Genomic DNA, 68,258 nt, shown 5'->3' on the forward strand with positions numbered 1-68,258 from the left:
TCGGCTCAGGGCATGATTCCAGGGTCCTGGGATTGAGCCCCACATCAGGCTCCTCCGCTGGGAGCCTGCTTCTTCCTCTCCCACTCCCCCTGCTTGTGTTCCCTCTCTCACTGGCTGCCTCTCTCTCTGTCAAATAAAAAATGAAACCTTTAAAAAAATTTAAAAAAATAAAATCTTACTTTTACAAGATAATTCTCCCTTTTTTGTTGAACATTTATGGTTTTATTTTTATGCATAAATATTTGATCCAAACCACAACACTTTTTAAAAGTAATCTCTACGCCCAAAGCAGAGTTGGGATCCAACTCACGATCCCAAGAACAAGAGTCTCGTGCTCTCGGACTGAGCCAGCCAGGTGCCCCCTGAGCCAGAACATTTTAGTGAATGAGTTACACCACCTCCTTCAACAATGATTTGTTGTTCAGGAAACAACCTAAGTGTTCCAACCTTAGGGGAAAGACCCAGAGTGCAAGATACATCCAAACTGCAAGCTAGCTTAAGGAAGCATTTACTGACCTGGGAGAAATATAGGGTGTGTTAAATGAGAAATCCAAACTGCTTAAGCAGTGGCATTCCAGTTTCTCTCTTTTTTTTTTTTTTAGATTTTATTTATTTATTTGACAGAGATAGAGACAGCCAGTGAGAGAGGGAACACAAGCAGGGGGAGTGGGAGAGGAAGAAGCAGGCTCACAGCAGAGGAGCCTGATGTGGGGCTCGATCCCATAACGCCGGGATCACGCCCTGAGCCGAGCAGACGCTTAACCGCTGTGCCACCCAGGCGCCCCATCCAGTTTCTCTTTTTAAACATGTTTATAAGAAAGGAAGCTGGTGAGAGAGAACACAAACCGAAGAATCATCTCAGGCAGGGTTTCTATGAGCACATTCATTCATTCGCTGGGATACTTACTGGTGCTGTGTCACAGAAGAGAGGAAGCTATGGACTTCTTAATGGAAGTGCGCGTCACCACTAATAAAGTTGCCTTGCTGAAAAGTCAAACTTGAAGATGAAAAATGTCTAGAATTAGTTCACTCTCCAAAATAATAACGATGAGTTACCTGTGGCTTAGAAGCACTTGAAAAGTGGCCAGTCTAAGTTGAGATGTGCTCTAAACAGCACACTGGATTTGGACGACCTGGCTGAAAAAAAAAAAAAAAAGGTGAAATATCTGACTAATTTTTTAAAAGATTTTATTTATTTGAGAGAGAGAGAGACAGTGAGCGAGAGCAGGAATGGGGGGAGAGGAGAAGCAGACTCCCTGCTGAGCAGGGAGCCCAACATGGGGCTGGATCCCAGGACCCCAGGATCATGACCTGAGCCACGTAGTCACTTAACTGTCTGAGCCACCCAGGTACCCCTGACTAATTTTTGATATTGATTGTATATTGAAATAATTAAATGTTGGATATGCTGGTTAAAATTAAATGATCACAATAAATTTCACCTTCTTTGCTTTGCCTTTTAAAATTAAAGTGGCTAGGGGCGCCTGGTGGCTCAGTTGTTTAAGCGACTGCCCTCAGTTCAGGTCACGATCCCAGGGTCCTGGGGTCCAGCCCCAAGTAGGGCTCTCTGCTCAGTGGGGAGCCTGCTTCTCTCTCTCCCTCTGCTGCTCCCCTGCTTGTGCTTTCTCTTTCCCAAATAAATAAATAAATAAAATCTTAAAAAAATAATCCAATTGGGAAGGAAGTGGGAAAATGAGAGGAGATGAAGCAGGATTGAGTAGATAACCTGCTGTTTATGTTATATATATATATATATTTTTCATTGTGGGAGAAGATATGTAGCATAAAATTTACCATTTTAATCATTTTAAGTGTACAGCTCAGTGGCATGAAGTACACTTCTTTTTTTGTTGTTGTTTAAAAGTCTCCAAAACAGGGGCGCCTGGGTGGCACAGCGGTTAAGCGTCTGCCTTCCGCTCAGGGCGTGATCCCGGCGTTATGGGATCAAGCCCCACATCAGGCTCCTCCGCTATGAGCCTGCTTCTTCGTCTCCCACTCCCCCTGCTTGTGTTCCCTCTCTCGCTGGCTGTCTCTATCTCTGTCGAATAAATAAATAAAATCTTAAAAAAAAAGTCTCCAAAACAAAAATTAAAATAAAAATTTCGAGTGAGCAAATGGTGATCAAAGTAAAATATGCCAGAAGATCTCATTTCCCAGAAGGGCTAGTGCTGCAATTTTTGTTTAATTCTTTAGTTTCTTAAATATCTATAATGAATATGTTAATTTTTAGAGGTTAGTTTTTTATAAGCAATAAGAAAAAGCTAAGCTGGCATTTTTTGTTTCGAAGCAAAATTTCTTCGCAAATACTCCGCGCGCAAGCGCTGCACCGTGGGATTTGGCCGGAGGAAAGCGCCCCCTCGTGGCGGATTCGAGAGCAGCCCTTAGGCTTTCCATTCCCACTATTGGAGACCCCGGAGGGAGGGGAGGTGCTCCAGGCACCCCTCGTGCGCGACTCCGGAAGGCCACGGGGACACCCGCGGCGGCCTCGGGGGGCTTGGCCTAGGAGATTTGAGATTCAGAGGAGCCCCCAAAGGGGAGATGTGGAGATGATGAGGAGCAAATTTCCTCTTCCTCCTCCTCTCCCCCCTTCCTCCTTCTTTTAGGCCATTCATCAAACATTTATTGAGAACCTACTGTGTGGCACGCAATGGGGACAAAGGTCCTTGCCCTAACACAAGGACCCGACACAATAACTGTGTGTGAGGGACAGATAAGTAAGGGAAACATATAGCATATTACATGGTGATGAATACTAAGGAGAAGAATAAATCCAAGAAGGGAATTATGGGAGTAGAGGGATGCTTGCAATTTTATAGAGAACAGTAAGTCAAGCATATATCTGGGGGAAGAGCATTCCAGGCAGAGGGAATAGCCAGTGCAGAGGCCCTGGGGCAGGAATGTGGCTGATGTGTTTGAGGAACATAAAGACGGTCCATGGAGAGAGAGAGAGAGAAGGAGAGAGAGAGAGATTATTTTTTTTTTCTGAAGGTTTTGAGAACTAGTCCCAGAAATGACTCCATCTTATACCTAAATACTTCAGTTTATATTCCTTGATAAGAAAGACACTCTCTTACAAAGGGTTTCTCTGCCTTGTCACCATTGACATTTGGGCTGGAGAATTTTTTGCTGGGGGGGACTGTCCAGTAGCATCCGGGGCCTCTACCCGCTAGATGTCAGTAGCACACCCCCAGTCGTGACAACTAATAATGTCCCCTGGGTTACAGAACTGCTTCCAGTTAAGAAACATTGTTTATACAACCACGGTGCAATGGTCACAATCAGAAAATTTAATATTGATATAATACTGCTATCTAAACTACAGACCGTGTTCAAATTTATCAATCATCCAATAAGACCCTTTAGAATAATGTTTATTTTCTGCTCTCTGGTCTAATCCAGGATGATGTATCGCATTTGCAGGCCATGCCCCCCGTTTTGTGAATTAATTAATTAATTTTTAGAGAAAGAGAGAGAGTGGGGGGAGTGAGGGGCAGAGGGAGAGGGGGAGAGAATCTTAAGCATGTTCTACGTCCAGCACAGAGCCCAACCAGGGACTCAATCTCACGACCCTGAGATCATGACCTGAGCCCAAATCAAAAGTCGGGCGCTTAACTGACTGAGTCACCCAAGCTCCCCTTTGCCCTTTTAACGTCCTTCACCTGGAACATTCTTTCTTCTTTACCTGTGTTTCATGACAGTGACATTTTTGAAGACCAGAGGCCAGTCATTTTATACTATGGCCCTGTTTGGGTTTGTCTGACTTTTCCTCATGATTAGATTCGGGTTCTGCATCTTTGGGAAGAATGCTACCAAGATGATGACGTGTCCTCTGTGCAGTGTATCCGGAGGCACGTGATATTCATTGCCCCATTACCAGCCATTTTAACTATAATCACATGGTTCAGACCCCATCTATTTCTCATCTACAGCCTTACAATTTTCTCCTTTGTAATTGATATGTATCTTACAGGCAGATACACTGAAGCTATGCGAAGATGCTATTTCTCCTCAAACTCATCCATTAGTTTCTTGCCTGCAACATTGTCCAGATTGGTTGCTTTAAGCTGTTTCAAATAAATACTGGATAAGGACAAAAGGCTGTTTTTTTGTTTTGTTTTGTTTGAAGGTTTTGAGAACTAGTCCCAGAAATGACTCCATCTTATACCTAAATACTTCAGTTTATATTCCTTGATAAGAAAGACACTCTCTTACAAAGGGTTTCTCTGCCTTGTCACCATTGACATTTGGGCTGGAGAATTTTTTGCTGGGGGGGACTGTCCAGTAGCATCCGGGGCCTCTACCCGCTAGATGTCAGTAGCACACCCCCAGTCGTGACAACTAATAATGTCCCCTGGGTTACAGAACTGCTTCCAGTTAAGAAACATTGTTTATACAACCACGGTGCAATGGTCACAATCAGAAAATTTAATATTGATATAATACTGCTATCTAAACTACAGACCGTGTTCAAATTTATCAATCATCCAATAAGACCCTTTAGAATAATGTTTATTTTCTGCTCTCTGGTCTAATCCAGGATGATGTATCGCATTTGCAGGCCATGCCCCCCGTTTTGTGAATTAATTAATTAATTTTTAGAGAAAGAGAGAGAGTGGGGGGAGTGAGGGGCAGAGGGAGAGGGGGAGAGAATCTTAAGCATGTTCTACGTCCAGCACAGAGCCCAACCAGGGACTCAATCTCACGACCCTGAGACCATGACCTGAGCCCAAATCAAAAGTCGGGCGCTTAACTGACTGAGTCACCCAAGCTCCCCTTTGCCCTTTTAACGTCCTTCACCTGGAACATTCTTTCTTCTTTACCTGTGTTTCATGACAGTGACATTTTTGAAGACCAGAGGCCAGTCATTTTATACTATGGCCCTGTTTGGGTTTGTCTGACTTTTCCTCATGATTAGATTCGGGTTCTTCATCTTTGGGAAGAATGCTACCAAGGTGATGACGTGTCCTCTGTGCAGTGTATCCGGAGGCACGTGATATTCATTGCCCCATTACCAGCCATTTTAACTATAATCACATGGTTCAGACCCCATCTATTTCTCATCTACAGCCTTACAATTTTCTCCTTTGTAATTGATATGTATCTTACAGGCAGATACACTGAAGCTATGCGAAGATGCTATTTCTCCTCAAACTCATCCATTAGTTTCTTGCCTGCAACATTGTCCAGATTGGTTGCTTTAAGCTGTTTCAAATAAATACTGGATAAGGACAAAAGGCTGTTTTTTTTTTTGNGGTTACAGAACTGCTTCCAGTTAAGAAACATTGTTTATACAACCACGGTGCAATGGTCACAATCAGAAAATTTAATATTGATATAATACTGCTATCTAAACTACAGACCGTGTTCAAATTTATCAATCATCCAATAAGACCCTTTAGAATAATGTTTATTTTCTGCTCTCTGGTCTAATCCAGGATGATGTATCGCATTTGCAGGCCATGCCCCCCGTTTTGTGAATTAATTAATNAAGGCAGACGCTTAACCGCTGTGCCACCCAGGCGCCCCCAAAAGGCTGTTTTTAACATACGTGTGAAGGGTACGGAGTAACAACGCAGCACACATTTGTGTAACTTCCAAGCAGGCTAAGGAGACAACAGAAGGAGAGAAACTCCAGCACCACTCCTGTCTGGTGAAAGATACAAATTGTTCAAAGCTCAGGGGTGGGGCAGGAGGGGAGCAGGGAAGCCTGGGGTGATGGGGTCCTCATTAACTAGACTTGGATTCCAGAACTATTCAGGTGGGGAAACTAACAGGATGTACACTGGCTGGATTTGGAGTCTGGGGAAGAGGGTGGTGGCTGAGGCTGGGGAGTGAGTGGAAGGAGATGCTGCCCTTCCAGACGCCCAACTGGCGCCAATCAGCTCTGGGGCGGGGAGTGAGTGTTGAGGGGTAGGCACAACCACTCTGGGGCAGCTGGACATTCCAGGCTGGGGTGCGGGCTGCTCTGGAGTTTCCAGGAGGTCCTTCATCTGGCAAAGGGGCTGAAAGTGGCTCCCAAGGGGTTCACGTGAGTCCTGGAGTGGTCAGGAACACCCCCCCCCCGCCCGCCCCTTCTCCTCTGGCTCAAGCTTCAGCTGGACAGGATGGGACAGAGAAGTGTCACATTTTCTACTAGGAATGGTGTCAGGAATCTGGAAAAAATAACGTTGAACTTTTTGAGGAACTACCAAATCGTTTTCCAGAGTGGCTGTGTCATATTACACTCCCACCAGCAATGGATGAGAGTTCCGATTTCTCTATATTCTTGCCAATGCTTATTTTGATAATAGCCATCCTAGTGGGCGTGAGGTGGTATCTCGTTGTAGTTTTGATTTGCATTTCCCAATGACTGGTGATGTTGAACATTTTTTCATGTGCTCATACGGCATTGTATTGTATACGGTATTCTCCCCTTTTCCACGGAGCATATGTTCCAGGACCCCCCCCCGCCCCGTGAACACCTGAAACTGGGGAATGCGTTGAACCTTATGTACACACATATATACTGTGTTTACATATATATACTATGTTCTTTCCTATGCATATACCTATGACAAAGTTTAGTTTATAAATTAGGCACTGTAAGAGATTAACAACAATAACAAATAATGGGGCGCCTGGGTGGCTCGGTCGGTTAAGTGTCTGCCTTCGGCTCAGGTCATGATCCTAGGGTCCTGGGATGGAGTCCTGCATCAGGATCCCTGCTCAGTGGGGAGTCTGCTTCTCAATCTATCCTTCCCTTCTGTTCGTGATCTCTCTCTCATGCTCTCTCTCTCTCAAATAAGTAAAATCTTTAAGAAAAATAACAAATAATAGGGGTGCCTGGGTGGCGCAGTCGTTAGGCGTCTGCCTTTGGCTCGGGGCATGATCCCAGAGTCCTGGGATCGAGCCCCACATCAGGCTCCTGTGCTGGGAGCCTGCTTCTTCCTTGCCCACTCCCCCTGCTTGTGTTCCCTCTCTCACTGGCTGTCTCTCTCTGTCAAATAAATAAATAAAATCTTTAAAATAAATAAATAAATGTGACCCTTTAAAAAAATTAAAAAAAGAAAAATAACCAATAATAAAATAGGACAAGTATAACAATATACTGTAACAAAAGCTATATGAATATGGTCTCTCTCTCTGAAAACATCTTACTGTGCTGTACGAGGTGAAAGACATTGGCATTGTGTTAGGCTACTATTGACCTTCTCACCATACGTCGGGAAGATCTTCAGTTTCCTGACCGCGGCTGACACAGGTAACCAAAACTATATAAAGCATTGGGGCGCCTGGCGGGCTCAGTTGGTGGAGCGTGCGGCTCTCAATCTAGGGGTTGTGCGTTTGAGCCCCACGTTGGGTGTGGAGATTACTTAAAAAAAGTAAAATAAATACATAATCCTTTTCCTTCTCCTCCTACTACAAAGAAGCCCCCACCCTGCAGAAGAACCCATAGAAAGTGGGACCGTGGATGGGACTCTCATGGTTTTCCTCTCTCTGCTTTTATCTTACTTTATTTTTCCTTCCCTTCTCCTGTGTTCATCTATTTTGTATAGTGACTTCTTTTAAATAAAGATTTTATTTTTAAAGTAATCTCTACACTCAACGTGGGGCTTGAACTTACAACCCCAAGATCAAGAGTTGCACATTCCACCGACCTAGCCAGCCAGACACGCCCATAAGGACTTTTTAATTAATTTANCTTGTGTTCCCTCTCTCACTGGCTGTCTCTCTCTGTCAAATAAATAAATAAAATCTTTAAAAAAAAAAAGTTGCACATTCCAGCCAGACACGCCCATAAGGACTTTTTAATTTATTTATTTTTTAAGATTTTATTTATTTATTCAACAGAGATAGAGACAGCCAGTGAGAGAGGGAACACAAGCAGGGGGAGTGGGAGAGGAAGAAGCAGGCTCATAGCGGAGGAGCCTGATGTGGGGCTCGATCCCATAACGCCAGGATCACGCCCTGAGCCGAAGGCAGACGCTTAACCGCTGTGCCACCCAGGCGCCCCCATAATGACTTTTTTAAAAAGCCTAATTCAACCTTCAGAGGACGATGGGGAATCAATGCATTATTTTGAAAAGTGGTATATGAAGGGAAAAAATCAAGCACTTGTCTTGCCTTTCTTATATGAACGCACCCCTGGGTAGCCAAATGGGATGCAAGGAGAAGAGTCTGGCAGGGGAAGAATTCTAGATTATTAGTGAGGAAGAAAGGCTAGGAGTCCATCACTATGTTGCAGCCCCAGAGAACCGCTAGGTCATAGCCCCATACAGGAGAGACGACCAGAGTGTGGGGGTTCTGGTGGAAGACCCTAGCACACCCTGTGTTGTGCCAAAGGAGCAAGCCTGAGTCTGACCCCAGTTCCAGGCCCACCTGCCAATTTGCAGGGAATGTGGAGGACAGAGGAACGCAAGTGTGGGATCAGCGACACCCGGACTGTGGGAAATGCTCCAGGACAAACAGCCTGGTTTGAGCGATTGATTTATTGTAAGGGAATGAAGTAATGGAGGGGGGAACACCGTGAATTAAAAGAGACTTAAGATTTTTTTTTTTAATTTGACAGAGATAGACAGCCAGCGAGAGAGGGAACACAAGCAGGGAGAGTGGGAGAGGAAGAAGCAGGCTCCCAGGGGAGGAGCCCGATGTGGGACTCGATCCCGGAACACCGGGATCACGCCCTGAGCCGAAGGCAGACGGGAAACGACTGCGCCACCCAGGCGCCCCCTAAAAGAGACTTAAAAGACATATCGTTTCCTTTTTGGATGTGCAAGACTAAACTACAGTGTCTGCAGACCCCTACTTGGGTGACAGACTATTCAGAAACACAAAGCAGTGACTACTACCAAAGTCAACAATAGTGATTACTTTGTGGAGTGAGGAGTCACTGGGACAGGGATGGGGAGCATGGACGGGCTTCTGGGGTCACTGGTGACATGCTTCGTATTGACGTTGGCGGGGGTTATCATGATACTCATGTTCCAGCTGGGTTTCTCAAACTCAGCATTTTTGACATTCAGGCCAGATAATTCTTGGTTGGGGGGTGGGGGGTGCCCTGTGTATCACAAGATGTTTGGTAACATCCCTGGCCTCCACCCACTTGATGACAATAACAGCTCTCCCCCACCCCATCAAAAATGTTCCCAGATATTGTTGGATGTCCCCTAAGACCAAACTCACCCCTGATTGGGAACGCCTCTTCAATACCCACAGAAGCTATGCATTTGTTTCATGTGGGTTCCTGGATCTGGTTCTGGGTGTGTATGTATTTTATTTTACAATAAAAAATACTTTTAAATTTCCAATGGAGTTTTCATGGGAAACTCAAGTGACATCTACAGGGGAAAAAAAAAAAAGCCAGAAAAAGAAAAGACCAGGGAAATAGCCCAGGAATTTTGTAAAAAGAGGAGTATCAGATATTGAGCCATAACCTAAAGCTGCAGTAGTTAAAGCAGACTGGCACTGGGATGAACAAGACAGATGAATCTAGAAATACAATAACTGCCTCTGGAAGGGCCCCAATTTATCATATAAAGTCTGAGATGCTTCAGACGCACCTTTCTGGCTGTCCCTCCAGCTCTCCTCCCACCAAGACAGTGACCGAGATGAAGTTGCCCATCTACGGAGATTTGCATTTCTCCTTTGCATGTGCAGTTTATCCCATGTGGAGCACAATTCTGTAAGCGTCACCACTGCCAGCTGCATCCCTGGATCCTGAAAGTCAGGGATTTGCCCCTCCCTTTCCCCCCCATCCCATCCTCTCACCCCCTTACCATAAACCTTTCCTTGAAAGTCTATCTCTGCATCTCAGCGTTTTGGCCCAGGATGGCAGGAATTGTGACCCCCTCGGGGACCTGCTCAGTGCCTGGTGTATATTAGGTGCTCAGCAAATGCTAAATGAATCGGTAAATGGGTTAAAGAATTAAATCTAATTTAAAATCATTCAACAGGGGCGTCTGGATGGCTCAGTTAGTAGAACATGCAACTCTTGATCTCAAGGTCGTGAGTTCAAGCCCCACGTTGGGCAGAGAGCTTACTTAAAAAAATTTTTTTCTTAAATACTAAAAAAAAAAAAAATCATTCAACATTTATTAAGCACCTACTGTATGCCAGGGATCCTGGATGAAGCAGTGACCAAAATAAATCAGTTTGCTGTCCTATGGTGCTGACACTTTAGAGCAGGAGACAGATGGCAAGCAAGTAAACAAATGTCAGAGATTTTTTTTTGTTTCAGATAACGAAAGTAACTATCGAGTTAATAAAACAGAGTAAGGGGAAAGACAGAGACTGGAGAGGGACCACATTAGGTCTTTAGGGGTGGGAACACAGAGGTCGAGCCCTCCAGAAGAGGAGAAGGTGCCCATGTGAACATGGGCAGGGAAGAACAGCTCAGGAAGCTGGAAAAGCTTGTGCAAAGATCCTGCGGTAGGAAAGAGCCAAAGTCTTGGTACCTCACCCAGACACTGGGACATGAGCATCAGTCCTAGCTTCCACCCAGAGGATCTTCCAAACACACAAATCCCATTGGGTTAGTCTCTTGCTGTCTTCCCGTGGCTCCCTCGCCCCAGTGGATCAAATCCAAGCTTCTTAGTCCTGCGCTGGGCGGGACTTGGCCGTCTCCCAACGCCCCTGCCCTCGCACCCTACTTACTCCTCCCCGCGGGCAGGCGCAGGGGGTCAGTCACTTCAGGCCCCGCCCCCAGCCCCGCCCCACACTCGGGCCGGACTAGCACCGCCCACCCCCGTCACCATTGGGCAGCTCGGAGAGCATCGGGTGCTAGTTGGCTGGCGTGGCCATCAGTTAGGGTCGAGGCCTTGATAACCCGTCCCCGAGCATCGAGGGGGCGGGCTCGGGTGCGGGCGCGGCGGGGGCTGCGGCTTCAGGTAAAGCGCCAGTTTTCGGGGCCACCGACGGGGGTTCTGGGGGGTATTAGGGGACGTACCGGGAAGGGGTACTGCGCCTCCTGCCCTTCTGAGGGCTCAGCGCCCTGCGATGGGGCGGGCTTCGTGTCCTCTGGCTGGGACCCCTCCCACACTGGGAGCCCCAGGTGGGCACTGAGCAGAGTTGGGGGTTCTGGATTCGTGAGATCGCCTTCCGCCCGCCTTTAGGAGCCAGGTGGGGGGCTTGTTCGCCCCCTAGCGCCCCAACCGACTCCGGGACTTTCCCAGCGTCGCTCCTGGAGAGCTTGGGGACCTGGTTCCAGCCCCTCACTCTGGACCTGGGTGTGGGGGGTGATACGGAAACTGTGTTGGGGGGAGGGACGGACGGCCCCCGGGCCGGCAGACAATGGGTAGCGGATGGAACCGCCCGGCGGCGTTTCCTGCAGGAAGCTGCTCTGTCTCTACGAGGCCGTCCTGGGGTGTGTGTGTGTGTGTGTGTGTGTTGGGGGTAGGGGGTACCTGAGTACCTCCCCCTCCCACCATCATCAGCCTCCACCCCCACGTTAGGGGTCTGAGAATCCCGCCCCAACTTTAGTGGGTGCTACCATTCAGGGCCTCGAGCCGGGAAAAACCCCCATTCCCAGGACCGGGATCCACACTACCCGCCGAGTCCCCCACCCTTCAGGTTTCCTGATCACAACTCCGAGTCCCGAAATAGTCCCTGGGGCGGGAGTGGGGGCGTATGGCGTGGGCTCTGACGGCCTAATGAGGGGGTCTCAGGCAGAGGATGCGATCTAGCTGACATCTCCGCAGGGAGCGGAGAAGAGGGGAAGGCAGCCGCGCCCCCGCTCTGCTGAGGCTGCGGCCTCTGGAGCCGCCGCGGGGTGGGCCTGCCTCTTCCCCTATTAGGGAAACACGCAGGGATAGGCAGGGATGCAGGCAGGGAGGGATGAACCCCCTCGGGCTCTCTGCCTGCCCTGGAGGGGAGGGCTGCTTCTAGAAGGCCATCAGGTGCGTGGTCAATGCACTGCCTGAGTTAAAAATCCTGCCTCTGTCTATGTGTGACCTCGGACAGGTCCCTTAATCTCTCTGTGTCTCAGTTTCTCCCTCTGTGCAGTAGGGTAAAGGGTAATGATAAGAAAACCTCCCTCAGAGGGTTTTAGCTAGGANCAGGGAGGGATGAACCCCCTCGGGCTCTCTGCCTGCCCTGGAGGGGAGGGCTGCTTCTAGAAGGCCATCAGGCGCGTGGTCAATGCACTGCCTGAGTTAAAAATCCTGCCTCTGCCTATGTGTGACCTCGGACAGGTCCCTTAATCTCTCTGTGTCTCAGTTTCTCCATCTGTGCAGTAGGGTAAAGGGTAATGATAAGAAAACCTCCCTCAGAGGGTTTAGCTAGGATTTTTTTTTTTAACTCAATAGCCATAAATTGCTTATAGTAGAGTGTAACCCATAGTAAATGGGAAAATGTTGTTGTTGTTGTTATTTATCATTCTTGGGACATCATTTCTCAGCCCAGCTTCTGGGTCCAGCTGCTCTAGCTGATTTCGGTCTTATGGATGGCCCACAGCTGTTTCTTTTAAGTTCCCAGGGCCTCAAATTTGGGTGTGACCAGGTCACCAGAGGAGGGGGATGACCCCACTGAGTCACGCTGCCAGCTGTGGGAGGCAGGCCCAGACCCCTAAGTCGGCCCAGGTTTTTTTCCCACAGCACAACTCTTCCCTGGCAGTTTCCTGAAAACAAGTTGTGCGAGCACTGGCCGTCCTCCCTGATGACCGGCTGCCCTGCTGGCCTGCCCCTCTCAGCCGGTGTGAGGGGACAGGAAACAGCTGCTTCAGGACTGCAAGGGGCCCTGCCTGCTTTGGGGTGGGGTGAGGGAGGTTTTAGGGACACAGACTGGACATAGGTGGGGAGTGGCAAGTCCCCTCAGCAGTGGAGCAGGGTGTATTCAATGGCTGGTGGGTGTCAGGCACAGAGGTGGTCATCAGGAGTGCGGGAGGCTGGAGGGGTTGATGACAAAGTTTGCCAGGTGGTTGGCAGGCACATTGAGCACTGTGTCAGGGAGAGGACGGATGGGTCCGGCAGGCACCTGATGGTGGAGGCTGGGTGGGCAAGGGGTCCCAGGAATATGGACAGAGCCTACTCTGAGGGCATTTCCCACAGGCAGCTGACCTAGTTGCTCTGTGCCTTAGTTTCCCCATCTGGAAAATGTGAACGATAATATCCACCTTGCACAATTGTATGGGGGTTGCATTTAATCAGGCAAGGCATACAGTAGGCACTCAAGACAAGCTGCTTTCCCCTCCTCGAAGGTTTTTCATGTGGGCTCTTCAAAGCCCCATCTTTCCTACTCTGTGCCTTCTGATTGTCCTTGTTCATTATCACATGAGATGTGGCCCAATCTCCCTCAGTTTCTTAGAGCCTCCATCGTGTTTCCTGAAGATGGGTATCCATTGATTTGCATCCTTGTGAATCTGAGCCACAACTCTCCATCATTCCCACAAGGCTCTCACAAGTGACTTGGTAAAAACTCAGACGCACAATTATATCTTGTTTGGGTTTCTCTAAGGAAAAAAGAATTCAAATGATCCTGTGTTTGTTCCTTTTTTAATATGCAGAATCTGACCAGATGAATTTCTCATGAGCACATGAAGGGCTTCCAACTCTCGCCGCCACCTTCTGAAGGTTCACACCTCATCCCTTTGAGCATCAATTTCTAATTTTGCCCTGGGACCGACACAACTCGGCAGGTCTGGAATGACCCTTCCCCACCCCCACACCCAGTTACTTATGTTGTCTGATCACTCTCCTCTCCTCTCCTCTTGATGCCCTTCCTGCCTTCTCCTCCCCAGCTGGCTGAGGCCTGGACCTGGGGATGCCCACATTCATTCGTTCCAAAGTTTCAAAGCCTCTTGAGGGAGCAGGGAGGACAGGACATATGTGTGTGGGAGGGAGGGTGGGGGTCTGTTTACTTAGAGTCCAGGCTGTCTCCAGAGGGATGGGGCCGGCCCCATCCTCATCCCTTCTGGGGACATTTTCCAGGGTGTGTCTGGCAGCTACTTCAGAAAACATGGCCAAGTTTGCCCTGAATCAGAACCTGCCCGGTGAGTGTGCAAAGTGGGATATGTGTGTGTGCATGGATTGATACTTGGTGCCCATGTGTGGACACAGCCCTGTGGTTCCCTCCTTTGCATGTGGCCAGAGAGCCCTTTCTAAAGGTCCATTGGGTAATGTCACAGCCCTCCTTCAACCCTGCCTATGGTGCCCTAGCACATGTGTTATATAATCCCGACTCTTCATTGTGGCCCAGGAGGGCCCCCACCACCTGACTCCGACCCACCTCTCCCACTCCTCTCCCTTCTTTCACTCTGTTCTGGGCAACCGCACCTCCATTTCACTGTTAACTCCAGCCCACCAGGCTCACTATATAACCTAGGGCCTTTGCTCTGACTGTTTTCCTTCAGGAACCTTCTGTCCCCAACTGCTTCCTCCTCATCATTTCAGTGCTCAACTTTTAAGTCCCTTCCACAGGAAACCTGCCCTGACAACTAGAGCCACAGTCACGCACCTCCTCCCGTTACTCTGTATTTCATCTTGTTATTTTTAGCCCTAAGCATCATTTGGAATGATCATGTTTATTTATCTCCTATAAGAGGACAGGGGTTTGTCTGTCTTGTTCACTGATGTGACCCCAGCGCCTAGAAAAGTGCATGGCACATAGCAGGTGCTCAATAAGGGTGGGATTGCTTGACTCTTTGGTGTAGATAGGCATTTGGTCCTCGGGCATGCGTGTGTGCAATGGGGTGTGCAGGGTTTGGTGCTGGTGGAGCCCTGCAGGATTGTCGTGGGGCGGTGGGGGACGCGCTCTATCTGTCCGGTTTCTTCTGGGTCGTCGCCCTCCCCCAGCCTGACCCCTCCAACACCCCGTCATGCCTGCAGACCTGGGCGGCCCTCGCCTGTGCCCCGGCCCTACCGCGGGCGCCCGCAGCCCGACCTCGCCCTATTCAGTGGAGACGCCGTATGGCTTCCACCTGGACCTGGACTTCCTCAAGTACGTGGAGGAGCTGGAGCGCGGCCCCGCCNAACTGTCGCCACGCGTGCCCGTGCGTAACCCGCGCGTCGAGCACACGCTCCTGGAAACTAGTAGGCGGCTGGAGCTGGCGCAGGCACACGAGCGCGCGCCCAGCCCCGCCCGCGCCGTGCCGCGCAGCCCGCGGGGATCTGGCCGCAGCAGCCCCGCCTCCAACCCCGCCCCTGCTTCTCCCGGTCCCGCGCAATTGCAGCTGGTGCGCGAGCAGATGGCCGCGGCTCTGCGGCGCCTGCGCGAGCTCGAGGAACAGGCGCGCGCGTTGCCCGAGCTGCAGGAGCAGGTGCGCGCGCTGCGCGCCGAGAAGGCGCGGCTGCTGGCTGGACGCGGGCAGCGGGAGCCCGACGGGGAGGCCGAGGCGCGCCCCGACAAGCTAGCTCAGCTGAGGCGGCTTACCGAGCGCCTCGCCACCTCCGAGCGCGGCGTTCGCTCCAGGGCCGGTCCCGGGGTCGATGGTCCCGACGGGCCGGTTTCTAGGCGCACTGAGGGCGCGCTCGAGGTCCCCGACGCAGCCGGGACCCCAGACGGGGCACCGCAGATGCGGGAGGCTGACGCCCAGGCGGTGCCCGAGACCCAAGACGCTGGAGCCCAGGCAGTGCCGGAGACCCGGGAGGCAGGCGTGGAAGCGGCCCCCGAGACCCTCGAGTCGGACGCGTGGGTGACCGAGGCGCTGTTGGGGTTGCCCGAGGCCGCCGAGCGCGAGCTGGAGCTGCTCCGCGCCAGCCTGGAGCACCAGCGCGGGGTGAGCGAGCTCCTGCGCCGCCGGCTGCGCGAGCTGGAGGAGGCCCGCGAGGCTGCTGAGGAGGCGGCGGCGGCAGCTGCGGCGGCCCAGCCCCAGCCGCGCGAGGCTGCCACCCAGACCCCGTGGGGTTGTGCCGCGAAGGCCACACAGACCGAGACCCCCGCGGAGGCCCCTAGCCTGAGTCAGGAGAACCCGTCGGGAACCACGGATGGCGACAGAGCCGTGGCCCCCGCGGGTGAGTTCCAACCCCTGCCTAAGCCCTGGCTTGATGGCTCCTGGACTCGAACTCAGGACCCTCATCTGACCCCGCCAGGCATCCTCAAATCCATCATGAAGAGGAGAGATGGTGCACCTGGCGCCCAGCCCAGCCCCGGACCCAAGAGCCTGCAGTTTGTTGGGGTCCTCAACGGAGAGTGAGCACTTTATCCCGCCCCATGGCAGCATCAGCAGGGACACAGACTGGGGTTTGAATCCTGGCTCTGCCCCTGACTCACAGTGTGGTCTTGGAAAGCCTGTTTCTTCTTCTGTAAAGTGGGGACAGCCACTCCCACCTCGCAGGACGCAAGAATGAGCCCACAGGGAAGGCTCAGCCGCCTCCTCCCACCCTGCCCCCAGGTACGAGAGCTCATCCAGCGAGGACGACAGTGACAGCGACAGCGAGGACGGTGATGCCGAGCCTCCGAGGAGCAGCTCGTCCGGGGATGACAGCGGCAGGGATGTCGGGGACGACAATGTCAGGGATGCCCTGGACGCCGAGCCTGAGCCCGAGCCCGAGCCCGAGCCCAAGCCCGAGCCGGAGCCGGAGGCAGAACTTCAGCCTGGTGCGCAGGGGAGGTGAGCGGCGTTAGGGACAAGGAGTGGGGACGGCTGCTTTCTTTCCTGTCCTCCGCGCAGCGCCCCCTCCAAGACCCCTCCTGAGCCTCTCCCGGCCACCTCGATAGGTCCGAGCTGAGCCCGCGTTTGAGGGAGGCGTGCGCAGCGCTGCAGCGGCAGCTGAGCCGGTCCCGCGCAATCGCCCGCGATGGCGTGAGTGCCAGCGAGAGCCCTTCACACATGCAGTCGTGGGCCCCATCAAGGACCTCCCCTGACGCCCTCTTGGGGAAGCTCATCGGATTTCGTAGAGTTGGGGTGGGAGGGCGATCCCAAGTGCCACCCCTTGGCGCCAAGGCCTCCACTGATCCCAGGCTCTCCAAAGGGATCTCCGCCCAGGGATAGCGCTGAAGTTGTCCCTGTTTCCCCCAAAAGGGTGCGACGCAAGCCCCAGGCCCACCCCCATATTCCCCAAAGGCAAGCGCTCACCGCCTTCCTCCACTCTAGGTTCTCCCACAGGCTCTTTCCCAGAGGGGAGGATTCCTGTTGGCTTGAGCCTGGAACCCGCCCTGGCTGTACTCCCTCCTCCAAAAGGGTGTGGCCCCACGGACCCCCCCTCACGGAAGCAGCGACCATCCCCCACGCCTCGATTCCTAGCCCCGCCCCCACGCCCTCCCTGCCACCACAATCTAGACCACCTCTGACGTCTTTCCTCCGGTCCCGGCAGGGCGCAGCGCGCCTAGTGGCCCAGGAGTGGTTTCGAGTGTCGAGCCAGCGGCGCTCTCAGGCGGAGCCCGTGGCTGGGGTCCTGGGCGCGGTGGCGCGCCTGGGACCCGAGCTCCTGGCGCACGTGGTGAACCTGGCGGATGGCAACGGGAACACAGCCCTGCACTACAGCGTGTCCCACGGGAACCTGGCCATCTCGAGCTTGCTACTGGATACCGGTCAGCACCTTCCTCCAGGGTTAGAGGATCCCGGTGTCCTGGGTAGATTGCCAAGGGCCTTTAGACCTCTCCACTCCGAGCTCTACCCTGACACCTGCCTCTCACTTTGCAGGGTGCGGGAAAACTCGGCTTTAAAGTTAGGTAGACCTACATTTAGAGGAATTACTGTCACCAGCCTTAGCTTCCTCATCTGGGAAATGGGGATGCAACACCACCGTCCCTGGGCAGCTGTAATAACAGGTGTAGAATAGTGCCAGGCACGCGGGAGGAGGCCAGTCGGTGGTCACCATGCATTCTGTCCCTGAATCTCCAGTCCTGGCGCTCACCTCATTCCTGGGCCCCAACACCCAGACACTTGCCTCTCCCACTGGTCAGGGCTGTGACCACCTTCCCAGGCCAGGCCACTGTGCCCTGTTCTCCAGCCCCACATCCTGCCTTGACTACATTTTACACATTTCAATCCCCTGCCACTTTCTTGCTCATTCCCTGCCCCAACTTTCCCCCTCTGGAGCTGAGATACACACACCCAGGTGTTCCTGAGCCCACACACATGTATTGAAAGCCTACTAGGTACCAGTATGGTGCTACTCTCCCCATGGGACTCACAGCAGAGGGGACAGTGGGCAGTAGACAAACTGTCCACCAAGAGTCCTCCTGGGTGTCATCCTTCGGGTCCAATATCTGCTGGGGTCTGCCCTTGGAGGCTTCTAACTACAGGCCAAGACAGGTCCCACTGTCCCCTCCCTGACCCCACTGCCCCCAAACACACAGGTCTGTCCCATCCTTGAAGATCTTGGTGACCTGGGGAAGGGTACGGTCGCTCTGAGCTGGACGGGGAGCTCGAGCTTGGGAGGAGGGGACAAGGCATGATTCAAGGCATCTTCAGCCTTAAAGGGGGCTGGGAACTGGGGTTTCAGCCACTGGCAAGGCAGGCATGGCTGTCAGTCACAAGAAGCCCAAGGCTTCATGGACCTCTTTTCCTTGCATCCAACCCCCCCGCCCACCCCAACCCCCCAGACCTTACCCTGGGGCTTTCTAGTTCTCATATCGATCATTCCCTCTGCCCCTGTCTGCTTGCTGCCATGTCCCTCCCCTCCCCCAGGACCCCGAGTCCTCAATGTACTCCCCATGTAGGGGCTGTTTTCTTTCATCTCCCTGGCACTCGGGGGCTGGACGTGGCTGTGTATCCTTGCCCCTCACCTCCACTTCTAGACCTTTTCCCCTTCCTCCCTCAGCCCTACCTTGGAGCCTCTTATTGATCAGAGCGCTATTCCCTCCACCCCTCTTCTGGCTTCTCCCTCCAACCCCCCCACCTTCTTTTCAGGTGAGTCCTCACCAGTTTCAGTATCCTCATGGAGCATCTCTCAGCTCCAGGCTTCTCAGTTCCTTGACCCCTGCTCCTCCTTTCACCTTGACCTCTGACCTAAATCAGCTTACACTTGTAAGGTCATCCCAAAATCTTGATGTCACTGATAACCACGCCCCCTTCACAGTCTCTTCTCCTCCCTGACCTCCCAGCATTTCAGCTCTCCAGTTGCCTGGCCCTAACAACCCTTGGCCCTCACAGGACCGTAGTCTGTTGCCCCCTCCCCCCCCCCAGTCCCCTGCTTCCTTGTTCACCCTCTGTCATTAACTACTCCTTTATGTCCCTTTTCAAACTCCTCCCCACGGCCCTCCTTCTGCCTCCTTGCGTGGCCGACCCCAGCACACAGCAGACCCTCAAGTGTTGGTTGAACGAGTGAGCAAACTCTCATGAATGTATGGCTGGGAGTCTGCGTTGTGTGAGAGAGGGAGTGGAGATAGACAATTATCAAGTAAAAACATGAAATACGAATAGGGACAAGGACCACAACAAAACCTAACTAGGGGAGGAAATCAAGTGGAGTTATCCTTTGGCTTAGGAAGGCCTCAGGTGGGAGGGGAAAGGAGAGGGTAGGGGAAGACGGGTGGGTGCCCTGGCTAGCCTGCAGAGACCCCACTCTGGTTATTTCTATGTGTCCCTCCCCACCCAGCACACTCCGTGAGTGTCACAGCAGCAGTGAACACCTGGAGGACATGCCACACAACTACGGGAATCCCCTCCTCCTCTAGATACTACTTAACCCTTTTTCTCCCCAGCCCATTGTCTGAGTCCCTCTCTGTTGGCATCCACTGCATGACCCTGATCCAAGCCCCAAAGCCCTCACCGTGCATGCCTCCCCAAGCTGTTGTCGCTTCATGGAACTTTCCAGACGGTGGGGGACAACAGCATCAGTCACTCTGGTAACTGTGCCCAGAGTAGGTGCTGTGAGGGAGAGGGCCACGATGGTAACGGCGACGATCCCAGAGGAAACACAGCCTCTGCTTGTGTCCAGTAACCACACTGCTCCTTTCCTTGAGCTGCTGTGACAAAACAGCACCACATGGGTGGTTTAAAAAGCTGGACGTTCATTTTCTTGTAGTTCAGGAGGCCTAAAGCCCAAAATCCAGGTTAGCAGGCCTGATTCCTTCCTAGGAGCTCAGAGCAAGCGGTGTGCCCCATGCCCTTCTCCCAGCTTCTGCTGGCTGCTTGCAATCTTTAGCAACCCGAGGCTGATGGCAGCTTCTCCTCTCTGCCTTTGTCTTCACATGGTCTTCTGTGTGTCTCTTTTTTTTTTTTTTATAAAGATTTTATTTATTTATTCGACAGAGATAGAGACAGCCAGTGAGAGAGGGAACACAAGCAGGGGGAGTGGGAGAGGAAGAAACAGGCTCATATCAGAGGAGCCTGACGTGGGGCTCGATCCCATAACGCCGGGATCACGCCCCGAGCCGAAGGCAGACGCTCAACCGCTGTGCCACCCAGGCGCCCCTGTGTGTCTCTTCTAAGGACACCAGCCATACTGGATTAGGGCCTACCAGAATGACCTCACTTTAACTTGATCATACTTGCCAAGACCCTATTTCCAATTAAGGTCACATTCATAGGTACAGGGTAGGTAGGACTTCATATCTTTTGGCGGGCGGGGGACAACTCAATGTGTAACACAAGCTTGGAGGAGAAAGGATTCCAGAAGAGACAAAACTTAGGTAACAGCCTCAGAAGCCATGATGGGCAATGGCCTGTATTCTAGGAGCAATGAAGAGATGTGGGAGGGTTTTAAATAGGTGACTGGGCCAAATTTCTCTTGATCTGCTGCATGGAAACGAGTGGATTTGGACACCAGGGTGGGCCAGTTGACATAGCTTTGTTAGTTTTTTAGAGAGGGGAGCAGGGGCAGAGGCAGAGGGGAATCTTAAGCAAGTTCCACTCCCAGCACATGAGCCTAAGATGGGGCTCCATTCATGACCCTGAAATCATGACCTGAGCCAAAATCAGAGTTGGATGCTAAACTGAGCCAACCAGGCACCCCAAGTTGACATAGTTCTCGGGGGGGGGGCAGCGGGCAACAATGGTGCCTTGGTAGGTGATAGCCACAAAAATAGGAACACTGATTTATTGTAGCAGGTGTTCTAGGTACTGGGAGATACAACAGAAAACTAAACCAAGTCTCTGAACCAGCTTGAAATAAGCAGATTTGAGCAGAACCCTGAAGGGGAGGGAGCCATGGGGCTCTTGGCAGGGAGAGCCTTAGAGGCAGAGGAACCGTAATTCATGACCCAGTTACCAGCCCCATGACACTGACGGCAAACCTGAGTCTGGGAGGGAGGAGTAAACCAGGGTGCGCTGAGGGTGTCAGCTTCTTGGTTGGCTGACCCCTTCCACTCTCCCAGGGGTCTGCGAGGTTGACCGCCAGAATCGGGCTGGCTACTCAGCCCTCATGCTGGCTGCACTCACCTCTGTGGGGCGAGAAGAGGACATGGCTGTGGTTCAGAGGCTCTTCCACATGGGCAATGTTAACGCCAAGGCCAGCCAGGTGCGTGGACATTTCTTCCCTGGCTCCTGGTCTGGTAGGCAGTTCTACTTTGGGCTTGTCTCCGACCTCCCTTCCTCCAGAGCCCTCCTCAGCCCTGTTCCCTTCCTCCCCAGACAGGACAGACGGCGCTCATGCTGGCCATCAGCCACGGCCGCCAGGACATGGTGGCGGCCCTGCTGGCATGTGGGGCAGACGTGAATGCACAGGATGCCGATGGGGCCACAGCGCTGATGTGTGCCAGCGAGTACGGGCGCCTGGACACTGTCAGGCTGCTGCTGGCCCAACCAGGCTGTGACCCAGCCCTCCTGGACAACGTGAGCCACCATGGGGCTGAGGTGGGGGTGGGAGGGTACCCATGCCCTGGTTCAGGGACCTGACTGTCCCGATTGTCCCTCAGGAGGGCACCAGTGCCCTGGCCATTGCCTTGGAGGCTGAGCAGGATGAGGTGGCTGCCCTGCTGCATGCCCACCTGAGCGCAGGCCAGCCTGACACCCTGGTAAGTGCAGCCCCCAGTCCCGGGAAACCAAGCTCCCAGCTGCACGCTGGATTGAAGGATGCTAACAAAGTGTACCCCAGGAAGGAGGCCTCCCTTCCCGCTCCCCTGGGGAAGCAGCCAGGATTGGGGAACCTGGGTTTGAACTCTTGCATGTGGCTGGGATCTGATGTTCACCCTGCAAAATACCTGTGAGACACAGCTCCACGTTATAGGTCATCAGCCCAACGTCTCCGGAGGAGAAGTGACCTAAAGTCAGACAGAGCTGTTAAACCTAGCTCAGACCTTCCTTGTCAGTGGACTCCGGCTACTGCCTCCAAGAGGCTTCCACCAGAGAATAAGGGACCTTCTAGAGTTAGGGAGGGGAAGGGGGGTGCAGGCTCCCTGCAAGCCAAGCCAGAGTTTGTCAGAAGCAGGAGGAAGGAGGGAGGGCCAAGCCAGGAGTAGAACACTCATGTTTGCCTCCAAGGGAGAAAGTACCAGGCTCTTGTCAGTACTTCTTAATTAACTTATCCCATCAGCCTGCCCACCCTGCGCTCTCCTGTAGAGACATGGGGAAGGAGAGATGAAGGTGCCTCTTCCAGGTCAGATGGGGCAGAGGCGGATTCAAAACCAGGCAGCCCGGCTCCACTGTAAGAGGTGGACTTCCTCTGTAACTGCGACCACAGGGTAGAGGGACAAGATCTTCATCAGGTCAAATATTCCCGAGTGAGGGAGCTGAAAGAAACCCTAGTATCCTGCCCATGGGTGACTGACAGGACCCCTCCCCCACCTCTCTCCCCAGTCACCCCTTGAGTCCCCCACGGCTGTGCCTGGTGAAGGAGAATGCAGTGACCATAGAGAAGACCCCCAACCTCAGTGAGCACCCTGGACCTGGATTGGAAAAGTCTGTTCCTTCCTCCACCCCACCCTCTGGGGCACAGCAGGGGCCAGGGTTTGCTATCCAGATGCTAGCCTTGGCCAAGAGAAAGGTCTGGATGGCTCAGTGCTCAGGAGGGGCTCACCTTGGACCATCGGGGTGAGGAAGGGGCTGAAAAGTGACAAGGGTCCTGAGTCCACCCACTTCCAGAATAAAACATTACTAACTCAACTTGAGTCTTGTTCTGGGGACACATACACATAGTTCCCCCTACCCCTAAGTCACCAGAGGGCAAAAGGTGGAAGGGGCTCTGGAAGATTTTATAAGCCCAGTGACAGCCAAACGAGATCCCAAGTTTACATACGACATAAACGTTTATTAACAATCGCAGATCATCCCTGTGAGCCAAGTGGTCGATCCAGATATCCAGGACTCTGTAAACAGACCCAAACATGAGATACTAAGGGGCCACACAGCAAACCCCTCCCCAATCTTGCAAATCTCACTAGACTCTTTCTGCACTTCCCACCCCAAGATCCTCTTAACCATGGATCTGGCGAAGCCTCCCTACTACCACCAAGGGTCTAACGGTCCTGCTGTTTTCCACCCCAGTCCCGCACTCACCAGCCACAAGTTCAGCGCAACCTCCGAGCTTCTCGCTCTGACTCCAATAGGGTGAGCACGTCGCCCTCGCGCACAGGGCCTTTCACGTTGCGGATGATGGAGCGGCTGGTGTCGTCCATGAACTCCACGCGCACCTACGGGGCCCATCGGGGGGACGCGAACGAGTTAGGGCCAGCTACAGCTGGACAGCAGGTTTCGATTCGGAGAACGTGTTGGGACCAGCCCAGAGATACTTAAAAAGGGGACTGAGTCTGGGAGGCAGAACTGAGCCAGGAGAGAAGCCCAAGAGAGCCAAGTCGTGGAGAACAAAGTTCTGGAGCGGCAAAAGCAGCCACCAGGAGGGACAGCTGCAGCTCTAGTCCCGTTCGGAAGGGAAGCACACTCGGCAGGGCATGGCCACAAAGAGGTCGTTAGGATGGCCTAAGCCACGAGAAAGAGGAACGTAAGAGCCCGGGGAGTGAGGTCGACGGAGCTCAGACCCTGTAGGCAGAGCTCTAGTGAGGTCTCTGGGCACTCTGGGAGCCCTGGGATATAAGGCTTCCGGTTCTCAGGGTCTAGCTGGCCAGGCAGTCAACAGGGCTCAGACCCCGGGCCGTCCCCACCCAAGCGCTCACCTGCGTGCACTGTCCCTGTGAGCCAGTCCTGCCCAGAACCTTGGTGACCTGGCGGAGAGAAGCCGGGATCAGACCTGGGCAGCCTGACCCCCCTACCCCATCTTTCTTCATCCCGGCCCCCAAATCAGGACCCCCACCTCACCCTGGCCAACTTGATGGGCTGCACACGGCTCGTGTCCATGATGGCGGCACGGCGGCGGTCGGGCGGAGAGGGGTCACGTGCTCCGAAAAGAACTTTTATACTACGCTCTAGCCCCGCCCGCTCACGCTCTCGCGAGACCATGAACGTTCTTCCCAGCAGACCTCGCGGTAGAGACGTCACTGGCGTCCTTCAGCGCAAACGGAACATGGCATCCGCCACCCGCTTCATCCAGCGGCTGCGGAACTGGGCGTCCGGGGTGCGCTGGGTGGAAAGGGCCATACGGGGGGAGGGGGGCGGCCGTGGGCTCCGTGCGCCTTGCACCCGCTCCCGCTAGTCCCCTTCCTCCTGCATCCATCCTTGGGTCTGAGGCTTTTAGTGCCGAGATCCCCCTAGGTCGGAACCCTTCTCTCAGCCCAGGATCCCCAACTGGTGACCCTTCAGCCAACACACCCACCTCCGCCCCAGCCCCGGACCCATTCTGGCCTGACATCTGCCTAGTCCGGGACCTTCTTAGCCCTGTATCTTGTGGCCCCGGCCCTAGCTCTCCTCTTCACTTCCAGGGCCCGTATCCCTGTACCATCCCTGTACCATCTCCGACCTTACCTTTTCCACCCTTGGGATGCCCCAGTTCCCTCGCCCTCGCCTCTCTTGGAGTGCCCTGCGGGTTGACCTCCTTCCTCTCCTCCCACAGCACGATTTGCAGGCGAAGTTGCAGCTGCGCTACCAGGAGATCTCCAAGCGGTGAGCAAGCCCCGCTCGCTGCCCACACTCCGGCCTTCTCCTGTTATTCTTACCTTAAGAACAAAATTCGTATTCTTTTAGACCCCCTTTGCGCTGGGCCGGAATCTTGTCTCCAGTGTCTGGCAGGCTGTGAAAGCAGAGGTTTGCTTTTAACTTTGCTGTACTCAGAGATGGCTGCTCGTGGAACAGACAGGTTGGACATGAATTCATAGTGGGGATCGTGTAGCTGTGCAGTCCTCAGTGTGGTCCTGCCAGTTAGTAGTCTCAGCCCCAAGCTACTGATAAAAAAAGTGAGGTTCAGAGAGACAGTGATTTGCTTAAAGTCACTCAGAAGCTAGAAAGTGACAACTGGGATTTGAATCCACAAGTGTCATGATTCCAAACTCATTTATGTCCAGAAATTACTTAATGTTTACAAGCCCCTGCCATGTCCTTTGGGATACCAGCACCAACAAGAAAAGTTGTTATCCTCATTCCTTTCATGAAGTTCAAATTCTAGAAAGAGAGAAACATAGTAGGGAAAAAAACACAATAGGTAAAAAGCATTTCAGAATGCTCTGAAGACAAAATGAGTAAGAGTAAGCTGGAGGGTGGCTACCTCAGGTCAGGTGGTCACTAAAGGTCTTTTTTCTTGGATTGACGTTTGAGTCACCTGAATAATAAGGAGCCAAAGGGTAATTATTGAAAGAGCATTCTGGACAGAGGGAACAGTACACGCCAAGCCTGTTGAGGCCCGACAGAGCCAGAAGTAGGAAGGAGGCCAGTGTGGCTGGACCACATTGAGGAAAGGAGGGATAGCAGTATATTGGAAGTCAGAGGAGTATGCAAAGGTAAGGCAGCCATTGAGGATTAACACGAAAGGAAGACAACTAGCATTTGAATAACCAAATTTATGTGATTGCTTACCTGCTGTAACTAATTCCAAATATCAGAAGTTTGAAGTTGCTTTCTATCCAGGGTAGTTGGTGGGCCTTTTGAGGAAACGGGTTTATAAAATTTCCAACCTCCTTAGGGTAGTGGTGCCCCCTGGTGATTCATGTGTGTCCATTGGGCACTGGTTCTTACCCTTCTGCTAGGTGGCAGAAAGCTATGGCCACACCCACAGGGGGGCCGTCTGCACTCCAGGGGTTAAGCAAATTCTAACTGCCCCACGGATATTGCCTTTTTTTTTTTTTTTAAGATTTTATTTTTAATCTCTACACCAAATGTGGGGCTTGAACTCACAACCTGGGCAAGAGTCGCATGCTCCTCTGAGCCAGCCAGGTGTCCCAGGATATTGCTTTTATCTGTTTATTTTAAAGATTTCATTTATTTACTTGTTTATTTAGAGAGATAGCACGTGCGCGTGCACACACACACGCATGTGTGAGCTGGGGGCAGGGCAGAGGGAGGAGAGAGCGTCTTAAGCGGAGGCACACTGAGTGCAGAGTCTGACATGGGGCTTGATCTCATGACCCTGAGATCATGAGCTGAGCCAAAACCAAGAGTGGGACACTTAACCGACTGAGCCACCCAGGTGCCCCAGGATATTGCTTTTAATATTAAATTTTTATGTTTTTATGTATATTTCTAATTTTTTTATACAATGGCTATCACTTGTTTTAAGGAAAACTTAAATCCTGGCAAAACAGTTACCAGACAGACAAATTGTTTTAAAACATGGTTGAATGAAAAGCCGGTGATTTTATGATTTCTCCTATTTTTTCTGCCTTTCCTCTCTGCTATGTTATCCAAGGAGGCTTCTGTTTTGTTTTGAGGTTAGCGTTTCCATTTTAGGCTTCTGGCTTCTTCGTAAATTCACCCTAGGTTTTAGCCCAACCCAGGACAGAGCTCTATTCAGTCATCCGCCCCCACCCCCTACCCCAGCTCTGGCTATAGGGTTGGCTGACCAGGCAGGAAATGCAGAGACCTCAGAGGACAAGGTGCTCTTTGAGTAATAAGCCTTGAGCCCAGCAGGGTTCTTCAGACAGTTCCTGAGATAACCGGAAACCCAGGAGTTCTGTAGCCTGGCCTTTGGGAACAAAGACCCTCAGAATAAGCTAAGTCTGGAGCTGTTGCCAAAGCAGTTATACTCTGTGACTACTGGATATGAGGTAGGCAGAGCCTCAGACCCTGGCCTCTTCATTTCCTGAGTTCCTGCAGGTGGACGTGAGGCCAAATGCAAGCTTTGGGCCATGGTGGGGTGGGAACAGGTCTGGGTGTCCAGTCTGGGCTGCCCTTTTCCCTGAGAAGCCTCAGAACAGGTCCTCCGTACATTGGGGCATATCTAGGCCCCAGCATCTCCACATCCAAAGCAGAGACTGCTCCCTGCTGCAAGGCCTTGGATCCTTCCTAGCCATGCATCCACGACAGTGTGCCAGGCGATTCCCCTGGCCTGCAGCCCAGTGACTGAGGCGGCCTAGGCCAGCCTAGCCAGAAAGAGTGACTTTCTATTAGAGGCGCCTGGGGGGCTCAGTCTGTTAAGCGTCCAACTCTGGTTTTCCGCTCAGGTCATAATCTTGGGGTTGTAAGATCAAGGCCCATGTCGGGCTCTGCGCACAGTGCGGAATCTGCTTGAGAATCTTTCCTCCTCCCTCTGTCTCCCCCTCTCCTCTCCCCTCCCCTCCCTTCAGGTGTGTGCGTGTGCACTCAGTCTCTCTCAAATAAATAAATAAAATCTTTAAAAAAAGAAAAAAGGTTTTCTGTTAGCTTCAGTGGTGATATTTTTTTCCGCAGAACTCAGCCTCCTCCCAAGCTCCCTGTGGGCCCCAGCCACAAGCTCTCCAGCAACCACTACTGCACTCGCGATGGCCGCCGGGAAGCTATGCCGCCCTCAATCATCATGTCCTCACAGAAGGTATTGGCGTCAGGCAAGCCTGCAGAGAGGTGAGGGCATTGCAGCCTGGAACCAGCCCTTTCTCTTGCTTGTGCTTTTCAAGGTCCCATTTACTGAGCATCAACTGTGTCAGGAACCGCACTGTGGGGGCTTTTCACGGGAGACCTCTGTTAATCCCCACTCAGCCCAGGGTAGGGGTTGGGGGCTCAGCCAGTGCTGCGTTTGCCACAAAGCAAATGGAGCTCCAGGCTCCCGTCAAGGGGTCTGAGAGAAGCCCAGGCGTTGTTTTTGTAATTTTTTTTTTAATTGAGGCGTAATTGACATATAACATTATGTGAGTTTCAGATTTGATATTCGTATACATTGTGAAGTGATCACCACAGTAAGTCTACTTATCCGTCACCACAGACAGAGTTAGACCTTTTTTTCTTGTGATGAGAACTTTTTTTTTTTTTTTTTTTTTTTAAGATTTTTATTTATTTATTTATTTGACAGAGACAGCCAGCGAGAGAGGGAACACAAGTAGGGGGAGTGGGAGAGGAAGAAGCAGGCTCCCAGTGGAGAAGCCTGATGTGGGGCTCGATCCCAGAATGCTGGGATCACGCCCTGAGCCGAAGGCAGACGCTTAACCGCTGTGCCACCCAGGCGCCCCTGTGATGAGAACTTTTAAGATCTACTCTCTTAGCAACTTTCAAATATGCAATAATGTGTGTTAACTACAGTCACCATGCTGTATATTATGTCCCCGAGACTTACTTGTCTTACAATTGGAAGTTTGTACCTTTTGGCCCCCTTCACTCATTTCACCCACCCCCCACCTGCCTCCTGCCTCTGGTGACCATCAGTCTGTTCTCTGTATCTATGAGTTTGGTTTTTTTGTTTTGTTTTTAGATTCCACACATAAGTGAGATCCTACAGTATTTTTTTCTCTGATTTATTTCACTTAGCATAGTACTCTCAGGGTCCATACATGTTGCAAATGGAGGATTTCTTTCTTTTTTTATGGCTGAAGAGTATTCCATTGTGTGTGTACGTATGTTTATGTATATACACACATACCACATTTTCTTTGAATTCTTCTTAAAGATTAAGAATTGTACTTTTTTTTTTAAGATTTTATTTATTTATTTGACAGAGAGAGAGAGCCAGCGAGAGAGAGAACACAAGCAGGGGCAGTGGGAGAGGAAGAAGCAGGCTCCCAGCTGAGGAGCCTGATGTGGGGCTCGATCCCAGAACGCTGGGATCATGCCCTGAGCTGAAGGCAGACGCTTAATGACTGCGCCACCCAGGCGCCCCAAGAATTGTATTTTTTTTTTTAAGTAGGCTCCATGCCCAACATGGGGCTTGAACTCATGACCCTGAGATCCAGAGTCAGATGTTCCACCAACTGAACCAGCCAAGTGCCCCAAAGAAAGAATTGTCTAAATCTCAGGCCCCTTAAAACACGGTTTGGTCCCTGGTCTCAGGTGCCTTCTCTTAAATAAATGGGAACAATAATAGAATCTGCTTTAGGGAGTTTATCTCAGTTCACTGGGCTGCTATGACAACGTCCTAGACTGCGGTGGCTTATAAACAACAGAGGCATGTTTTGCACAGTTCTGGAGGCTGGGGAGTCCAGGATCAAGGTGCTGGCAGATTCCTTGTCTGGTGAGGGCCCTCTTCTTGGTTCACAGATGGCGTTTTCTTGCTATGTCCTCACACGATGGACGGGGTAAACGGTGTCTAGGGTCTCTTATAAGGGCACTAATCCCATTCATGAGGGCTCCTTCCTTAGGACCTAATCATCTCCCAAGGGCTCTACCTCCAAATACCATCACGTTGGGTGTTGCGGTTTCAGCATAGGAGTTTGGGAGAGACAAAACATGTAGTCTACAGCAGAGTTGTTGTAAAGGTTAATCTTCATAATTAATATCTGTAAGGTTTTAGAATGGAGTCAGTGCCCTGCCTGCCTCCTAATCCCTCCACAAGTTAGGCAGTGATGGCCCCTGTTGCAGAAGAGGAAATTGAGGCACAGGCCACGTGACTTGCCTGTCACACAGCTAGTGGGCAGCAGAAGCAGGATTTCAAAAACAGTTTGCTCAGATTCCAGTGGTATCTGGGCTCTACAGCCAGTTCATCCTGTGGTCTGCAGCCAGTGTTTCGGCCTTCCTGAGCCTCAGTTTCTTTATCTGTAAAACGGGGATGGTGGGCTTGCCATGTGACAAGACCTGTAAGGTGTCGAGGCCAGGCAGGGCCTGCTGTATAGTTAGAACTCGGTGAATGGTCAGCGTCATGGTCCTTGTTACCTTCTAGTTCTCCAGAGTCCAGCGCCGGACTGTGGCACACTACCCAATTCCCCCCAGACCCCCTCACCTGCCCTGGGACGCCTGCTTCTGGGAGCCGCCTCCACAGTGAGAGCCTGCCCGCCTGCCTCCTCCCCCTTTGGACTTACCGTGTGTGCGGGCCTCTCCAGCCCTAGGCGCCAGGGCTTGGGTGTCTCAGGAGGCACCTGCCTTGGATTTGTTGCCACAGTGTCTCTCTTTGGGGCTCACTCTGGGCCAAACGGTGTATTCTTCTTCTTTTTTTTTTTTTTTAAGTGATTTATTTTAGAGAGCTCACACGTGAATGCACTCGCAAGCAGGGGGAGGGGCGGGGTGGGGGAGGGAAGAAGGCTCCCTGCTTAGTGGGGAGCCTGACGCAAAGCTCAGTCTCAGGGTCCTGAGATCATGACCTGAACTGAAACCAAGAGTCAGACGCTTAACCAGCTGAGCCACCCAAGTGCCCCAAACGATGTATTTTTCAATTGCACTTGACTCTCAGCCTCATTAGACTGAGGCCTGGTCTTAGCGCTATGCTGGGCCACGCACAGTGCCTGCCATGTGGCAAGTGCGTCACACCGAGGGAGGAGAGAGCAGTGGGCACACATCACCTGATACTTGGCCCTTTTGCCAGTATCCTGTTTGGAGGCAACAGGAATGGGGTGCTCGTCCACCCTGGGGCTACAAGTGGGAAGGGTGCTAGAGGAGGAGCCCAGCTCTTTATGGCTGGCTTTGAGCTCAGGAGCCAGGGGAGGATGACTGGGGGTTCACATGGGGGCTTGGGCAGGAAGGGTTCTGGCCAGCTCCCAGCAAGCGTTGGCTGACCCTCTGGCGGACCCTGGTGAAGGAGTTTGGGCACTCTGAAACACCCTCACTCTGGCCTGCAGAGCCACGGTCTCGGCAGCCATGGTCTTGCTGGGCACAGATATGGGCTCCCTCCAGTCCCTCTATGCTGCTCTCCGGAGACCTGGCCCTAACCAAAGCCTCTTTTCCCTTCCAGCTCAGCTGCAGCGGCCACTGAGAAGAAGGCTGTGTCGCCAGCTCCTCCCATGAAGAGGTGGGAGCTGTCCAAGGACCAGCCTTACCTGTAACTCTGCACCTGGGGGCACCTGGCCCGACCCTCAAGGCCCCCTGAGTGCTTCCCCTCCTTGTATTCTTTCCGGGGAGAACACGACCTAATTTATGACAAATACACCTAGCTCTCCAGTATTACTTTGTTCTGACTTTTGAAGCTGCGTACGACTTACGTGGATTTCCTGGTGAAGCTGGTGCTGGATCCTCACTCCGTCAGCACTCCAGGAGCCAGGGAGGGATAGTGTTCTTGCACTTCAGGGTGACACGCTGTCACTGCTCACAGAGGCTGATGCCATGGGGTCCAGGGGCAGGGTGTCCAGGGGCTCCGGTGTTGTCACCATCCCTTCCCTGTGGGCGGGGCTAACCTACAGAGCAGTAGGCTGGGTTCCAGGACCTGTGGGTGTTTGGAAAGCACTGACAGTGAAGGACCACAGGGCTCAACACAAGCTGCTCGCTTAAGTTTCTCAAGAGCTCCCATTGCAGTTGCACCCTTCTGCTGCTGCCCCCATCTGACCTTGAGCACCCTGCAGCTTGGTGGGGGTGACCGAGGACAGCAGGACAACTCCCAGGGAAGGCTCACCTAGGACAGGTGAGGGAAGGCCTCCCTGAGCCAGAAGCCTTTCTGCGTGGTTCTGGGGAGTAAGACGGAGTCAGCCTAGGAATGGAAAGGACCGGTCCTTGTGGAGGAATGAGCAGCTGAGTGAAAGCCAGAAAAGAAGCAGCCCAAGTCTGGCCGCAGGAGCAATGGGGGGCCATGTAGGGACCTCAAGTGGGGGCGTGTCATGGCTGCCCAATGGAAGAACCACACAGTCCTTCGGTAGGCAAAGAGGAGATGTGTGAAGAAGAGGGTATTGAGACTGCCCTGCTCTCCGGAAGTGTAGAACAAGGCAGGAAAGGTCACGGTCCCAGGTGGTAAGTATGAGGGAGCCCCAGAGTGGGTGATGTAAATGCTAAAAGCTCATCTTGAAGAAAACCCCGGGCTGCAGCCCCCAGGGCAGGCTTTCTGGAGGAGGTGGGACTCTAATTGGAGCAAAGGTTGAGTCAGATTCAGAAAGGAGATCTGGAGGGAGAGGAAGTCTGGGCAGGGTGTCCTGAAGTCACAAGAAAGGCAGCCCTGAGGGCTTCCGCAGACTACAGGCAAGGTATGCCATTGAAGGTTTCTGAATAGCTTGATGACACAGATTTGAAATTTCGCAAGGGAGCGGGGTGGGGGGGGGGAGAAGGAACGTCTGGCACCTGAGCTCTGAGTTAGGTACTGGTTTTTTTTGTTTTTTTTTTTTTAAAAGATTTTATTTATTTATTTGACAGAGACACAGCCATCGAGAGATGGAACACAGGGAGGGGGAGTGAGAGAGGAAGAAGCAGGCTCCCAGCGGAGAAGCCTGATGTGGGGCTTGATCCCAGCCATCCAGGCGACTGAGCCACCCAGGCGCCCCGCTAGGTACTGTTTTGAATGCTTTTGGGATCTCACCTCCTTTGTGGAGCAATCCTGTGAGGTCAAGGCTGATGCCACACCCCCTCGACAGAAAAACAGAATGACGGACAAGAACTCGCTCAGGCTCACTGAAATTGAACCTGGCAGCTGATGAGTCTGCCTAACTACTACAAATTCATGGCTTCTTCAGCTTCTACCCCTGCACCCCAGAGACCTTTGAGCCTCAAAGATGGAATGTTCCCCACTCCTGCGGTGCACAGTCCACTTTTTGTCACCTTTCCACCTGCCTCTGCGCCGGTACACCTTAGCCTCTACCCATTGCACATGGGAATCTGGGAGGTTTTGAAACAACAAAAAACCCCAACACACACATATACACACTCCAAAAGCAGCTATAACTTTCAACATTTTCAAATAGTGAAGCTTGCCAACAACCTGCAAACAGCCTCTTGTGGGAAAGATCTGGATGCTTTAGTGTTGCTTCCAGGAAACGGGGGTGGGGGGGGGTAAATGCTTGCATACCTAACACTGAGGGACCTCCACTTGTTTGGGGTTCTGCTGACAGTCTGACGCATTGCTTCTTCTCAAGGCAGAACAACCGATAAAATACTTATTTTCAAGAAAACACGGCCACTGGTTGGCTAGAAAGCCTGCAGAAGGTTTGTATTTTATGTGCCTATTGGTTGAGCATGAGAAAGCCCATGGGCTGCCTTTACATATCTTGTTCCTGGAGAATACCCACCGCCCTGTGAGGAGGACTGAAGGAGGCAGTGGGTGTGGGTGAGCGCATCCAGGTGCGAGGGACAGGACCCTTGATGGAAGCCAGGAACTTCTGGGAGTGTTTCGTTCATCTATTCACTAAATATTTCAGAGCCTGCTATTGTGGCTGACGCTGTGCTAGGCACTGGGGATGCAATGAACAACACAGCATTCCTGCCCTGCAGCTGACCTAGTGGGTCATCAGACACTAAATCAAAGTAAGCAAAGTAGAAAAGTTGGGTGCAAGGGAGAAGCAGGAGGAGGGAAAGGCTGGGGCGTGCCTGAGGGAAGTGGCTACCATATTAAACATGATAATCAGACAGTAACATTTGATGCGGGATGCACGCGACACATTCGATATTGTAAGTAGACAATGACAAGTTCGTTTACATCCCCATAGTTTCTAACCTCAGATGGCCCCAACACGTTTCGATGTACCTTGTCACTGGGAAAAGCGGGTTAGAGCCTCAAATTTGGGTCCTCTCGTATTCGGACTTTTACGGTACTCTTAGCCGCGGGCGCCGGGGCTCCGTGGGGCGGGGGCCCCGCCCCCGACCGCGGCGCGCGTGCGCCGGGATAAAAGCGAGGCCCAGTTGGCGCGTGGTCAGTACCGGGACGGGGCGGTGCAGCGAGCGGCTGCATGGCGCAGGGCGGAGTGCGGCGGACAGCGGCCCTGGGTCTGGCGCTGCGGCTGCTGCTCGGCTTCGGGCTGGGCATGGAGGCCGCCCCGACCCCGGTCCCCATCCAGTTCTTGGCCCAGGCCCCAGGTGAGTGAGCTCCGCGTACTCCGCAAGCGCGCCCCCCGGGCGGCCTGGTCCCGCCCCGCGCGCCGGCGGCGCCTCACCATTGGCTGTAACGCTTGTTCGCTCCGGACACTCCCCCGGCACGTGGCTGGAGACTCTGGAGTTCGGGGAGCCTGGCCTTTGAGCGAGCCTTCCCCAGTCGGGGGATCCTCGCGTGGGTGGCTCTGCCTGCCTTTAACTGTCCTGCTTCTGCCTGCTCACACCCCACTCCTGCTCTGCTTGGCGGACCCCTTTGTCACCTCCAAGCCGCCCTTCAGCCCAGCGTGGGCAGGAAGGCTTGCTGTAGGCTCAGGTTGTCAGATCTCTGTGCATGGCCGGTCACCTGGTGCCTCTTGCAGCAGCTGTAGGAGGCCCTCATCCAACCCCGGGGCCATATGGCTGAGTTTCCTCGGCGACCAGCCCCCGCCGTCCCCATCGTTTCTCTCCCTCCCTGTGACCCCAGGCCCTTGGGCACCTGCTCCTGGGCCTAGGTGATCTTGGTGGCCCTCCCTGAGGTTCCCAGAGGCAGCTGGGTGGGATAGAGTGACCTCCGTGTAGGCACAGGTGATCCTCGCTTTCAGCAGTGAGCTCCCGTCTGATCTGGTCTCCTGCCTCACCCCAAAGCCCCTGCCTTTACAGGCTAAATGTTCCTGGTTCCTTTAAGAAGGCAGGACTCAATTTAACCAAGTACCAAACTCTACAGTTCTCCTCTCCTCAGGACAATGAGGTAGGGACTCCTAACATGCTCCTTTTACAGGGGAGAGAACTGAGGCTGGGAGGGAAAGTCACTGGTCACTTCAACTCCTGTCTGACCCAATAGCCCTATGAGGCCTGGTCTGCTGTGCTCTGCCTCCCACTTTCCAGCAAGAACACACACTCCAGGGAGGGAGGGAGGTCGGGAGGTTGGCAAGGCTAAGAGTGGCTAGGCCTGGAAAGGAAGCCACACCCAGAGACCGCCAGACCCCCCGTGGGCAGGGAAGGAAGCCACCTCCAGGTCCAGTCACAGCTCTTCCTGTCTTCAAAAGCTCAGGGAGTGTGTGGGTCACAGGTGTCATTGGGCCTGGAGGCCTGTGGCAGGACTGGCTGTGGGGAGATGGGGGTTTGGAGGCTCAGGCCTGTGAGTAAAGGTGGAAGTGGCAAGAGTACCAGGATTGACTGGAGTGCCACTAGGTTGGGGCCAAGCAGGTATTTGCACCCCCATCACTGAACCCAGGAGGAGAGCCTTAAAGGCCATTCGTTTCCTCAGTATGTCAGACTTCTTCCTGCTGCCAACTTTCTAGGCCCTTTCGTGCTCTTCCAGATCAGCATGTAGCCCGAGCCTCACTGCCTGGGGTCAGGAAGGCTCAGATCTCATCAGGACACAGCCTGGACCCTTGTGTGACTTGTGTCTGTACTGCCCTGGGCTTGCGGTCACGAGGTCCTGGCCCTGATCTCCACTGAGTGTCCAGTCTGTGTGGATACCAATTTGACGACCTTTGTTTTAGTGGAAGGCAGAGCTTCAGGCCTCTCTGAGGGGTGCACGAGACCCTTTCCAAGAAAGAAGCAGACATCTGAAAGCTGAGAAGGAATCACCAGTTGCAGAGTGGGGGGAAGAGAGGGGCACAGGGCCAAGCATCAGCGCAGGCAAAGGCCCTGAGGTAGAAATGAGCCAGGCCTCTTGGAGAACAATGAGGAGGCCAGGACAGAGGGAGCTGGATGAAGAGGAAGAAGGAGGGAGGAAATGAGGTCCAGGAAGGGTTCATGGCAGGGCTTTGCCAGGCCTGTGGCCACATAGACAAAATAGGGATTTGGTGGGAGAGGGTCAGGGGACCAGGGCACGGCTTTCAGCAGAGAGGAGGCAAGGGCAGGTAACTGAATGATGTGACTCTGTGAGATCCCCAGTGTCCAAATGAAGATGGGGATGGGGCCTGGTGAGGAGGCGGCACATTCAGGATTTGGAAAGTGGTCGGATCTGGGGGGAATTTAGGTGGTGAGTGGACAAGCCTTGGTAACTAATCAGGTCCTCCACCCAGGGCCTCAGTTTCCCCTTGGCTAAGCAGGTGGGATATAATGGGCCCTGCCCACCCAGACCATGGGCCTGGTCCAGGGCAGGTTCAGAGATGGCCCCTACCAAGTCCGTTTAACTGTGGATCTTGGAGAGGCTCTTGGGGAGACCATCTGGCCTGGAGCCTGGTAAAGACCCCAGGATCAGTGAGACCTGGGTTCAGACCTGGACTCTGCCACCAGCTCTGCAGCCCCGGGCCTTGCCTCTCTCCTCAGTGTCTTCTGCAGCATGGGGCTGGCGGTAGAACCTGACCTCTGAGCCTCCCGCGTAGTAGGTCCTCAGAGTAGTAGGTCCTCAGCAGACGGTGGCTGCCAGTGTCATTCCAGTGCCCTGGGACCTGGCCTGCCTCCTGGTGGTCGCAGTCTGAAACCACCGTGCCCCTGGGGTAGGGGGCAGGACTCGGGCCTCCCAGACCTCACTTGTGTGCATCTTGCAGGCTCGTGCCCGCCCACCAGCTTCCAGTGCCGGACCAGTGGCTTCTGTGTGCCCCTCACGATGCGCTGCGACGGTGACAAGGACTGCCCGGACGGCAGCGATGAGGAGGAGTGCCGTGAGTAGCCGGGCTCCGGGGGCGGGGCTTGAGGGGGCGGGGCCTCAGGGGTGAGCTGCTGGTGCGAGGGGTGTGGCCTTCAGGCAGGGGAATGATGGGGCGGGGCCTGAGGGTGGGCAGGGCTTACAAGACGAGGTGGGTTTACTGGGAAGCGGACTTAGGGGGGCTTTGGGAAGAGGGGCTTGCAGAGAGGCCAGTCCTTGGCAGGTGGAGCTAGCAAGGGGGAGTCTTTAGGATGGGTGGATTTTTCTAGAGTCACTTGTTTCTGGAAGGCGGGGCTTACAAGGGGGCCGGGTGGAGGGGCGTACCGCAGCACTGTTGGGCGGGTGTTTGCGACCTGACTGACCTCGTACCCCAGGGAACAAGCCTTGTGCCCAGGACGGAGAGTGCCAGCCACCCACTGGCAGCCCCTGCCCTTGTGACAATATCGATGACTGCCCAGATGGCATCGTCGAGAATGTTCACAACTGCAGTTACCAGCCCTGCCCGGCGGGGGAGCTCCGCTGCCTGCTAGGCGGTGCCTGCATCCCACACACCTGGCTCTGCGATGGCCATCCCGACTGTCCCGCCTCCAGTGACGAGCTTGGCTGTGGTGTGTATCATGGGACCTCAGAGTGCCTGGGGGGGTGGGGAGGGCTGGGCATTAGATAAGGACACCTGACACTTCCGGTGGGGGACGAGGCTGAGGGTGTGGACACTTGCATCCCCATGGGGGCAGCGGAAGATCAGCCCCAAGGTCCCCTCAGGCATTTGGAACACCTGTTCATCATGTGTTCCCCCCACCCCACCGTCCTCAGTGCCCACTCCCCAGCTGCTGAATGCCTGGACTTATTGCAGGAACTGAGACCCTCAAGGAAGGGACTGACATGTCCACAGGGACACCTGTGACCCCGCACAGTGTCACCTCTCTCAAGAATGCCACAGCCACCCCCGTTGGGGACCAGGACTCCGTCCAGTCTGGATACCGGAGTGCTTGTGGGGTTATCGCAGCTGCGGGTAAGATGACTGGGCCCTCCTACTCCTGGGGCTTGGGGAGGGGACAGGCTGCAGACGCCCCTTCTCCGTGTGGCGAGCTGCTGACTCCTGCCTGTCTGTCCCCGCAGTGGTGCTCAGTGCCGGTGTGGCTGCCATCTCCCTGTTCGTGCTGTCCCGGCTCTGTGTGCGGGGGCGCCTGCACCCGCTGGGGCTGCTGACGGTCGTGAAGGAGTCCCTGCTGCTGTCAGACAGGAAGACCTCGCTCTTCTGAGGACGGGCTCTTGCTACCACAGCTCCTGGTCCCTGCGCGGGGGCAGCTATGGGGACGTGTACCTCAGCAGCAGCACACGGCTGCTGGCGCACCAGCCCTCAGACGTGGGTCCTTCCGGCCAGGCAGCACCATGGACCTGAGCTCCTGTCGCTGGCCCCGGAGAGATTGGGGGTGCTGGGACCCTCCCCCAGGATGCAGGGAGCCTGGTTGGGGAGTACATCACAGCTGGAATTGAGGGGCTGGTCCCAGGCTGCTTCTGGGGGCAGCCCCACATGTAGGCACTCCTGCTGCCCCCATCTGAAGGTGCTGATTAAAGTTACTTCACATCTTCTGCCTGCCTCTGGGCCTCTGTCTCGCTCTGCCCAGCCAGCCAGGGATCTCCAGGCCAGGCCCTCCTCCGTGGTGGAAGTGTCTCGAGAGGGTGGGACTCCGAGACCCAGCCCTGGGCACTCCCTCGGCCACTTTGCCTCTCGCTTCCTGGGACCCAGAGCAGGAGGCCGCGGGGCTGGGGCAGCATGGTGGTCTGCATGACCCGAAGGCTCTTGTGCGGAAGAGCAGAACCCGACCAGTGCCTCCTAGAGTCCTGGGGAACCACCATCCATCATGGCTTCTTCCTCTTTGAGATGGAAGCTGGGCATCCCAGGGTTGGTCTGGGCTCCACCCGGTTTTAAAATGTAGGCTTCATTATTGTGCAGGTGTGGACTGCCATTGAAAAGGCTCACAGTTCCCAAAAGATGGGGAGGGGGCACGGAGTGGGCACACTATGCCACACAGGGGAAGGAAGTCCCAGGGTCAGGAGGCAGAGGGAGCAGGCGGAGAATGTAGGCAAGAACCTTTATTGTGGTTCCCATGGGAAGGAACGGGTGAGGCAGGGTGAGCGGGCTTGGGACCGGCTAGTTTGAATAACCCCAGTGGACTCTGGGGGCAGGTGCTGTCTGTCCTGTAGGCACCAGCCTGTTGACAGTGACGCCGCTGGCTAGGAATGCCTGGGGCATCCGCCTGGGTCTGTGCCCTGCGTAGCCAGCCCCCACGGATCTGCCGATGTTGTGGCTGGGCCCACCCTTGTGGTTCTTCTTATGATCACTGGACGCACTTCAGCAGAGACTATCTGGGAACTTCGAGGAACGAGGGTGATGACTCACAAGTCCTTGCAAGAGGGCACACGGNCCTCGCAAGAGGGCACACGGCACCCTCGCGGGCCGCACAGCGAGATCGCGGATAAAGAGAGAGGCAGTGTGGACCCGGGGCGCTCTGTCTTTGTTAGGGTCCGAGGGTGGGGTGTCCAGGGTTCCACGAGTTCACTCTTTACTGGTGAATTTATTTTATTTTTTTAAGATTTTATTTATTTATTAGAGCGAGAGCATGAGCGGGGGGAGAGGCAGAGGGAGAGGGAGAAGCAGACTCCCCGTTGAGCAGGGAGCCCCATGCGGGACTCAATCCCAGGACGCCGGGATCATGACCTGAGCTGAGAGCAGACGCTTCACTTACTGAGCCCCCCCAGGCGCCCCTTTACTGGTGAATTTAAAGCATAGGAAGAGGAATTGGGGCGGGGAGGGAGAAGTGGGGTCACTCAGGCAGTCAACTATCTAGGCCACCCAGGGCTTTCTGAAAGAGGGAGCTTCAGGGGCGGGGCAACCGAATTCCTTATCTGGCGGGGTTGCTGGGAGCTGGGCCCTACAGCTGGCGATAATGTTTATTCCGGAGGGATGCTGGCAATCAGAGCTCGATGTGCCCTGTCCCCAGCTGTCTGGCAGTTGACCCCGAGGTGATCAAGGCAGCGGGACCCTGGCTCAGGGTGTGGGCTCTGGACAGATTGGTTCGCATGTGAAACGTGCGCTCCACTGGTGAGCTGTTTGCCGTCTGTAGGAACTGGCTGACTCCATGGGGGACAGTCCCTCCTGGTCAGCGAGGCCCCAGACGCCAGAGCATCGGGAATACAGAAAATCTAGATCATACACACCCTACTGCCGGGTGTTGAGGTAAGGCTCTTCTCCAGTCCTCATTTTCCTCATTTCCAGATGGCGTGGCCAGGGCTCCCATAGCCTCCTTGTCCGGGGCGGGGGGAGGACCTTCCTGACATCCCTGGAGCTGAACTGGGTGTCTGCCCCCGGCTGGGCCCGTGCAGCCCACTGCTGAGTGAGCGCCCAGGGTCCCACGTAGGGTCTTGGGGCTCCCCCATCTGGCAGGCAGGGAGACCCCCGATGATGAGATGCTGGGGAGGGGTAGAGTGAACAGGTGCATTAAGGAGGGCTTCCTGGGGGTGGTAGAGTTTGGCATTGGGGCCCCACCCACCCTCAGTGTGGGGAAGGTGGTTGGGGTAGGTTTGGGAGTCTGGGCCTCGGGCAGCGTGTGGGGGGCTGAGTGCTCTGTCAGGCAGTGCGGGGGGCAGCGGGAGTGAGGGCTTGGGGGGGCTGCAGCGCCCGTAGGGGGCCCCATCTCCTGGGGTACAAGGTCTTCCCTCGGCACCCGCTGGAGCCAAGGAATACTGAGGCAGAAGCAGAACTGTAGGCTTCCAGTCGACAGGAAGGAGCCCCACTGCAGGGTAGGATTTTCTTTTTTCTTTTTTTTTTTTAAAGATTTTATTTATTCATTTGACAGAGATAGAGACAGCCAGCGAGAGAGGGAACACAAGCAGGGGGAGTGGGAGAGGAAGAAGCAGGCTCATAGCGGAGGAGCCTGATGTGGGGCTCGATCCCAGAACGCCGGGATCACTCCCTGAGCCGAAGGCAGACGCTTAACGACTGCACCACCCAGGCACCCCTGGGTAGGATTTTCTTGTTTTTAGGTTTTTCTCTTTTGCTCAGGCACGGTCAGAGGGTCAGAGGGTGTGGAAGGGAGGTATGAGGCCACTTGTCACATGCCACCTAAGCGGAGGTCTGACTCATCCACGTGGATTCAGTGGAGCAGACCTCCCCACGTGTTCTCTGTCACGACAGCTGGCGGCTCTTCAGTCTCACGCACGGAGTCATGGCTGCTGTCCTCTGGGGGCTGAGCCGGTTGGACCTTAGCATCTAGAATTTCTCCGTCATGTCTGGAGCCTTGGGATGATGGCCAGGGCAGCAGGGCCACTCCCTCTCTATGTGGCCCCCGAGCGGGACGGTCTGGTCTCTTTCGTGGCAACTCGGCTCCTCAGAGTGCAGTGTGGAGGCCACCAGACCTCTTAAAGGGGGGCCTGGAGCCGGGCCAGCAGCACTGCTGATGCGTTCTGTTGCTTCCTTGGAGCCCCAGGTTAGCCCAGACGTGCGTGGGGACCGTACGAGGGTGTGAATACTGGGAGGACCCAGGTCGCTGTGCCATCCTTGCAGACCAGCTTGCACGAAGGGGACAGAGGGCAGAGGATGGGGCAGGCAGGGGTGGGGGGCTCCCTGTCCCTTTGAGCCAGCTGACCATCTGTGGGCTCATGGCTTTGCTCTTGGGGGCAGCTTTGTCCTCTGCACGCTGGGACAGGCACAGGGGCAAGTGTCTGTGGCTCTGAGCGTGCCGGGGTTTCAGCTGCCTTTGTTGCCTGGAGCAATTCGCATGGCTGTCCCTCCTGTCCCTCCTGTGCAGCAGGCTCAGTGAGTCACTTCCAGGAAACTGCAGGGATGGGTCCAAGTTTAAAAGTAGGGGAGGTGTTTGGGGAGCCCAGGAGGAGGGGGTGGTGGTGGGGCAGGGTGGGGGCCAGGTGAGGAGGGGGAGCAGGATGGAGGGGCATGTGTGCGTGTATCTCTCTATAACTCTTGCCGTTCCTCTTTTTTTTTTTTTTAATTGAGAAATTCACATTAGATTAACCATTAACCAGTTTAACGTGGACAACTCCATGGCATTTAGTACATTCGCAGTGTTGTGTGCCTAGTTCCAAGACCTTTCCATACCCCGGAAGGAAACCCTCCCCCGTTAGCACTCACTCCCCGCCTCCCTCCCCCAGCCCATGGCTCCTAATAACCCACTTTCTGTTTCTGTGGATTTGCCTGATCTGGATATTTCATATGGATGGAATTATGATTCCACAGGTGGCCTTTGATGTCTGGCTTCTTTCACTGATCATCGAGTTTTCAAGCGTCTCCCCCAACGTTTCCTTGTGCCCCTTTTTATTACTGCTCCCCCCCATGACCCAGGCAACGATCGACTGGCTTCTGATGCTGTACATCCATTGCACTTCTATTTTTTAAACATATTTATTCACATAATCTCTACACCCAACATGGGGCTCGAATTCTTGACCCTGATATCAAGAGTTGCATGCTCTTCCGACTGAGCCAGCGAGGCGCCCCTTAATTGCATTTCTAAACTCATATAGTAGGTAGCCTGTTTTATCTGGTGTTTTTTACCTGACACATTTCAGATCTGTACATAATGTTGCATGTCCTAAAAGTTAGCTCATTTTTATTGCTAAGCCGTATTCCGTTGTATGGCTGTCCCACACTTCATGTACCCAGTTCACCTGGTGGTGGGTATTTGTGTTCTTTCCATTTTTTTTTTAAAGAAGAACCTGCTGGAAGAATTCTTTTTTTTTTTAAGATTTTATTCATTTATTTGACAGAGAGATTGAGCCTGAGTAGGGGGAGTGGCAGGCAGAGGGAGAGGGAGAAGCAGGCTCCCCACCTAGCAGGGAGACCGACGCGGGGCTCGATCCCAGGACTCTGAGAGCATGACCTGAGCCAAAGGCAGCCACCTAACTGACTGAGCCACCCAGAAACCCCTCCTTTCCAATTTTTCATTATTACAAATAAACCTGCTACGAACATTAGGTCTAAGTTTGCTCACGTGCTCTTATTTCTTTCGGGTAAGTACCCCAGGAATGGAGTGGTTGCATCATGTGGTAGGTATATATTTCATTTCATTTAATTTTTTAAAGTAGGCTCCATGCCCAACATGGGGCTTGAACTCACAGCCTTGAGATCAAGAATCGTGTGCTCTGCTGACTGAATCAGCCAGGCGCCCCATGTACTTAATTGTAAAGAAATACCAAAATGGGGGCGCCTGGGTGGCTCAGTCGTTAAGCGGCTGCCTTCAGCTCAGGGCGTGATCCCGGCATTTGGGATCAAGCCCTGCATCGGGCTCCTCCACTGGGAGCCTGCTTCTTCCTCTCCCACTCCCCCTGCTTGTGTTCCCTCTCTCGCTGGCTGTCTCTCTCTCTATCAAATAAATAAATAAAATCTTAAAAAAAAAAAAAAAAGAAACGCCAAAATGCCTTACAAAGTGAGTGGACTCCTACTTTCCCTCCCCCAGCAATGTATTTCTTCTTGTTCCTTCACTCGCTATGGGCAGCCGTTCTCACAGGTGTGCAATGGTATTCACCGAGCCCTTTTTAATTGACGTGAAATTCACGTAACAGAGAATTAATCACTTTAAAGCACACAATTCCATGGCATTCAGCACACTCAGTGTTATGCAACCAGCACCTCTAACAGATAGTATAGGAATCTTTGCAGCGTTTGTAGCGTTTCAGAAAACACCTACTTGGGACTTTGGGATTGCATTGAATTTCTCGGTTACTTTGTGGAGGAGAACAAATATTCATTGAGCACTGAGTGGGTGGCAGGTGTTGCGGGTGCCAGAGCTGGCCTTGAACCAAGCAAGAGCAAGGCCCCTCCCCCACGGAGGGGAGTGAGTGGAGGTGGGGTGAGGGCGCAGATGGTCAGCTGCTAAACCCTACTACACCAGTACATCGGGATCAGATGGTGCTAAGTTCTGGGGACTAAGAACCAAAGGAGGAGGGTGGGCATGCTGGGTTGGGGGAAAGAAGAGTCGCTATCTTTATATTTGATAGTCAAAAGAGGCATCGGGAACAGGGAGACATTCGAGTTGAGACCTGAAGGAAGAAAGATGAACTGTGCAGGTATATAGGTGGAAAACATTCTGAGAAGAGCAAAGAGCCCATGCAAAGGCCCTGAGGCAGAAGTGTGTTTCAGAAACAGGAAGTCTGGAGCGAGTGTGGAGGGGGGGTGCAGTGGACAGAGGTGACGTCAGAGATGGCTGGGGTGGGGGGAGGCAAAGAGTGCGTGTAGCGAGATGGGACCTTTGGGAGATTTCAGCAGAGAGATGCACACTCTGACTTAGGTTTTAAAGGGTCTTCCTACAAAAAAAAAAATCCCTCTTTAAGGAAGTGATTTATCTAACTGAAAGCTTCTGGCCCAGGACTATGTTTTTCGTTTGTTTTGTTTTTGCCAAATTGGTTTAATAATAGCAGCGTGTAGGTACACTTCGTTCTGAAGCCACACTTACGTTAATTTGTAATGCAGAACAAAAACCCGTCCTGGGGAAGAAAGGGATCTTTCTGATACTTTCTTCTATTCTCATTACAGTGTGAAATTTCCACTTGAATGGACTTCTTTGGGTTACATGATTAGGTTTCTTCATTTATTCACAACATGTTTGCTGTAGATGAATGTTCCCAGCCAGACAATCGCCAAGAGCCCAAACGTAGAACCAGCCGAAAGGTCCATCAACAGATGAATGGGTAAACCCAAAGTGGCCCATCTGTTCAATGGGGTGTTTATTCAGCCGTAGAAAGGAATGAAGTCCGGTCACGCCACAGCGCGGGTGAGCCTTGAAAATATCATGCTAAGTGAAAGGAGCAGAAGGTCAGATATACGAGTCCATTCACATGCCATCCCCAGAATACGAGGACCTGTAGGGGCAGAAAGAGAGTGGTTGCTGGGGGCTGGGGGAAAGAGGGATGGGGTGGGTAGCTACAGGCCATGGGGTTTCTCCTTGAGAGCTGACATGCCCTGAGTTCCTTGTAGTGCTCGCTGCACAAAATCCGCAAATATACAACCAACCAAATTATACATTTAAGTGGGTGAATTCTCGGGTACATGGCTTGCTGTGGGCTGAGTCGTGTCCCCTCCAAACGTCTGTGCGGAAGCCCTCATCCTGCATACCTCAAAACGTGACTGTATTTAGGGATGGGGCCTTTGTGACTTATTTTTAATTTTAATTTAATTTTTTTTTAGTTTTTTAATCTTTTGTTTATTTATTTATTTTTTTAATTTTTAAAGTTGCAAAAGGGCCTTTAAGGAGGTGATCCAGGAAGCCGTTTGGGTGGGCCCTGATCCAATCTGTCTGGTGTCCTCGTAGGCAAAGGAAATTTGGATACACAGAGTGGCCTCATGGATGTGGACACGGAGGGACGACCACATGAGGACACAGGGAGAAGATGGCCACCTGCCAGTGGAGAAGGGAGGCCTCAGAGGGAACCAGCCCTCCTGGCGCCTTGACCTTGGACTTCCAGTCTCCAGGACTGTGAGAAAAACATGTGTTTAAGCTCCAGGGTGTGGGGTATTTTGTTACGGTCGCCCGAGCAGACTAAAATGTGTGTCATATCTCAAAAGCTGTTTTATTTTTATTTATTTATTTTTTTAAAGATTTTATTTACTTGACAGAGAGCACAAGCAAGGGAAGCAGCAGGCAGAGGGAGAGGGAGAAGCAGGCTCCCCGCTGAGCAGGGAGCCTGACGTGGCACTTAATCCCAGGACCCTGAGATCACGACCTGAGCCAAAGGCAGTCGCCTCCCAGGCGCCCCATCGAAAGCTGTTTTAAAGAGACATTTGTTGAATGGTGCTGTGTCATTAGGCACTGTTCTAGGTCAGGATACAGCAACAGGTAATAGAAAAGCGAGCAGAGTGTTTCTGGCTGCAGAGGGAGCACAGAGCATAGGGTGAGAGCATGAGGCGGAGCTGGAGATTGTGGAGGGGGCCCCCAGGCTGGTCCGGGGAGGATGCACATGGGTTGGGCTGGGCGGGCAGGGCAGGTGAGAAGTGGCCACATTCTAGATCCTTTAGAAGGAAAAGCTGGTGGAGCTGGCTGTCGGATGTGGGCATGGGAGAGAGGAGACCAGTGTGCTGGGGAGGTGGAAGGATGGAGCCAACCACCAGGGAGGGTCAGGGGACCGTGGGGGCACAGCGACAGAGTGGGGGCCACAGGGAGCTCAGCTTTGGACCTGCGAGGCCCCCACGTGGAGGGGCAGAGAAGGTGCTTGACCCCATGGTCTGGGGGTCTGTGTTGCCAGATGCATTCGAGAATTGCACAGGCATGTCGCACAGGGGGAGCGGAGTGGGCACGAGGACCTGGAAACAGAGGGAGGGGCCACAGAAGTGGGAGGGACACCAGCAGAGCTCAGAACAGAGCGAATCAAAGAAAAGGACGCTGTCCCTGGGTCACGGACTGTGACGTGGTCTGTAAAGCCAGGCGTAGAGGGGGACGTGCGATTTAATACCATGGAGGTCACTGGTGACAATGGGAAGAGCAAATGGCAGGGAGAAGCTGTGTGGGGGTGACTCTGCTTCGCAGGGGGCAGAGAGAGGGCAGTGGCGACAGGGAGAGGGGCGCTCTGAGATTAGTGTCTGCCTTGTAGGTGGAAGATGCCCAGGAAGATGGCTATCATTTAAAAACAAAACCAAGAGACGCAGTGTTTGCGAGGACGTGGAGGAACTGGGACCGATGTGCGTCGCTGGCGGGAATGTAAGATGGGGGCAGCTGTGCGAACCTCTCCGTGCTTCCTCAGAAGTTAGAGAATCACTGCGTGACCTGGCAGTTTCACTGCTACGAATATGCCCCCAAAGAAATGAAAACGGGTATTAGAACAAGTCCTTCATGGCAACATGATTCATAGTAGCCAAAAGCTGGAAACCAGCCAAGTGTCCCCCCGTGGCTCCATGGATAAACAAAGGGTGGTGCGTCCATACAGTGGAATACTACCCAGTCATAAGGAAGGACGAAGTCCTAACACGTGCTACCGCACGTGACTAAGAATTAAGTCACAGAAGTCATCCATTGTGTGCTTCTAGTTGTGTGAAATACCCAGAATAGGGAAATCGCAGGCAGAGTCATGGCTGCTGGGGCAGGGGCGGGGGTGAGCAGGGAATGGGTACAGGGTTTTATTTTGGGGGTGGGGAAAAATGTCTTTAAAGACTATTTGTTAGGGGTGCCTGGGTGACTCAGTCGCTTAAGCGTCCGCCTTCGGCTCAGGTCCTGATCTCAGGGTCCTGGGATCCAGCCCCACATCAGGCTCCCTGCTCAGCAGGAAGTCTGCTTCTCTCTCTGCCCCACCCTCCTGCCCCCGGTCATGCTCTCTCTCTCTCACAAAAATAAATAAAATCTAAAAATAATGAAGACTAGTTGTTAGATCAGTTGCACATTCACAATAAATTAAGAGGAAAATAACGGAGATTTCCCGTATTCGTCCCCCTCCGCCCCCCGACGTGCACAGCCCACAGTATGGACATGCCGGTCAGAGTGGTACGTTTGTTACAGCCGATGAGCCCGCCCTGACCCGTCATTATCACCTCGAGTCCACAGGCTCCATCAAGGTTCAGTCTCGGTGAGGTGCGCTCTGTGCGTTTGGACAAGTATGCAGTGACACGCATCTGTCCTCATAGGATCGTACACCGTGTCGTCGCTGCCCTAAAAACCCTCTGTCCTCTGCCTCTCCGTCCCTCCCTCCAACCCTGGCAAGCTCTTTATACTGTCTTCCTAGCTTTGCTTTTCCAAACTGTCAGAGTTAGGATCAGACGGTCTGTAGACTCTCCAGGTCGGCTACTTTCTCTTGGTCAGATGCGTTTAAGGTTCCTCCCTGCACTTTCACAGCTGGAGAGCTCATTTCTTTTTAGTGCTGGACAATATTCCATTGTCTGGATGTCCTGCAGTTTATCCATTTACTTACTGAAGGACATTTTTGTTTGCTTCCAAGTCTTTGCAAAGATGGTGAAGGCTTCTGGAGACATCTGAGTACAGGCTTTTGTGTGGACGTAAGTTTTCAGTACCTCTGGGTAGATACCAAGAAGCATGATTGCTGGATCGTATGGGAAGATAGTTTTGGTTTTTTTTAAGATTTTATTTATTTATGTGACAGAGAGACAGCCAGCGAGAGAGGGAACACAGCAGGGGAGTGGGAGAGGAAGAAGCAGGCTCCCAGCGGAGGAGCCCGATGTGGGACTCGATTCCCCCCCCCCCCCACGCCGGAATCACGCCCTGAGCTGAAGGCAGACGCTTAACGACTGCACTACCCAGGCGCCCCGGGGAAGATAGTTTTGTAAGACAGTTTTGTATATGTTTAGTTTTGTCAGAAATCGCTAAACTGCCTTCCAGAGTGGCTGGGCCATTTTGCATCCCCACCAGCAGTGCATGAGAGCCCTGTTGCGCCCCGTCCTTGCCAGCATTTGGTGTTGTCGGTGTTTGGGTTTTGTTTTGTTTTGTTTTGTTTTGTTTTAAAGATTTTATTTATTTATTCGACAGAGACAGAGACAGCCAGCGAGAGGGAACACAAGCAGGGGGAGTGGGAGAGGAAGAAGCAGGCTCTCAGCAGAGGAGCCTGATGCGGGGCTCGATTGCATAACGCCGGGATCACGCCCTGAGCTGAAGGCAGACGCCCAACCGCTGTGCCACCCAGGCGCCCCCTGTTTTGTTTTTTTAAGACTTTATTTATTTATTTATTTATTTGAGAGCGAGAGATAAAGAGCATGAGTGGGGAGAGAGGCAGAGGGAGAGGGAGAAGCAGGCTCCCAGTGGAGCAGGGAGCCTGACTCAGGGCTCGATCCCAGGACCCTGAGATCGTGACCTGAGCCGAAGGCAGACGCTTCACCGACTGAGCCACCTAGAAGCCCCCGCGTTTGGGTTTTTAATAGGTGTGTGGTGGTCTCTTGTCTTAATTTACAGTTCCCTGACAGATGATGTGGACCGTCTTTTTTTTTTTTTTTTAAGATTTTATTTACTTATTTGACAGAGATAGAGACAGCCAGCGAGAGAGCGAACACAAGCAGGGGGAGTGGGAGAGGAAGAAGCAGGCTCATAGCGGAGGAGCCTGATGTGGGACTCGATCCCATAACGCCGGGATCACGCCCTGAGCCGAAGGCAGACGCTTAACCGCTGTGCCACCCAGGCGCCCCTGGACCGTCTTTTTGTATTCTTATTTGCCATGTGAAATTGTTTCAGAATTAGACAGTGGTTGCATAGCCTTGTGAATACACTAAATGCCACCAGAGTTGACTTTTAAAGCTGCTATATACCACTGAAGTTTAAGTTTATGTTATGGGGATTTCGTCGCAATAATAAAACAAAAAAAAGGGGGGGGGGAAGGTGAATCAGCATTTCTGTGCGGTGACGGGAGTCATCTGGTACAGAGGACGGACTGCTGGGGCGGCTCCTTGCGTAGGCAGGTGGGTCTGGAGCCGTGGCCGCCTGGCTTTGCCTGGGCTTGGGCGCCTTGTTTATTCTCAGCAGCGGAGGGAAGGCCGGGCTGGCGTGTGGGTCTAGATGCAGGTTGGCAGGTTGCTGGGGGTGAGGACTGCGGGTATGTCTTTCTGCTGGTATGTGTTTTCTCGGTGATGTGTCAGTTCGGCCACAAGCGTGGGGGAGTGATGTCCACCTAAGGGCAGGGTGGCCGCGGCTTCTATGCCGGTTTTGCCGGCGCCTCCGAGAACGCAGCGGACTACCTGTAGGCGGCGCTCTTTCCCTTTACCGTCCAGCCCCGAGTCTCTCCCTGTCACCACGTGCTGATTTTGGTTCATTTTGCAGTTCTTCCCGGGTGTTGGGCGTTTGCTTTTGTCTCTAACCTTCCTCACTAACTGTTCCATCAAGTGACCTTCACCTTTGTGTTTTTATTGTTGTGGAATATACATAACATGGGGACGCTTGCATGGCTCAGTCCTTAGCAGTCTGCCTTCAGCTCAGGTCATGATCTCAGGGTCCGGGGATGAGCCCCACGTGGGGCTCCCTGCTCAGCGGGGAGTCGGCTTCTTCCTCTCTCTCTGCCGCCTCCGCGCTTGTGCGCCTGCGCACGATCTCTCTCTCTCTCTCTCTCTCTCTCTCGCTCTCTCTCTAATAAATAAAATCTTTTATAAAATATATACATAACATGAAGTTTACTGTTTTAACCATTTTTAGGTGCACATTTCAGTGGCAGGGTGTGCAACCATCACCACCATCCACTTACAGAACTCTTCATTTTGCAAAACTGAGGCTCTGTCCCGGTGAAACACTGACTCCCCACCCCTTCCCCCAGCCTCTGGCTTCCACTATCTCTTCTCTGTCTCTATGAATTTAACTCCTCTGGGGGCCTCACGGAAGTAGAATCCTACAGCATTTGGCTTTTTGTGCCTGGCTCATTTTACTTACATAGGGTCTTCAGTATGTGTCCATGTCGTAGCAGGTGTCAGAATTTCTGTTTGTTTATTTATTTTTTGAATGGCTATCTTATTTCCTTCCACCTATTAGAACTGTAACGTCTTTTTACACTGTGCTAGTGTTTATCGTAAGCTGGTTTCTGCTTTCCTCAATGTTATGTGGGCTGCCCGCCCTGGGTCTGCACCAGCCCTATCATGCGCAGGTCTGAATTCAGAGAATGCACACACCGTGTCATAGCAAAAACAAGCATCTATGTCAGAAACAAGCCTGTCAGCTGCCAGAGATAAATTACCCTGATTTTCTGAGGTTAACTCTTGTGTGCTTTTCTGGCCAAATTGTCCTCTAGTCGTGACGTAATCCCCCCCACCCCCACCCTCCACCCCACAGTGAGATTTGGATGGCAGTATTTTATTTAGGATTTCTGCTTCTAGGGACAGTATGGAAGATTGGTGTCAATTTTCCTATCTTGGTCCATAGTCTTACCTGTTTATTTTTATCAAGGTGAAATATACATAAAGAAAATTAACCCTTTGAGGGTCGCCTAGGTGGCTCAGTCAGTTTAGCGCCAGACTCTTGATTTTGGCTCAGGTCATGACCTCAGGCTTGTGAGATCGAGCCCTGCTTTGGGCTCCGAGTCTGCTTAAGATTCTCTCTCCCCCCTGCCCCTCCCCCTGCTTGTGCACTCGCAAGCGTGCTCTCTCTCTCTCTCAAATAAATAGAATCTTTAAGAAAAAAAGAAAATTAAGCCATTGAGAGCAAACAATTCAATGACACGTAGTACATTCACAACGTTGTACAGCCATTGCCTTTGTCTGGTTCCAGAATATTTCCATCACCGCAAAAGGAAACCCCATACTCATTAAGCAGTTGCTTCCCCCTCCCCCTCCCTTTTCCCTTGGTAACCACCCATCTGCCGTGTGTCTCCATGGATCTGCCTACTGTGGACGTTTCATACAAACAGAATCATGCGCTATGTCACCGTGCGTGTCTGGCTTCTTTCCTTTAGCATCGTGTTTTCGAGGTGCATTCGTGTTACACCCTGTCTGGTTTGGTTTGTAGGTTACATCATCCTCTGAAAGGAAAGCGGCTGTTCCCCTCCTCTTGCTCCCTTTTCCTACTCCTGGTTTCAACCTGCATCAGATGGGAATTATCTGCTACCTGAAATGCTGATAAAACTTGATTGTAAAACCCTCTGGGTTCTGTCTTTTAGGGAGAGGTACTTGTCCCCCCATTATTTCCATGTCAGTCACGTTTATGGATCTACTCAAGTTTTCTGATTCTTCTTGGTATGATTTTTTGCATTCTATGCTTCCCCATAAATGTATTCATTTCATCTAGCTCTTCAAATTTATTCGCTTATAGTTCTTTAGTTTTTTGTTTTTAAAGATTTTATTTATTCATTTGAGAGAGAGAGAGAGAGAGAGCACACACGCAGGGACAGAGGCAGGCAGGAGCAGACTCCCTGCTGAGCTGGGAGCCAGAGGCAGGGCTTGATCCCAGAACCTTGAGACCATGACCTGAGCCGAAGGCAGATGCTTAACCATCTGAGCCACCCAGGTGTCCCTATGATTCTTTAGTTTCATTTCAGTTTTCTGTTTTGTTTTGTTTTTTATTTTTACCACCCCTCACCAACCCCCCCTCAGCCACCAATCTGTTCTTTGTATCTGGATTCGGTTTTTTTTTTTTTTTTTTGGATTCCATAAGTGAGGTCATGTGGTGTTTGTCTTTCTCTGTCTGATTTATCTCACTGAGCAGAATGCCCTCCAGGTCCATCCATATTGTTGGAAATGGCAGGATTTCCTTCTTTTTTGAGGCGGATCGTGTTACATTGTAGGTATTCATTTTCTTTATGCATTTCCTCATCCATGGTGGACACTTAGGTTCTTTGAGTGTCTTGGCTGTTGTAAATCATGTGGCAGTGACCATGGGGGTGCAGATATCTTTTCATGGCAGATTGTTTTTCCTCTGGGTAAATACCCAGAAGTGGAATTACTGAATCGATGGTAGATTTAGCTTCCGTTTTCTGAGGACCCTCCGATACTCTTACCCAGCGTGGTGTTAGCTGCACCCACTTGCCTTCTCACCGGCAGGTGCACAGGGATCTCCTTTCTCCCCGGGCTGGAGCAGTTGTTGTTTCTCATCGTTTTGACCTATAGTTGCTCTTAACCTCACGTATATTTTTAAAAAACTCTCCCCACTTGCCCCCTGCTCATTTTCGCCAAGTGTTTATCTCCTTAGTCTTTCCAGAGAGCCAGGATTTGGTTTTTATTCTTGGCATTTTTGTTCCTTTGCATTCTGTTTTGTTGATTCCTGCTTTAATCTGTGTTATTTCCTTGTTTTCTTGTGTCAGGTTTTCTCTATTGTGCACTTGCTGGCCGGCCGCCAGGTCCCCTCTCTGGCTGTGCTCAGCCTCCCGCCATGGGAGCGCCTGGCTGGGTGCCTGTGGTCTGGTTCAGAGGTCCTGGTCAGGCTAATGGATGTCTTTCAGTCCTGGATTATGAATCTAGGGTCTTCATGGGTGAGGCCAGGCTTTTCAGGGCTCAGTGATGGGGCAGGGCTGGGGACTTAGGTACAGGCAAAGGGGTGTTGCCTCCATCAGGGGGGTGAAGCCAGTTGAAGAAGAGATGAGGGCAATCTCAGAAGACTTCCTGGAGGAGTAGCCTTGTCTGGGCTGAGAGGTGGGTGGAAGTGGGCCTTTAGCATCTTGGAGAGGGCTTGTGGGCCCCTCTAAAGAATGAATAAAAACCTTGTGCCTAGAATAAAACAGGACAATTGTAGAGAAAGCACACAGACTCACACGACAGCACGCCTCAGTCACTAGGGTGCAAAGAACAACGCATGAAGACACACTGGGGAACACGCTTGAGTGCGTACGGGCTGTAAGCAGCGTGGGCCTCAGTGAGCCTCAGAACACAACTGACCCGAAAACAGATCCTCAGCTACGTGCCCACGAATGGTCATAGCACAGTTCACAATGGCCAAAAGACAGAAACAACCAGAATGTCCGTCAGCGGAGGAATGGACAAGCCAACTGTGACCTAGCCACACAATGGCATCGTTTTCATCCATAAAGAGGGATGAAGGGTAATGAACAACATATTGAACCTTTGAAACATGAGGCTGAGCGAAAGGAGCCAGACACGACAGCCACGCATCGTCTGATTCCATTGCTGTGATTCCATTGCTCGGAACAGGCAAACCCACAGAGACAGAAGGCAGGTGGGTGGTTGCCAGAGTCTCGGGAAGGAGGAGGGGGGAGTGAGTGCTAGTGGGGGCAGGGTTTCCTTTGGGGGGCTGCAAATGTCTTGGACCTGGGTAGAGGTGGTGGTGGCGTGCCACTGAATCATTCACTTTAAAATGATTAATGTTATGTGAATTTTACCTCAATAACAAAACACGTATTAAGAAAAACTTTTCCATCATTTCCGTAGATTAGAGCATGAAAGGAGAATCTAGCGTGTTCTAGCTGGTCCTCTGCGATCTGCCTGCTTCCTCTGCACAATGTTTTGTTTTGTTTTACGTAATCTCTCGCCCGATGTGAGGGCTCAAACTCACAACCCGGAGCCCAAGAGTCACGTGCTCCGCCAACTTAGCCAGCCGGGCGCCCTGCCCCACCCCCATGCAGTTTTCGAAATCTTTTTATTGTTTTATTGTGAAACAGCATCTGTAAAAAGGTACACAAGACAAACATGATGGATACTTACAAAGTGAACACCTGCTTACACCCACTTTTCAGTTAAAAAGCTCATCCTCCCTTTTTTTCCCTCCCATTTTATTTTATTGGAATTTTTGGCAAATATGAAAAACAGAGAAATATTAATAGAAAAAGGAAAGTAATAATATCGCTATTTCTACCACCCCAAATTCATTACCGTTGATATTTTGACATACGTGCTTCTACCATTTTCTGTGTATATTTGTTAAAAATATGCAAATAATTGGGGCACCTGGCTGGCTCAGTTGGTAGAGCATGTGGCTCTTGACCTCTGGGTTGTAAGTTTGAGCCCTGGGTTGTAAGACTTAAAAATAAAGTCTTAAGGGGCGCCTGGGTAGCGCAGTCGTTAAGCGTCTGCCTTCGGCTCAGGGCGTGATCCCAGCGTTCTGGGATCGAGCCCCACATTGGGCTCCTCGGCTGGGAGCCTGCTTCTTCCTCTCCCACTCCCCTGCTGTGTTCCCTCTCTCGCTGGCCGTCTCTCTGTCACATAAATAAATAAAATCTTTTAAAAAAATAAAAATAAAAGAAGTCTTAAAAATATGCAAATAATTTATAAATAAATGCATCTTTAAAAAGTAGGAAGTTACAATGAAACTGCCTTCTGGTCTCCAACCTTCATTACTCCCTACTATGTAGTCTTTATTTTTTAAAAAAATTTTTAAAAAAGATTTCATTTATTTATTTGAGAGAGAGAGAGAGAGTGAGCTAGAGAGAGAGAGCCTGAGTGGGGCGGGGGAGAGGCAGACTCCTGATTAGCAGGGAGCCCAACTCTGGGCTCGATCCCAGGACTCTGAGATCATGACCTGAGCCTAAGGCAGATGCTTAACCGCCTGAGCCGCTCAGGTGCCCCTACTATGCCTACTCTTTAGAGTATTTATATTAGAATATTTATATTAGAATATTATATTAGAATAGAATATTAGAATATTTATATATATATATATAAAATCCATAATTTGGTTTGTATTTTTATGTAGATGTTGTGATTCTACACATATTTTTGCAACTTGTTTTCCTTTACTCAATAGCATGTTTTTGGTGTGTATTCAGGTTGATAATATGAGTGTAATTCGCAGTGATACACAGGACTGAATCACGTGCATTTTGCTAGTGCATTTCCCGGTTACTGGCCTGTTGGATAGCTTTCCTTTTTCCTCCTAGCCACAAAGCCCCCACAGCCTCAGGCATTCCCCGTGTGTCCAAGATGCTGAGAAGTGAGGTGTGGGCCCGTGGGGTCACCATATTTTCAACCGTTTCAGTTAGTGCCTGCTTGCCTTCAAAAATGACCTGCGTCAATTTCCACTTCACTGCCCCCCCCACCCCCAGGAAAATATAATTTCCCTGCATCATCTCATTAACATTTGAGATTATCAAACTTCCATTTTTTCCCCTCCCTCATGGTTGGAAAATAAGTCTCAGGGCAATTTCAATAGGTATTTTCCTATTGGGGGGCTGATTGACTTTTTATATTTTATTTATTTATTTATTTTTTTTTTTAAAAGATTTTATTTATTTATTTGGCAGAGATAGAGACAGCCAGCGAGAGAGGGAACACAAGCAGGGGGAGTGGGAGAGGAAGAAGCAGGCTCACAGCAGAGGAGCCTGATGTGGGGCTCGATCCCAGAACGCCGGGATCACGCCCTGAGCCGAAGGCAGACGCTTAACCGCTGTGCCACCCAGGCGCCCCAGACTTTTTATATTTTATTAATAGACTTTCTTTTCCAGGTTCACAGCAACACTGAGCAGAAAATAGAGTTTGCATATTCTGACTGCCCACACACAGGCACAGCCTACCCCACAACTGACATGCCCACCAGACTGGTACGTTTGCTACAGTCAATGAGCCTACATCGACATCGTCCTCCCCCGGAGTCCATAGCTGAGGTCAGGGTCACTCCTGGTGGTGGGCACTGTGCGGATCTGGACAGTTGTATAACGAAGGGGTCCATCACGGCGGTAGCACACGCAGTACCTTCACGGCCCTGAAAAACTCCCCCCCCCCCCCCCCCCCCCCCTCNCCCCCCCCCGTGTTCATCTGTCCCCACTCCCCAGCCCTGGAAGCCACTGATCTTCTTACGGTCTCTAGTTGGAATAATCCATTACGTAGCCTTTTCAGACTGGTTTCTTTCACTTAGCGATAGGCTTTGAAGGTTCCTCCGTGTCTTGTCGTGACTTGATAGCTCATTTCTGTTTAGTGCCCCGCAGTCTACTCCGTCCACCGACTGAAGGAAGTTGAGGCTGTTTCCAAGTTTCGAGAATTGTGAATAAAGCTGCCCTACGTATCATTGTGTACACGTTTGTGGGGCGCTGAGTTTCCGACTCCTTTGAGTGGATGCGGAGCAGCACACTCGCTACATTGTAGGGCAGCAGGACGGTGAGCTTTGTGCGATCAACTGACTCCCTTCCAGAGGGGCCGGACCCTTCTGCACCAGCGGGGGAGGGAGCCCTGCTGCTCTGCGCGCTGGCCGGCGTCCGTGTTGTCAGCGTTCTGGAGTTTGGGCATTCTTATTTTTCTGTTGTTTTTAAAGATTTTATTTTTTTAAGGCATTGCTCCACCCAACGTGGGGCTCGAACCCAGCACCCCGAGATCGAGAGTCACGTGCTCCACGAACTGAGCAGGCCAGACGCCCCGAGTTTGAGCATTCTCATGGGACTCGCAGTGGCTTCGTTTTGCGTGTGTTTCCCTGATGACAGATGACATGTTTTCACCTGCTCGTTTGCCATCTGTCTCTCTTCTTTGGTGAGGTGTCTGTCCAGATCTTTGGCCCATTTTCTAATTGGGTTGTTGGCTTCTTATTGTTGAGTTTTAAGAATTCTTTATATATTGGGGCGCCTGGGTGGCACAGCGGTTAAGCGTCTGCCTTCGGCTCAGGGCGTGGTCCCGGAAGGCGTTATGGGATCGAGCCCCACATCAGGCTCCTCTGCTATGAGCCTGCTTCTTCCTCTCCCACTCCCCCCTTGTGTTCCCTCTCTCGCTGGCTGTCTCTATCTCTGCCAAATAAATAAATAAAATCTTAAAAAAAAAAAAGAATTCTTTATATATTTCAGGGAAGAGTCCTTTATCACACATGTGTTTTGCAGCTTTTCCTCCCAGTCCATCCCTGTCTTCTCACTCTGTTGATGCTGTCTCTCTCAGAGCAGGAATTTTTCAATTTTTTTTTAATTATTTTTTTTTAAAGTTCATTTTTGAGAGCGAGAGAGGGAGAGAGAGCACAAGCAGGGTGGGGAGAGGGAGAGGCAGAGGCAGAGGGAGAGGGAGAAGCAGACTGCCTGCTGAGTAGGGAGTCCCACGCAGAGCTCGATCCCAGGACCCTGAGGTCATGGCCTGAGCTGAAGGCAGACGCTTCACTGACTGAGCCACCCAGACGCCCCAGAATTTTTCATTTTAATGGAGTCCAGCCTATCAATTCTTTTTCTCAAGGACCACGCCATTGGTGGCGTGTCTAAGAAGTTACTGCAAAACCCAAGGTCACCTAGGTTTTCTCCTCTGTTATGTTCTAGGAGTATTATAGTTTGGTGTTTTTACATTTAGGCCTATGATTCATTTTGAATTTATTTGTGAACGGTGTAAGGTCTGTGTCTAGATTCATTTTTCCCCTGTGGATGTCCAGGCATTCCAGCGCCATCATTGTGGAAAAGACCTTCTTTTCTCCCATGTCGCCTTTGCTCCTTTGTCAAAGATCAGTTGACTGGTTATGTGGGTGTATTTCTGGGCACCATTCCTTTCTTTCACCGATACCTCACTGTCTCGGTTGTCATAGCTCTGTGGTAATTCCTCACGTCGGGTAGTGTCAATCCTCCAACTTTGTTCTCCTTCAGTATTGTGCTGCCTCTTCTGGGGTTTTGCCTCTCCATATAAACCTTAGCATCAGCTTGTCACTGGCATTTTGACTGGAAGTGCATTTTATCTATAGATCAAGTTGGCAAGAACTAATGAGCTGACAATATGGAGTCTTCCTGTCCATGAACATGGGTGTCTCTCCGTGTATTTAGTTCCTCTTGTATTCCTTTCATCAGAGCTCTGTAGTTTTCCTCATATAGGACTTGTATGTATTTTGTTAGATTTATACCAGCGTGTTTAATTTGGGGGGTGATTACATAAATGGTATTGTGCTTTTAAATTAAAATTCTACTTTTTCATGGCTGGTACATAGGAAAGTATTGACTTTTCCACATTAACCTTGTATCTTGTTACATTACTATAATGGCTTATTAGTTCCAGGAGGATTTTTTTGTCGATTATGTTGGATTTTCTATGTGGATGGTCCTCCCTGTGAACAAAGACAGTTTATTCCTTCCTTCCCAACCTATATCCCTTTTCTTTTATTTCCTTCTCTCATCTTATTGCATTAGCTAATACTTTCCAGTTCGATGCTGAAAGGTGATGGTGCATCCTTGCCTTGGTCCTGTTCTTAGTCAGAAAGCTTCAAGCTTCTCCCTGCGAAGTGTGATGCTCGCTGCGGGGTTTTTGTAGATATTCTTTATCAAATTGAGGAAGTTCCCCTCTATTCCCAGTTTACTGACGTTCCCATGGTTTTTTTTTCCCTCTTTTAAATTGTGGTGAGATACACACAACATCAAACTTACTATTGTAACTGTTCTCAAGTGTGTGCTTCAGTGGGTTTAAGTACGTTCGCATTGTAACCCATCTCCAAAATTCTTTTCATCTTGCAAAACAGAAACTCTATACCCTTTAAATATTCTTCATTTTTGCCTTCTCCCGCCCCCGGCAACCACCATTCTACTTTCTGTCTCTGTGAATTTGACTACTTTAGACCCTTCATAAGTAGACTCACACAATATTTGTCTTTCTGTGTCTGGCTTATTTAATTTAGCATAATGTCCTCAAAGTTTATCCATGTCATAGCATGTATCAGAATTTCATTCCTTTTTAGGATTAATATCCCATTGTATTTTCTCATGTTAAAAAAATTCCACTTCTGTGACATGTTTGTTCATATCCTGTTGACCTCTTTTCTTTTGGGTGACTCTTCTATTCACTGATATTTGGGAGTTCTGTTCTGTTCTTTTCTTTCTTTCTTTTTTTCCTCCCTTTCTTTTCTTTCTTTCTTTCTTTCTTTCTTTCTTTCTTTCTTCTTTCTCCCTCTCCTATCCTCTCCTCTCCCCTCCCCCCTTTCCTTCCCTTCTTTTCTCTTTTCTTTTTTCTTTTCTTTTCTTTTCTTTTCTTTCTTTTGTAATCTCCGTACCCATTATGGGGCTCAAACCCACAACCCCAAGGTCAGGATTCCCATGCTCCATGGCTAAGCCAGCCGTTGCCCCCTGGGGAGTTCTTTAGTAAGGTTCACTCTGAAAAAAAAAAATCTCTACCCACCAAATAGCTATTCACTGCTCCCCCCTTCCCTCGCAGCCTCTGGCACCATAAATGTGCATTCTATTTTTTTTAGCTTTAGCTATTCTGGATATTTCATATAAGAGGAACCATAAAATGTGTGACCTTTTGTGTCTGGCTTCTTCCGTGTAGTTTAGTGATTTTGGGGTTCATCTGTGTTGTAACATGAATATGTATTTCCTTTTTCCAGCTGAATGATATTTCTTGGTATGGCTATACCACAATCTGTTTACCCATCTGCCATGTTTAGGTTGTTTCCGCCTTTCGGCTATCGTGAGCGGTGCTGCTATGCACATTCCTGTACAAGTATTGTTTATCTGTTTTCAATTCTCTGGGGACATATACCCAGCATAGAATTGCCGGGTCATATGGTAATTCTGTTTAACTTTTTGAGGAATTGCCAAACGCCGTTCCACAGTGATTAACTATTTTACATTCCTACAAGAAAAGTCTGTGAGGGGCGCCTGGGTGGCGCAGTTGTTAAGCGTCTGCCTTCGGCTCAGGGCGTGATCCCCGTGTTCCAGGATCGAGTCCCACATGGGGCTCCTCCGCTGGGAGCCTGCTTCTTCCTCTCCCACTCCCCCTGCCTGTGTTCCCTCTCTCACTGGCTGTCTCTCTCTCACATAAATAAAATCTTTAAAAAAAAAAAGAAAAGTCTGTGTGTTGTTCCTTTTCCCACATATTTACCAACATTGTTTTTTTGTTTTCGTTTTATTTATTTATTTCTTTGTCCATCCTTATGGATGTGAAGCACTATCTTGTGGTTTTCATCTACATTTCCCTAGGATTTACGATGTTGGACCTCTTTTCATGTGCTTGTGAGCTATCCGTGTATCTCCTTTGGAGAAATGTCAGCTCAGGGGCACCTGGGTGGCTCAGTCGGTTAAGTGTCTGCCTTCGGCTCAGGTCACGATCCCGGAGTCCTGGGATCAAACATCACATTGGGCTCCCTGCTCAGTGGGGCGCCTGCTTCTCCCTCTCCCTCTGCCTGCCACTCCCCCTGCTTGCGCTCTCTCTGTGTCAAATATATAAAAAAATAAGATCTTAAAAAAAATGGCAGTTCAAGTCTGTTGCCCACCTTTGGTTTCTTGTTGCTGCTGTAGGAGTTCTTTATGTATTCTGGGTACTAGGCCCTTTTCAGATCTGTGGTTTGCAACTATTTCCTCCCACTCTGTAGGTTGTCTTTTTGCATATCCCTTTTAAGTCACATTTATTAATAGGAGCGTCTCTCAGCAGGCTTCACAACTCCGAAGGCTGGAACGGTGGGTCTGTGTCCATCTACCTGAATCCCATCCTCCTGCCCCCCAAGGTCAAAGGTAACATCACGATTCTGACTTTCTTTCTATTTCCTGTTTACTAACAAAACAGCCCTACTGGGCAGGTGTTCATGCCTAAACAGTACATCATTTTCTTTGTTGCTTTTGAACTTTGTAGGATGGTCCACAGTGTTACGTGATGTGGAATGGTTTTCCAAAAAGATTGTACCGACTCACACTCCCCACTGTAATAGATTGAGATTCTTTTTTTTTTTTTTAAGATTTTATTTTTATTTATTCGACAGAGATAGAGACAGCCAGCGAGAGAGGGAACACAAGCAGGGGGAGTGGGAGAGGATGAAGCAGGCTTATAGCGGAGGAGCCTGATGCGGGGCTCGATCCCATAACGCCGGGATCACGCCCTGAGCCGAAGGCAGACGCTTAACCGCTGTGCCACCCAGGCGCCCCTAGATTGAGATTCTTGACCCCTGTCTTCCCCAACACTTGGTTTGTCCGATTTCTTTCTTTTTGCGCATTGAATGGGTCTGACATGGTATCTGCTAGTCTTGCTTTGCATACCCCTGCTCGTGAATGAGACTAAACCTGTCTTCTTATGTTTATTGGTCTTGACTGCTATGAATGTCCGTGTCTCTTGGTCCTATTTTCTTTTGTACACCGGTCGTCGTTTCTGGCTAATTTGTGAGAATACTCAGAATGTCTGGATGTGTCTTTTGGGATAAGGAGGAAAGGCGTTTATACTTCTAGTTCTCGCCAGATGCCCCTCTTCAGGGGGCTCACCAGGCCTGGTTCCTTCTCCCTGCCTGTCCCAACAGGGGGTGCCCACAGCGTTTGTGCCAGGACAGCTGGTGAGAAAGGATTTCACTGCAGTCTTCAGCTGCCCCCCTGCTTATGTTGAGCGAGCTCGAGCACCCTTCCATTCGCACCCTTCCTGTGGAGCCCCTGCTTACCTCCTTCCCCCCTCCTCCTCCTCTCAGATCAGCTCTCTTTATAGATATTTAAAAACGGAGGGATAATTGACATTGCTTCTCTTTTTTTAAAAGATTTGATTTATTTGATAGAGAGGGAGAGCAAAAGCAGGGGGAGGGAGAAGCAGACTCCATGGTGAGCAGGGAGCCTGAGGCGGGACTCGATCCCAGGACCCTGGGATCATGACCTGAGCCGAAAGCAGATGCTTAACCGACTGAGCCCCTCAGGCACCCCTGCTTCTCTTTCTCATAATGTTTCATTTTTCACATTGCTTTCTGGTAACTCCTGCTTTGGTTCATGTTCTCTCCTTTCTCTTCCCTCTGGGTCTTTCCATCTCATCTGGAACATCTCTTCCTCTCCAGCTCCCCATCCCCTGCCTCCCGCCTCTCTCACCCTGGCTGCCTCCTCTCCTAGCGCCTCTTCCTCCGACCTCTTAGTCTCTCTCCTTTCCCGCCTCCTGTGTGCTTGCCCGTTCCCTGCCACCCGCAGCTCCTGTTTGCTCCCCCTTCCCTGTCCTTCCAGTCCCCCTTCCCAGTGTCTCTCCCTGTGCTGGGCAGCGCGAGCAGATCCGTACCCCTCCCCCACTGCCTGCCCCCCACTGCCTGCCCCAGGCCCAGCTTGGAGGTCTTCTCCTGTTTCCCTGACCCTCCTAGCCCTCCTCTCCCTCTCCCACCTCCGCTTCTCCAGTGTCCTTTCTCTCTTCTTGCTCGTTCTCAATGATCCGTCCTCTAACACACTTTCTCTGCCCCGTGTCCCTATCCTGCGCCACCGGATCCCAGGCCTCTTCTCTTCAGTGCCCCTGGAGGCAGCACGTCTGGCCCTGCATGGAGGGTGGGGGGAGCTTGTGGCCTGATTCCTGGAGGTGGGGACCGCCACTGCCTTCCCGCTGAGCTCCGCAGAGGTGGTGACCTTACCCAGGCCGATCCTGGGGAAGCCCGGAGGAACTCAGCCCCTGGGCCCTATTTCACGCTCTCCACGGAGGCCCTGGGATTCGGCCAGCCTTGAGCAGGGGCTGCCCAGCCTCTGACTTGTGTCAGCCTAGTACCGTCTCACCTGTAAGCTGGGTTTGGGAGTGGCCGGCTGAGGGCTGCCCTGTGCTGCAGAGAGGTGGCTTGGCTACAGTGTTGGCTGGGAACCAGGGACCCACTGGGGGGGGGGCTCTAGGCACTGTCTGCTGCGTCCCCCGGGGGTGGGCATATGTCTTGGGGTGAAGGTGAGTGTATGGAATTAGAGTTCCCTTGGGGCCTCTGGGGATGACTGAGGAACCGTAACAGGGACACAAGCTCTCAGAGAATTTGGCTCAAGTTTTATTGGACTCCTTTCAGCCTGGAGCTGGCTCTGGCGGGCTGCGGCGTCCAGCCTGCTACCCCCCTCCCCAGCTCTGTCCAGTTGCCCAAGGGAAGGGAAGGGAAGGGAAGAGATGGGAAGGGAAGGGAAAGGTGGGCAGAAGGCAGGGGTTGGAGACGGATCATTAGCCCTCACCGCCCCCACCCGTGGGGAGGGCCGTCCCCGTCTCCAGAGCTGGCCCCAGGGCCACCAGTCCAGCCGCCCCACAGATCCCAGCCACGGGGCACCGGTGGCGGCGCTCAAGGCCAGCGCTCGGCGAGCTATGTGGCGGGCGCGTGCCCGTTGGCCAGCCGCCCAGCCAGGCGGCTCCGGGGGCCGTCAGCGGGGGCCGGGCCCGGGCCTGTGGGCCGCGCCGTTCTTCAGCGGCCGGGGCTCCTGCGCCGCCTCCCCGTCGCTCGAATCGGACTCCTCCACGTCGCTGCGGACGTCCTTCTCCATCTGGGGAACAGGGGGAGGCGTGAGGCTCGGGCCGGCCGGGCTGCGAGCTGCAGGGAGGCACGCGAGCCCCCCCTCCGCGGCCCTACCCGGCCTTTCTTCGCGAAGCTGTAGATCATGCGGAGGATGAGGCAGGACCAGAACACGTGCAGCAGCTGCAGCAGCGTCAGGAGGCTGTTGAAGAAGTAGTAGCCGAAGAAGGGGCTCCACTTGGCGATGGACTCGTAGTACGTGGTATAGAGGATCCTACCGAGGGGGCCGGAGGGAGAAGGGCGGCTTCAGCAGCTGCCGCCGCCCCGCTCCCTGGGACCTCCAGCTTGCCTGACCCTCCTTGCTCCAGAGCCTTCCATGGCTCCCTCTGCCCCCCAGAGCGACAGCGACGTTCTTTAGCTGGGCATCGACGTGCCTTCTCACCAGGTCGTATTAAACCATTAGAACTCACGCTTGCGGACTGGTCATTCAAGACCAGGAACCCCAGGGGGATGCTTAGTGGTCCAGCTGCTCCCCTGCGTGTCCTTTCACACCTTCTCTTCTGTCCTCAGAGCATCCCCCCCCCGCCCCTGTCCCCCCAGGCAGTGAGCTTTCGCCCTGCCCCGCCCCCAGCTTGGCTGTGGGGTCACCACGGCCAGTCCTGCTCAGGCAGGTGGCCCTCCCTTCCTGATGCTCTCCTCCTGGGCCTTCAGGGACCCGCACTCCTGTCTCCGGCACAGGCTCCCCCGACCTGCAAACATCGGGAGCTCCAGGGCTGGGCTCTGTCCATACCTGTTCACCCAGTGACCCCGTCTAGTCTCGTGGCTGCAAACTCTGGACATTTACATCTCCATCCAGAACCCCAGGCTGGTATGCCCATGCCTCTTCCATGACATTTCTGGGTGCCCCCACAGCCCCCTCAAACCAGCACAGCCAGAGCTGAACACCTCCTCGAGCAGCAACTCTGAGCTCATACTTATTTCATGACCCTCGAGTGACCCCGAGTGTACCCACCCTCTGTCACCTGCAATAGTCCAGCCCCACCATGCCTCACTTGGGCCAGCACAGTCCCCTCGGCCCTACCTGCGGAGGCCCCCCCACTTCCTGTTCCGGCCTCTCATCAGCTGTTCCCCAGAAGCCACCAGAGGGCGCCTGTGAGCCCGCGCCAGGTATGTCCCTCGTCTGCCCACAGCCCTCCAGGGCTCCCTCCTCACGGGGTAAAAGCCTAAGTCCTCCCTGAGGCCCCCAAAGCCCCGAATGACCTGCCCTGTCTCCTCTTCCCTCTCTCCCCCTCGCTCACTCTGCTCCAGCCACATGGGCCTCCTTGCTGTACCTCCACACCAGACCCAGTCCTGCCCCAGGGCCTTTGCCCATGCTGTGCCTGCTGCTTGGACCACTGTTCCCCTATGATCAATGTGGGTTTTCTCCCTCCAGTCTCTCTGTATGAATGCCATCAGTGACGTCTTCCCTGACCAGCCTAATTCAACTACCTACACACTTCCTGTGCCCTTCCCGACCTTATGTTCTCTTTAGCACATCACTCTCTCATGCTTTACCTTCTACTTGTTTGCCTTATTTATTATAGTCCCCACCCGCCCCACGTCAGCTCCACTTGAGCAGGTGTCTTCATGCTGCTCCCTCTTCAACAAACAGACTGGGCAAAGACTTTAGTGAGTGGGTGCCCAACCCTGCCTCCTACTCCACGTTCCGGGCACAGGGGAGAATGACTGAGCCCAGATTTCTGTCTGTCCTACCACTGGGCCTTTGCATATGCTGCGCCCAATGCCGGGAACACCTTTCCTTGCCTTCTCCCGGAAGCCTGCCGGCCAACACCCCCAACTCCATGGGTCAGGAAACCGAGGGTGAGGCAGGCCTGGATCTCAGACACGCACTCCCTCCCTGCTCCCCAACCGGTGGGAAGGCAGACTCACTGCGTAGGGAAGAGCACGAGGCGAGTATAGAAGAAGACCAAGGAGAAGATGATGAAGAGGGTGTCGCACACTTTCCGCCAGGGCGTGTAATTGAACATCTTACCGGCCTGGGGAGGGCAGCAGAAGAGAACCGGCCTCAGGCCAACGGTGGGGACTGGGAAGTAGGTGGGAAGGAGGGTGCTGTGAAAGGGCAGGGACTCCTCTCCAGGAAAAGGCTCCATGGGCCTGGGCTAGCTGAGTCAGGGTAGGGCCTCCTCCCCAGGAACTGTCTAGAAAGGTGAAGTGTGCGTCTCTGGGAGCGTGGGAAGCTTCATTTCCCTGGAAGCTAGGAGGGGGCGTGGCCTCACCGCAGGGGCGTGGCCTCGTGGCCAGGGCGGAGCCGCGGAGGCGGGGCCTCCCCTCCCGGGAAGGCTGGGCGAATGGGGAGGGTGGCGGGGGAGGGTCAGGCTGCGCCAGGCCCACCTCCAGGAGGTAGTCCGAGGCGTCATGCAGCAGCAGCACCAGAGAGCCGATGCGCAGCAGGTTTGAGCTGTAGGAGAAGACGATCAGGAAGATGGTCACGAAGTGGTGTGCCACCTGCTCCTTGAAATCCTGCGGGAGACGGTGGGTCACAGCAGGGATGAGTCTGGGGGGTGGTGGGGGGTGGGCACCAGGGTGCAGACCCTCTCAGGGGGCTGATTGGCTGGTGTCTGCACCTTGTGGACTCCGGGTCTCCCGCCTGAGGCACCAAGGGGTCTCAGGGTAGGGGGTGAGGCCATCCCTCCCTATGGGAGATTTGGTCACAACTCCCCCCGCCATCACTTCCCAGCCAGATTCTCTCCCGGCCTCACCTTGCGCTTGACATCAAAGGGCAGCGTGATCAGCAGTGAGATGTAGAAACTCAGCTCCAGGAGGTACCAATAGTACAGGGCCGGTTTCAGGGGCTGCGGGGCGCGGGGCAAGCTTAGCTGCGGGGAGTGGAGGCTCCCGCGCGGAGGGCAGGCGCGTGGCTCAGAGCTCTCCCCTTTACTCAGAACAAGGACCCTTGAATCCCAATGAGTGAAGAAGGTGTAGGCTCCCCGACCCTGGTATCCATTGCACAGGGGGGGCAAAAATACAGAGTGGAACTCGGAGGGGAGTCGTGTGATGTCCGGTTTGGCTCTCGCGCCTGTGGCTGAAGGAACTCTGACCACCCCACCCCCTCCCCACCCCAGCCTCCGAGCTCCACCTGCCACTCACCTGATTTGGGTAATTGTCCCAGCACATTGCCGGTGTCCACAGCCATGACTCCTGCAGGGACACGGGAGTCTGAGGCTGCCCAGGGGGCAGAGCCCAGCCCTCTACCCGGGGCGGGGGGGCGGCTGAGGGCTGCTCTCGTTCTGGACCCAGAGCTGTCAGCTGCGGACCCCCAGCTCCCATGCACGGCGTGTCCTCAAAAGGTACCTGAGTGGACGTCTGCTATGCCCTCTCCCGGTGCTCTCCCCTCTCTCCGTGCTTTTGCATGGGCTCCCTCCTCTGCCCGCACCCCTTCCACACCCCGGTCTAGGCTCAGGGCACCGCAAGGCCTTGTGGGATAGGTGGCGGGGCAGGCAAGCGGCCAGGTACACTCACGTGGTAGAGGACGGACAAGCCACCGAAGAAGGAGCACAGGTAGAAGCCAAACCTCCAGCTGCAGAGGGGGAGGGGGCCCATGAGGCAGCCACCGGAGGTGCGACTCCCCCTGCGCCCCCAGAGCCCTCTCCTCAGCCCCAGCCCCGGGCTTACCTGGCCTCGCAGAACTTCTTGGTCAGGCACGGCCGGTCCTGGTTGCGGCGCCTCCGGAACCAGCGCTGGGTCTGCTGCAGCGTGAGGCCACACTGGGCAGCGAGGAGGGCCATCTGGGGCTGGGGAGGGGTGATGGGGGGGCACGGAGGTGGCTCCCTGTCCGTGTCCCAGGACAGATGAGACCCAGCCATGTTCCCCCCTCCCCTGCTACCTCAGACCTCGCCTGTGGGATTGTCTGCCTATGGACATGGGGGGGGGGTCCCCCAAAACAGGGCGTGTGAAAACCAGCCCTGCTTACAGGAGAGGCAGGTGGCTGATGAGGACTGGGACTAAGAAAGGGGCTGGGGGGGCCAGCCTCCACCCCCCCCAGGTTTTCCGGTCTTATCCCCACCCCAGGCAGGCAGTTGAGAGCTTGCCTCCCACCCCTGCCTGCAGAGGGAGGGTGACCAGGGAGGGGGGAGGTCCTGCCTACTGACTGCCACAGGACAGTACAGATGGGAATGGAGGAGGTCACAGGCCTGCTGTGGTCTCCGCCCCCCACTCCCAGCAATCAGGCCTTCCTCTCCTCACCAGCTCAGGAGAGACGTGCTCCCCCCACCCCCTGTTGCAGGATCTGCCCACTGGGACAGCTGGGATGGCTGGTGGAGCCGGGGGTAGGAGCACTGCGGGGGTGTGGAGGCTGCCCTGGGCTTTCCCATCCCACCCCAGGCCCCATCCACAAAGGTCCGTGCAGGCCGGTGGGGATGGAGGGGGGCATCAGGGGGCTCTCACCTCCTCGGGTCTCCACCCTTCTGTGAGAAAGTACTTCTCCAGAGTGGCATTGGGCCTCACCAGCCTCCTGGCCTGATCGCGCACACCTAGCAACCGGCTCAGGGGCAGGCCAACAAATCTGGGTGCAGGAAAGACAGAGCCTGTCAATCCAGGTAGGGAAACTGAGGCTCAGAGGGGCCAGGTCACACGCTGGGAGCCTGGAGGGGTAGCCTGGCCACTGCACTGGGACTAAACCTAAGAAAGGCAGCTGGACGGCCGGTCTTCAGGGTGGGGATATGAAGGTTCACTTTTGGGGTCTCAGGCAGCTTCACTCAGTCCCAAACAGGAAGGAGAGTCCCCTCACTGCCTGTCTCATGGTGGTCTAGGTCCTTGTCTGTCCCCCGCCAGGCTGGGGAGTCCCCACAGGCAGGAGCAGGTGAGCTCCCACTCAGGCCTCCCTTCTCCCAGTGTGGATGTGTGGAGGGGCCCTGTCCCTGGCCAATCACCATACTTCCCACTAGGGGGCTCCCCGGAACTTCATTCCCACCAAACATCACCCTGCCTTTGGGGAAGCTGAGGCTCAGAGCAGCCCAGCAAGGAACTCCTTCCAGACTCAATCATGATGGGCAGTGGGGGAGGAGGGGACGTCATCTATTGAGCGCTGACATCTGCCAAGTGCGAGTACAAGTCACGTTAGCTGTTGGTTCATTTAACTCTACTGTCAAAGTCCCCATTAACCTGATGGGCAAACCGAGGCTCAGACAGGTCGGAGGGATGGCCAAGGTTACACAGCGAGTGAGCGGCAGACTGGCCCAGGATTTACTTTTAAAATGGCAAAAACCTCTGCCCTGGAAAAGCTATCCCACCCCATGGCCCT

At 52.8% G+C, this 68,258-nt stretch overlaps 5 protein-coding genes across 8 annotated transcripts in view; 3 read left to right on the forward strand and 2 right to left on the reverse strand.

Annotated features, from left to right (window-relative positions):
* Positions 1–10,772: 10,772 nt before the first annotated feature.
* Positions 10,773–23,383, forward strand: KANK3 (KN motif and ankyrin repeat domains 3). 4 transcript variants are annotated; one of them, XM_034657652.1, is made up of 13 exons: positions 10,843–10,865; positions 13,271–13,382; positions 13,478–13,609; positions 13,902–13,963; positions 14,799–15,923; positions 16,002–16,101; positions 16,304–16,522; positions 16,630–16,714; positions 17,226–17,442; positions 21,175–21,317; positions 21,431–21,631; positions 21,715–21,813; positions 22,595–23,383. In XM_034657652.1, exons 4-13 carry the CDS (start codon positions 13,930–13,932, stop codon positions 22,670–22,672), a joined length of 2,301 nt encoding a protein of 766 aa, XP_034513543.1. In that variant the 5' UTR covers positions 10,843–10,865; positions 13,271–13,382; positions 13,478–13,609; positions 13,902–13,929; the 3' UTR covers positions 22,673–23,383. The 4 variants fall into 4 exon arrangements, 3 of the variants coding, with proteins under 3 accessions (XP_034513545.1, XP_034513542.1, XP_034513543.1); XM_034657654.1 differs by lacking the exon at positions 13,271–13,382 and having other exon boundaries at positions 10,773–10,865; positions 14,766–15,923; XM_034657651.1 differs by lacking the exon at positions 13,271–13,382 and having other exon boundaries at positions 10,773–10,865.
* Positions 23,020–24,208, reverse strand: RPS28 (ribosomal protein S28). Its single transcript, XM_019809118.2, has 4 exons — positions 24,050–24,208; positions 23,908–23,955; positions 23,294–23,427; positions 23,020–23,103 (listed from the first exon to the last, which is right to left on the reverse strand). Exons 1-3 carry the CDS (start codon positions 24,188–24,190, stop codon positions 23,305–23,307), a joined length of 312 nt encoding a protein of 103 aa, XP_019664677.2. The 5' UTR covers positions 24,191–24,208; the 3' UTR covers positions 23,020–23,103; positions 23,294–23,304.
* On the forward strand, positions 24,180–31,096 carry NDUFA7 (NADH:ubiquinone oxidoreductase subunit A7). Its single transcript, XM_002928353.4, has 4 exons — positions 24,180–24,305; positions 24,741–24,790; positions 27,506–27,655; positions 30,903–31,096. The coding sequence occupies exons 1-4, from the start codon at positions 24,189–24,191 to the stop codon at positions 30,991–30,993; spliced, it is 408 nt and encodes a 135-aa protein (XP_002928399.3). The 5' UTR covers positions 24,180–24,188; the 3' UTR covers positions 30,994–31,096.
* A 2,638-nt stretch (positions 31,097–33,734) lies between these two features.
* CD320 (CD320 molecule) lies at positions 33,735–38,123 on the forward strand. Its single transcript, XM_002928360.4, has 5 exons — positions 33,735–33,937; positions 36,433–36,546; positions 36,905–37,138; positions 37,384–37,542; positions 37,650–38,123. Exons 1-5 carry the CDS (start codon positions 33,811–33,813, stop codon positions 37,790–37,792), a joined length of 777 nt encoding a protein of 258 aa, XP_002928406.1. The 5' UTR covers positions 33,735–33,810; the 3' UTR covers positions 37,793–38,123.
* A 24,366-nt stretch (positions 38,124–62,489) lies between these two features.
* CERS4 (ceramide synthase 4) overlaps positions 62,490–68,258 on the reverse strand; it is a 17,101-nt gene continuing 11,332 nt past the window's right edge. Inside the window, 5 exon segments of the mRNA XM_034657672.1 lie at positions 62,490–62,896; positions 62,898–62,990; positions 63,077–63,233; positions 64,889–64,995; positions 65,351–65,479. Of these exon segments, the coding sequence (XP_034513563.1) occupies positions 62,813–62,896; positions 62,898–62,990; positions 63,077–63,233; positions 64,889–64,995; positions 65,351–65,479 (570 nt within the window). The 3' untranslated portion in view covers positions 62,490–62,812.

This window comes from Ailuropoda melanoleuca, chromosome 4 (assembly GCF_002007445.2).
Source record: "Ailuropoda melanoleuca isolate Jingjing chromosome 4, ASM200744v2, whole genome shotgun sequence".
NCBI lineage: Eukaryota > Metazoa > Chordata > Mammalia > Carnivora > Ursidae > Ailuropoda > Ailuropoda melanoleuca.

Coding starts and splice junctions, on each gene's coding strand:
- NDUFA7 (XM_002928353.4), top strand. CDS start 24,189: ATGAACGTTCTTCCCAGCAGACCTCGCGGTAGAGACGTCACTGGCGTC. Junction 24,791..27,505: donor TACCAGGAGATCTCCAAGCG/GTGAGCAAGCCC, acceptor TTTTTTCCGCAG/AACTCAGCCTCCTCCCAAGC. Junction 27,656..30,902: donor TCAGGCAAGCCTGCAGAGAG/GTGAGGGCATTG, acceptor TTTCCCTTCCAG/CTCAGCTGCAGCGGCCACTG.
- RPS28 (XM_019809118.2), bottom strand. CDS start 24,190: ATGGTCTCGCGAGAGCGTGAGCGGGCGGGGCTAGAGCGTAGTATAAAA. Junction 23,956..24,049: donor AGCCCATCAAGTTGGCCAGG/GTGAGGTGGGGG, acceptor TCTCTCCGCCAG/GTCACCAAGGTTCTGGGCAG. Junction 23,428..23,907: donor CACAGGGACAGTGCACGCAG/GTGAGCGCTTGG, acceptor TGGGCCCCGTAG/GTGCGCGTGGAGTTCATGGA.
- CD320 (XM_002928360.4), top strand. CDS start 33,811: ATGGCGCAGGGCGGAGTGCGGCGGACAGCGGCCCTGGGTCTGGCGCTG. Junction 37,139..37,383: donor CAGTGACGAGCTTGGCTGTG/GTGTGTATCATG, acceptor GACTTATTGCAG/GAACTGAGACCCTCAAGGAA. Junction 37,543..37,649: donor TGGGGTTATCGCAGCTGCGG/GTAAGATGACTG, acceptor CTGTCCCCGCAG/TGGTGCTCAGTGCCGGTGTG.